The sequence below is a fragment of the Mercenaria mercenaria genome, chromosome 3 (assembly GCF_021730395.1).
Source record: "Mercenaria mercenaria strain notata chromosome 3, MADL_Memer_1, whole genome shotgun sequence".
In the NCBI taxonomy this organism is placed as follows: domain Eukaryota; kingdom Metazoa; phylum Mollusca; class Bivalvia; order Venerida; family Veneridae; genus Mercenaria; species Mercenaria mercenaria.
Window position 1 is genome coordinate 87,673,213 of NC_069363.1, and position 72,089 is coordinate 87,745,301.

General features: G+C 35.0%; 3 protein-coding genes and 2 long non-coding RNA genes across 5 annotated transcripts; 4 read left to right on the forward strand and 1 right to left on the reverse strand.

Annotated features, from left to right (window-relative positions):
• Positions 1 to 2,377: 2,377 nt before the first annotated feature.
• LOC128555963 (uncharacterized) lies at positions 2,378 to 17,957 on the forward strand. Its single transcript, XM_053539817.1, has 7 exons — positions 2,378 to 2,473; positions 4,420 to 4,638; positions 5,096 to 5,905; positions 12,398 to 12,456; positions 14,112 to 14,321; positions 15,538 to 15,618; positions 17,104 to 17,957. The coding sequence occupies exons 1-7, from the start codon at positions 2,389 to 2,391 to the stop codon at positions 17,692 to 17,694; spliced, it is 2,055 nt and encodes a 684-aa protein (XP_053395792.1). The 5' UTR covers positions 2,378 to 2,388; the 3' UTR covers positions 17,695 to 17,957.
• LOC123530712 (uncharacterized) lies at positions 17,863 to 19,828 on the forward strand (the record flags this gene model as incomplete). Its single annotated transcript, XM_053539818.1, has 1 exon — positions 17,863 to 19,828. A coding segment is annotated over one exon (1,089 nt), but the record flags the coding sequence as incomplete, so codon positions are not given.
• A 3,650-nt stretch (positions 19,829 to 23,478) lies between these two features.
• Positions 23,479 to 25,044, reverse strand: LOC128555964 (P2X purinoceptor 7-like). The gene is made up of 2 exons (XM_053539819.1): positions 24,599 to 25,044; positions 23,479 to 23,644 (listed from the first exon to the last, which is right to left on the reverse strand). Exons 1-2 carry the CDS (start codon positions 25,042 to 25,044, stop codon positions 23,479 to 23,481), a joined length of 612 nt encoding a protein of 203 aa, XP_053395794.1.
• A 3,176-nt stretch (positions 25,045 to 28,220) lies between these two features.
• On the forward strand, positions 28,221 to 37,383 carry LOC128556065 (uncharacterized). The gene is made up of 3 exons (XR_008370419.1): positions 28,221 to 28,338; positions 34,629 to 34,762; positions 37,257 to 37,383. It is a non-coding gene; the product is annotated as an uncharacterized LOC128556065 (long non-coding RNA).
• A 12,508-nt stretch (positions 37,384 to 49,891) lies between these two features.
• Positions 49,892 to 53,623, forward strand: LOC123536723 (uncharacterized). The gene is made up of 2 exons (XR_008370342.1): positions 49,892 to 50,372; positions 51,236 to 53,623. It is a non-coding gene; the product is annotated as an uncharacterized LOC123536723 (long non-coding RNA).
• The last annotated feature ends 18,466 nt before the right edge of the window (positions 53,624 to 72,089 follow it).

Genomic DNA, 72,089 nt, shown 5'->3' on the forward strand with positions numbered 1-72,089 from the left:
GCTCATTTATTTCATTATTTTACAGATTACATTTGTAAATAACACCAAATAGGTAAAGCAACGCCCCAAGAACGCATTTCCCTAAAATTTAAACCCTATTATTCGACGATTTTTTCTATTAACTGATATATTTTGTTTCTTTTCATGGTGGAAAACAATGCTGACAACTAATAAAAGCATTTTACTTAATAACTTACTTACTAAAGAAATATGACTGTGTCGCACTTTGGTTTGTCCAATAAAAAAGGATATTTAAAATAAAATGGATTCTCTTAATTTTGATATCGTGACAGATAAATTATCATAACATAGTAAGTATGATAAAGGCGATTTTTATACCCGTTCACGAAATTACAGGTTGACGATGATAATGCCCAAAATTGTAAGAGCGTCATTGTGATTTTGAGGTGAATGTTTATAAATGATAATGATTTGCAGTAATGCGTGGACTCAACATATTTTCGTTTAAGACCACGTTATCTGCTTATATCCAGCGAACAAGCTTTAATATGATAAAAACATGGCACAAGAGAAACGAGTAAAGCAATAAAATGATAGCAATCTTTATCTCAGCCGGTACAACCTTTACATTCTTTGGCTGTTTATAAACTTAAAAAGTTTTACTTTTCGCAAAATCCGGCTATACCCGGAAGCTTTAAAGTTAGGAAAACAGTTTTTCAGTACTGAGAAAGCTACAATCGGAAAGGTAAGCTTCATATTGTAATTTTACACTGTTGTTACTTGACTAAAATGTTGATATTAAAGTTAATGTGATTCCGTCTTTTTACAGCCAGACAAAATGATTTATGTGATAAAGTCAGTTGTATCTTGAACGCTAGGTGTATTTTGCATTTGACATTAGGAGTAGGAAAGTATAATTGTACGGAAATCAAATCTTACCAGTGCAAATTTGCTTGGATATTTTTATTTAAAATACTGAAAGCTACACTTAGAACATTTGAAAAGGCCAGATTTCTAAATAAAATAGATTAGATCTTAATTTCAAATTTTTAATACTTAATCATAAAATAACATTTCTTTCAAAATATTTAATATGTTGTTAATATTTGTATTTGAAAAAGGTCATGTCAAACACATTTTTTATTTCATTTCAATAGACATGCATCATGCAAACAATTTTTTTTTGTATAATTAAACGCTGAAATATTCAAAATGGGAAAATTACATGTAATTCAAAATTACATTACAATGACGGTATATATTCTAATTGAAGACCTGAACGTTTTGTAACTTCTTTTTTTTCCATAAAGCTACCATCAACTTGTCTTATTGTTCGACATATCCTTCTACGACGAGTTTTAATGTATGTAAATGTTATCTCTTATCGAATTAAAAAAAAAACTGACATAATGCATAATTAATCAAAATCAAATGCATTTTCAGTATTAATTGTGATATTAAGTGATTGCATTGGTTACATGAACACACCTAATCAGTTAACTCTGGTTTAAAAATCTGACGGTTTTATGATTTCTAAATTGATTTTGTCTTAGTCAATATTGTTTCGTTGTTTAGACATGCTTTCTGGTATTAAGGTTAAGCAAACCACATTCGATTTTTCATTTTTTCTATGTTTATTAATTTTTTATCTGTCTATTTGTTTTCTAAAGCATAAAGTGGGACGTATATGTTGATATGACATATCCTGCCGACATATAATGAGAAGTAATTTAGCATAATTGTTTAGAATTGGAAATGTATCAAAAGTGCAGCATTTGATTACTCTTACTTGTTGTACTCTTGAAAAGCTCTAAAGGGTGCAAGTTTTAGACCTGTAAAATAACACATTATCCCCTGATGGCTGAACCATTCCTTCCTTCGGTTCCAAGAGCGATACAAATTGTCAATTTAGAGACAACTTGCCAGTCTCTTCCCCTTCTAATGACGAAAACTTGTATATTGCGAAATTGACAAAACAAATAAAGGACCAAGCAACGTTTTAAATGCAAATGTGTATGATCCCTAAAGTGAATAGTATTCTTACCCGTCATAAATTACTGAACAGGGTAACATCTTAGGGGTGATCCAATCTATTTACTGTATTTTATACACTTTTCCCTTCCCGAGGGAATTGTTTCACAGATGTTTAAAAACATGATTCGTTCCAATTTCATGACCTTTTTAGATCTATATGGTTAAGATTCATCACAGAAAAGGACATAGCATAAATTTGAAGAAACTTTTGTGACATGCTTCCCGCAAACGGAGATAAGAAGATTGTCATGTACCATGAATATACAAATAATCGATAAAAGTTGTTATCTTTTTGGCACAAGGTACACACGTCATCGCCGTTTTATATATCTTTAACTTTGCTGCTAGTGTTTCTAACAAATATCTTGGTCATTTCAGCTGATATTTTTACCAATGGAGCACCTACTGATACAAGTATTTTTAATTACGTTCTTGCCGCACCACCAGGCAATGCGTCTAGGCGATTCTCAAGACCAAGGTAAACAAGTTCTTGCATTTTGCCAATTTGATCGATATTACTGCTGTATTAGAACTCAAGTACAAAATAAATAGAAAGAAACATTGAACAAATTATGAACTGAAAGAATGTTACTTCTAAACCTTTGCTGTAAAAGTGAAAAAGATTTACAAAGCTAGTATGATATTGCAGTGAGAAAGCATTTTAGGGGTGAAGTGAGGGATACGACGACCTATGACAAAATTTCTTGAATCACAGTCTTTTCACAGCTGTGTTTCTTAGCATCTATCCAAGCTATCGAATCAATCCAAGTAAGAAAGGCATCCAGCTATCTTTATTTAAGGGGGTTTAACCTACTTACTTTATAAGGATAGTTGTATGATAAATATTTGGTATTCTAATACGACCAGCAAATAACCTACATACATGTAGAGCAAAATGTATCTCGGGTTATTCTGCATTATACCACTCGCGTGCAATGACGTCATCCGATCCAGGTGCGTAGCACGGTCGTAAAAAGTAGTTACCATTTTTTCTAACACTGTTGATACAAGTTTGTCGTGTTAGAATCGAAATAATAAGTTCTCAAGTGTGATTTATCTACGGCCTTCGTGATATATTCTTACGCATAAGAACTCAAAACTCAGGTTATTCTACGATAAACCACGTTAAGGAACTTATTATTTCTTAAGCAAAACGAGGTTGAAAATGAATTATACCTCTATTTGTAATTGAATAAGAAGTATGATAGAATTTCGGACGGTAGTCAAATGGGAAAGAGGATGTGCGGGAGGTAAACGTTTATATAAATAAAAGATATTGCTGCAAACCAGTTTATGGTTCCACTCACTGATGAAAAAGTGTAAATAACGCTTTATGCTTTTACTACTGTTCAGTCGAATATACAGGATCCTTTGTTATGAAATAAAGTAGAGGAAAGGTTCTACAAAAGTAATACCTTTAAACAAAGTTGTAAGATTTAATAGCTTAGTTGTTCCTATTAACAAGGTTTGCTTCATACTTGGGACTGAAAGCTTAGGACAGTTTTCATTGTAAAATTACAATTTTATGTTTACATTGATGAATTAACGAGGAAGACGGGGAATAATAGGGAAACATGGGTCACTTCATAGTACTGAATAACCATCTAAGTCGTATCGCTTACAAAACACATATAATATCGTTTTAAAGAAAATAATGATGTAAAATGTAAGAATAGTTGTATGAATAAGACGGATTTATTTCTACAATCAAGAACGGCGCCATATATTTCAACAGCAAGCAAAACCTGAAGAGTAAAAACGTTAACCTTCAATACAAACTTTCAGGAGGGGAGCGGTGGTCTAGTAAATAAGGTGTCAACCGTTCAATTCAGGGGTCGTGGGTTCCAGCCCTACTGGGGTCACGACCATGACTTCTCATATGACATCAGTACTGGTTTTTCCAGGAAGCGGACTCGAGAGTAGATACAATAAGCTTGAAGCTTTCATCACAATTGAGCTGAAACAAATTTGTATAAACTAAACTTTCATTTTAGTCTCACCTGCTTTCACATACTTTGAAGTATTGTCGCCAATGTCCTATGTAAAGTGATTATATTGCATTTAGTGTATTAGTTTCGTGCACACTATATGTTATTTGTTCATATTTGCAGTGACATTGCACTCAATTATATATTGTTTACTATCAAATACTTAATGATATAAAAAATGAAAATGTGCGTATTTGATTTATCTTTCAATCACAAGCGGTTTTAGATTTCACCCTTTGAAATGTTGTTGTAGTTTTTATTTTACAAAGTAACTTGTATTTTATTAATCGTTAACAGTAACTAAAAAGCATGTCGACCGGTTCTGATATTTCTTTGTCAGTTTAAACATTTCTTTCCCATAAAACAGCAGTGTCGTCGTAGAAAACAAGTGTTGTCTTCTTGTAATAATGGACAATATCATCTCACAACGTTCCAGGTATGTTGATTCCCCATGCTGAAGGTTGCCCGCTAATAACCCCTTTATCTGGATGCCAGGGGAAAATAGTATTTGGTGAACGAAGTACATCTGGCGAATACAACACTGTTGGAAGCATAATACACGTGTGGAACTCCTATTTTCTTACTGGTGACTATATGTATTGTCAGTTAAATGGCAAATACAACGCCACATCGGACTGTGCAAAAGTTAGTACAGGTAAATGAACAACAGATGTATGTACTAGTATTTATTTTATAATTCCACAATACACAAGTAACATTGAAGGAGATAAATCTTCGCAAACAGGTAAGAACGTACAACAAACACACTAGACGATAACTATGCGAAATATCTGCATTCTGTTCCTACATGACATTTGGTAAGTTGGTATATAGTTCCTCTTAATGCAAGTTTAGCATTTGTAACAACCCCTACAAACTCATTATAATTATTAAATATTTATATATCAATTATGTAATAAAAGTCATTGTGTAGCCGTTCAGGCGAAGACAAAATGCAACGGAAAACACATAGGAATAAGGAATTTCGCATGTAGCTTTTTTGAAATGTCTAATCAAGAATTTTAATAAATACAGTGTTATATATACATTATCACTGTTTATCAGAACTCTTAAACATACAAAATTCCGAGCGTCTGATTATTGTATTTCAGTTGGATGTGATGCACCTTCAAAACCATTACAGATGCACTTGCGTGTAAGTCCAAAAGATCAGCGGATTTCTGTCGGACAGGTTTTGTACTTCTATTGTGATGACAATGGTTACAATTTGGCTGGTACTCACACGCTAACTTGCATAAATTCAAGTCTTTGGAGTGACAAGATACCGACTTGTAAAATGAAAAATGAAGGATGCGAATATCCTGGCAGTTTTGATAATGGGTATTATCTAGATTCAAACAAGAATATCTACTACTCTGGAATTAAACCAGTTAATGAAGTTATCGAAGCGAATTGTGATGACAAATTTTCATTACATAATCAGCATGTATTAAGAACATGCCAGAGTGACGGTTTTTGGACTGGACGGAAACCAAATTGTGTTTCAGTAACCTGCAATCCACCAACACCACCCCAAAATGCATTCTACACATTTACTAACGGGAGTCGATATACACATGGAAAAACGTTTTTGGGAACCAATATTTATCTTAAATGTGTGGAAACGTTTTATTCAATTGGAATCATCTACAGTGTGTGTCAGTCTGATGGAACATGGTCTAATCTCAATCACTCGTGCAAGAATGTTACATGCAAGGGACCTACGTATGTTACCAATGGTGACTATTATACAAGTAGTAACATTAAATATACAGAGTCTTCAGTGTTTCAAATAAATGACACTATTTTTGTAAAATGCGATACTAGCTTTACTCTAAAAACACGTGCGCAGCGACAGTGTATACTTAGTGGCAACTCTGGAAAGTGGAGTGGAGAAGATCCTGTGTGTTCTCCAGTTGCACGTAAGTTGTCGGATCAATTATTAGAGAGTTTGAGATTTCAACCTTCGCCTTCTCCTTCAACGTCTCTCATATATATTTGGGGTAACACGTCACCGATATGCGGGTATTTTATTTATATCAGACGTTGCTACTAAAGTTTTCCATGTAATATCAAGTAAGCCTAAGACTTCTCATTATTAGTATGTGAAATAAAAAGCTTTGTTTCAGGATTTCTGCTTATTAAGTTATTCAATTATCCATATGTATAATTAGACTAATTTTGATGCGAAACACTATCAATAAGTATTAGAATAATGAAGTTTTGTATGGCTAATAATTTTAACTAAATACACTGAATTGAACCTGGAAGTATGAAGTTATCAACTGATTTTGAGAACCATTGAGATTTTGTTCAAACTTTAACTTCTACGGCATAATTGTGTCCCCAGGCGGTATCGATTATACATGTACTAGATGGACCTTTTGTCGTATGAAGTGAAGTTTTGAACGTCTGAAGATGTGATATCACGAAAGTCAAACATTCAGTCTTTTCTCATCTAGTCTGTCCACATACTCGGCATCAAAGACTGAAATCTAGATAGAGGCACATGGCAGGACAGTCATTTTACTTGAAAAATAAATAATTACGCGCGATTATCATTTGGTGGAACATTTTATTTTCACTTCAACATAAAAACAATCCGTTTCTGTCTGACACTTTATACGACAGTTGCGTTTTTATTATAAACATAAAATGGTACTAGTAAGACGGAAAATTCTGCAGACAATTTCAGATCTATGATATCATGATGCGAGAAGTTTCCTGTTAGCCGTATGGGATAACTCCATTCTTTACATGCATGGACCAATGGCCTGGCAGAGGGGCATTGTGGGTCAATCCCCCCTTTGATTCTTACATTTCACAAAGAAAATCGGTCTTAAAACTCGGTGTGACACCCACCCCGCCCTGAAATGGTGACCCCCCCCCCCCCCCTCTTTAAAGTTGTGTCCCCCTAACCGAAATTCCTGGATCTGCACATGCTTTACTTATAAAATAGTATATTCAAACAAACACATGTATATGCCCACATGTTATTTTGTGTGACAATTTCCCTCTCCACCTAACATTTTTTCGCTAGACACATGGTGACTTGGCACGATTATATTGTGCTGTCTGAGAGTTTGGCATTATACAAAATCACGCAGAGTGTCATGATGCCAAAACGTATGATATCACGAGAGTATCTTACATTTATTTCAATTCGCTTGTTAAATGTATTCGTAACTTGTGTAAATTGGCTCATGTTATCAACATATCTTTTAAAAGGTTAAATTTTAATCAGGTACATGTACATTGTTTATGAGTGTCTACAAGTAAAACGCGTCTTTTAAGGAATTCGATGTACACAGTACCAATTCAAAGTGAAAAAACCTTAAAGTTTAAGAAAAACTATGAAATACTATTCAACAGCATGACGGATGAATCTGTCCTTTATATTTTATGGTCATGCCTTTTGTGTTTGCTTTATCGCATATATTTAACTTAATTTCAAAGTATTTCGACAAATGCATCTGTAATAGTTGGCGTTTCATGTTTTTGTTTGAAAAATATTAACTGCATCATCTTTCAAGAACACCATCAACAATAAAATACGTTGAAATGATTATCATTTTTATTTCCTCTCATGTATGATTTACAATCGTACATTGTATACTGACATCATTTTATACAAAATCTAAATGTTTGGAGCAACACCAACGAATTTGTACATTGTTCACCGTGTTTCGCTTTTTTATCGTAATCGCACTAATATCCATGCGATAATTATATTAATTGAAATGTTTTTATTTAATTTTCATTTTTAAAGCCTCTTGTAAAAGCCCTGCCCTGTTGGACAATTGAAAAGTATATCAAAATGCACGAACAAAAAACGATCATAATTACGGATAAATTGAAAGGGCGGATTAAATGAAGTAAGGTTCATTCTAAAGTTTGAAATCTCAAGGAATTTTAATCGAACTTCAACTTCATGCGTTAACTTCGCAAGAGACGTTGAAGGGGAAGGCTAAGGTTGAAATCTCAAACTCTCTATTATGCGGACATTAACGTCCGCCATTTCAAGTATTGGTTTAAAATTTGCATCACTGGAATTAAACTAATTTTGTTTGTCATGTTACTAAGCGTATGCCCAAACGCATATACAATAATAAAATTTGTGAAAAGATCCTGTGGAAGCAATGATCGATAACAATCAACATAATAGACACAGTTTGATTGAGTCTCTTTATGAGAGATAATGAAATGTGCAGCACCCCTCGCGCCCTCTAGCGCCGGTCATTATTCTATAGAATATGTGACTCCTTTCCTGTAAAATATTGACTCCCCTTATAAAAAACTGACTCCCTTTGAAAACTCTATAGAATAACGACCCCCGGTCATTATTCTATAGAAAAACTGACCCCTCCAAGTAAAATACTGACTCCCTAAAGATGACTCCCTTCGAATCTCATAGAATAACGACCCCGGTTATTATTCTATAGAAAAAGTGACTCCTTCCATGTAAAATACTCACTGCCGAAATTACTACATTCGAACTCTCATACAATATCGATTCCCGGACATTATTCTATTTAAAAAAAGTTACTCTTTCCATGTAAAACACCGGCTCCTAAAAAGACTTTCGACGATAATATCTATTAAAAAGTGATCCCCACCAAACCTAACGGACAATTTTACTAGATCTACAACTCTAATACCCTCCATTGCCAATAGTTAACATTTTGATTGTACTACTACTACAGGTGCCGCTACTTCTATTGCTATTACTACATGTACTTCTTCTTCTCTACTACTACTACTACTACTACTTCTACTACTACTACTACTACAACTGCTACTACTGATACTACTATACCTGCTTCCACTAATACGTCTTGTACATCTGCCTCTTCTTCTCCTGCTGCTGTTGTTGCTGTCACTTATTCCTCTGCTGCTGCTGCTGCTGCTGCTACTGCTGCAACTGCCACTGCCACTACCACTGCCACTACTACTACTACTACTACTACTACTACTTTCTATTGTTGCCGCTACCGTACTTTACTGCCACTGCTAAGTATTGCAACTTCTATTAATACTAAGTTCTATGCTAGCAGTTTCTTGTACAGTTTTCTTCTGAAGAATTACTCCATACCGAAGTTTGCAGGGATTATTGACACTGGTGTGTTTTGTGAACGTATTGTGAATTATTATTTTCCTAAAAAAAATGTATACACCAAGATACAGCGTCTAGAAATAGAATCCCTTTTCCCGTTGCGGAATGCTCTGATTTCTGTGTCAAGTGATGGTATCTGGGGCTAATGGTCAAACGGAAGGACGGACGGACGGACAAGGGCAAATCTATATGCCCCCCTCCCCCGAGTGGGGGCATAAAATGCAGCAATTAGGCCTTAGATACATGAGTTATCACTAAATTTGACCAAATGACCGGGGGTCGTTTTTTTTATGGGAGTCAATATTCTTCGTGAGGTTCAGTTTACTTCACGTGGGGGAGTCATAGTACTATGATCTGGAGGTCATAATACTATGACCGGGGGTCACTTTTTCTATAGAATAATGACCGGGGGGTCATTATTCTAGGGGGGTCGAAATACTTCATAACACCGGCAACTGTTTGGATCCTTGCTTATTTTTCTAAAGTCCGTCTGTTATAGAAGTGCTTATTGCGAACATACTTAAGAAGGGAGGGTCGTTATTTAAAGGTGATTGAGCAACATTGAACAGCCACTTTTTCCATAATTATATTCATGTGTGAAGTACTTTTCCGCTTATGCAAAGATTATTATGTCCATGTACCCTTGAGGCGAATTAATTTTTTCTTCATACCGCTGTTTACCTGCAGTCCGCCATGTGTGAACGAATGACGTCAGTGTGCCCAAATATCGCGCATGCGCAGTAACTTTTATCTTTCGCGGAATATTTCTCATTCTACCGGAAGAGCTGAAATTGTCAACACATATTCATCCGATATTCGTTGTCTTTGCTATAAATTCTGTGTCATTACATAGTTTTTGGGTAATTATATCAAGGAATAACGTTAAAATGCCTCGGTGTATCGTAAAGGGGTGTGGGAGTGTTTCAGGCACGCCTGATCTAAAAACTCATACCGTTCCAAGTTGTAAATCAGACATGACTTTGAGAAAGAAATGGCTTAGCAATGCTGGCAGATTAGATTTGCTCTTCAAAACTTCACGAAGTTTGATATGTCATAAACATTTTAACAGCAGATGCTACCAGAAAAACGGTATATCTAAACACCGAACATGAGCGATTATTATTTTATTATATAAAGCAATATGTTATGTTTTTGTGATTTAAATTGATTATTTATGCTAAAAAACTAGTGCATACCAAAAATATTTAAAATTCAAGCATATTAATGCTTTTAATTTATCTGAAATAGATGGCTGGCGATCTGATTCATGTCCGTGAACAGACTGGTAAATACCAAACATGAGTGATTATTATTCTATTAAAGCAATATATTGTGTGTTTTGGGTTTAAAATGATTATAAATATTAAAATAAATGTACATACCAAAAATGTACTACATTCAAGCACATTAAAGATTGTTATTTATATAGAATACAATACGGGCAATCTGTTTTATATGCCAACGAACATGACTGGTAAATACCAAACATGAGCGATTATCATTTTATTAAAGCAGTGTATTATGTTTTTGTGATTTAAATTGATCATTTATCATAAAATACTAGTGTATACCAAAAGTCATTGAAACTCGAGTGTATTAATGCTTTTAATTAATATAAAAATGAAAACTTGTGATCTGATTCATGTTCGTGAACAGACTGGTAAATATCAAACATGAGCGATTATTACTCTATTAAAGCAAAATATTATGTGTTGGTGGTTAAAAATGATTATAAATATTAAAATACATGTACTTACCAAAAATATATTATTTTAAAGCTTGTTATCTATATAGAATACAAAACTTGCGATCTGTTTCATGTTCACGAACATGATTGTTAAATTCCGAGCATGCATGATTAATTATTTTATTATTTTATTAAAGCATTATTATAATTTTTTGTGGTTTAAATTGATTATAAATATCAAAATACATTCAAGTACATTAATATTGTATTTTTTTTTTACTCTCCATCCGTTTTAGGCCGCAACAAACATGACTGTATTGCCTGGGAGATTCGTGTTCGTAAGTATAACATTTTTTACAAATTGAAATGAAGGAGTTCTCATTTCAAATAATGTTATTGAATAGGAAATTATAATGCGAAGTCGAGTTTTCTATCAAACGAAAATAGTACCGACTTGATATTTATTTGCATACTTCTTAATTATTAGGTTTATATTTTATATTCTGTTGACTGCTTACGCAACAAACATTACATTGTTAAAACACATATAATTGAATATCCTCATGTTGTATTACATATACCTTAGATGACTATAGTATCTGTCTGCCTAAACTTACGTATTTCGTTTATTTTAATAGATTTAATTCGATACATCAAATGAGCCGCTAGGCATTATTTTTAATCAAAGCTAACCGCCAGTGCACTAGTTTCTCAATCAACTACAATACAATACAATACAATACAATATCATTTTATTGCATTAAACATATTACAATGCTTATAGCACAATACATTTTAAACATAAGCAGATGAAAACATATCCAAAACAGATAGAAAAGGACATTCGTAGATTCATATTTCTACTTAAACAGTGAACCACTGATTTTTTATATATATATTTCTTACTCTATTCTTTTTAAAACAACAAAAAAAATTATTATAATTATGCAATTCGGATTTTATTTGCAAAGAAGATGAATTTAGCTAATTGATTTATTGACTTTTTAGATTTACAATTCATAATCGAATCGAACTTGTTCAAAGTTGGCCATCGGCAGTAATAAGGTTTAAGGTATTTTTTTCTAAGTTCGCGGTAGTTGGGACACACTAGCAAGAAATGATATTCATTTTCTAATGTATTCATACTACAAGATTTACAAATACGTTGATTGCGTTCAGTGTTATCATAGCGACCTGTTTCAATAAATAAGTTGTGCGAGGATGTTCTAAATTTCGACAGTGCAATTTTGTATTTATCATCCGATATACAATTTAAATACTGTTCAGTTTCAAAGTTGTGTTTAAAGATACAGTATGATTGCAGGCGGGCCGAGTTATTAATATCAGTGTACCAACGTTGTAAATATACATCAAAAATACGCTGTTTAATAACTTGAAATGGAATATCTATAATAAATTGATGATTCCAAATGTAATTTAATCCATGTGTATCTAGTATTGTTTTTACCTGACTAGCCCAATTTTTACCTCTATAGTCTATACCGTTGTCAACGTCTGACTTAAGGAACATATATGTTTGTTTAACTAATGAATTATCGGGATGCTAAAGGATTTTAATCCAATATTTTATAATGTTGATTTTTCTAATAACAGATACTGGTATACGTCCAAGCTCACCATATAGAGCGGATAATACTCGACGCAAAAATTTAGTATGAACTAATTCAATATCTGTTGCTCATCTGTCTCTGAATCAACTGCATTAGAAAAGTTTTTATAATCCAATTAGCGCTTTCAATTAAATGATTACCGATAACAAATTTGACCCCAAACACGCACGGCATGTGCCTGATTAAGAAATGTGTTATAATCCAATCAGCACTAACAGTAAAATGGGTAATTGAACTAAACAAAATATTTATATAAAAGATGGAAAAAAAAAAACAACTGTAAATTATAATCTTTAATGTAAATATCAAGTCGGTACTATTTACGTTTGATAGAAAACTCGACTCCGCATTATAATTTCCTATTCAATAACATTATTTCAAATGAGAACTCCTTTCAATTTGTAAAAGATGTCATACTTACTCATGTTCGGTGTTTTCATTTCAGTCCACGACCACGAATCTCCCAGGCAATACAGATAATGTTTGTTGCGGCCTGAAACGGATCGTGTGTAAATAAAACGCAATATTAATGTACTTGAATGTATTTTGATATTTATAATCAATTTAAACCACAAAAAAATACATGCTTTAATAAAATAATTAATCATGCACGCTCGGTATTTAACAGTCATGTTCGTGAACATAAAACAGACCGCAAGTTTTGTCTTCTATATAAATAACAAACTTTAAGATAATGTATTTTTGGTAAGTACATGTATTTTAATATTTATAATCATTTTTAACCACCAACACATAATATATTGCTTTAATAGAGTAATAATCGCTCATGTTTGGTATTTACCAGTCTGTTCACGAACATGAATCAGATCACAAGTTTTCATTTTTATATTAATTAAAAGCATTAATACACTCGAGTTTCAATTACTTTTGGTATACACTAGTATTTTATGATAAATAATCAATTTAAATCACAAAAACATAATACACTGCTTTAATAAAATCATAATCGCTCATGTTTGGTATTTACCAGTCATTAGAAATTAAAAGCTACATTCTGAAAAAAAATTTCATCAAAATTGCACAAATATTAACCAAATTATGGACAGTTTTGTTTTGTAACGGAAGAGTGGCTGTACAATGTGAAACATGTGTATGAGAAAGTGCTTTAACACATCATTACTATATCCTATTGGGCTAAATATTTCCCGATTTGGAATATTTACGCTTCAAAATTCCCAATTTTTGGGGTATAGGCTATGTTCCAAAAAGAGCTAGAAAAACCCTTGTTCCTATATTAATCATTAAATTACTTGCAATTTTCAAATGTGTAGCATCATTCGTAAGAAAAAAGAACTAAGTTTCTGGCATTTTGACATAGACCTTTAGAGCGCAATATCTATGTGAAGGTAGTTATGAGTGAGGCAGGTGTTCTTATTATTTAGACTTAGGCAAAACATGATGTCTACTATCGTCAAATCTCCACATCTTACTCATGTGGGAAAGTTGTTATTTACTCACATAAAACAATTCCATATTGGCACAGAATCCTCTTGCTCTGGTTAGGTAAACTGGCTGTCAGTTTACAAGCGGGTTGATCCAAAACTATTGACAAGGGTTAACTGTTAAGTTCTATTTGTTTTTCTAAAAAAACACCCCTAGAAAATAATATTCATGTAATTATAGTTGAATTACCATATTTCTGTAATTATACTATAGTATCTGCCCATTTTTGTTAGTTAAAACTTCACAAATGTTGGTTAAATACAACCAGAGTTAGTAGAATCAAAACCAGTCAAAAATTATGTACTTGGGTATTGTTTTCCACTGATAGAATTTGCTATAATTGCATTTTATTTTTCCAGGATCACAAAGGTGTGCTTGAAGAAGAAGACTTCTCTGTACTGGTTGATTTGAGTAGCCATAAATCAAGTGTTGATGGGATAAAGGTATGTTTTGTATTACATGCAAATAATTCTTTAAATACAGGCCACAGAATAACTGTTTTCTTTTGTATTTCCATGATGGTAATTATACATGATTTGCACATATTGATTGAGATATGACATATTTGATTGCAATTTGATGGTGACATAATGGGCTTATGTAATGAGTTGAATGACTTTTCTAAACATACTATTGAATTAGTGTAGCAATATATACATTTAAGTGCATTTAGGTAAATCTCGATCACTTCGTTTCTACAGTATATGATTTTTACCTTGACTCTTCGAAGAAAAAGTAAAGTTATTGCACTTGCCCTGGTGTCGGCATCGCCGTTGGTTAAAGTTTTTGATAATGTCAAATATCTCTGTTACTATCAAAGCTACTGACTTGAAACTTAAAATAGTTATTTGCTATTAAGTCTACACTGGGAGAAACAATCCCCATAACTCTGATTTGAATTTTGATAGAGTTATGCCCATTTTTTGACTTAGAAATTTTTGTTAAAGTTTTTGATAAAGTCAAATAGCTCTGTTACTATCAAAGCTATGGACTCGAAAGTTAAAATGGTTATTTACTATCAAAGTTTGCACCAGGAAAAACAATCCACATAACTCTGATTTGAATTGTGACAGAGTAATGTCCCCCTTTTTTAACTTAGAATTTTTTGTAAAAGTTTTTTATTAAGTCAAATATCTGTTACTATCAAAGCTATTGACTTGACTTGAAACTTAATGTAGTTATTTATTATCAAAGTCTACACCAGGAGAAACAGTCGCCATAACTCTGATTTGACATAATTATGCCCCTTTTTAACTGAGATTTTTTGGTTAAGTTTTATAAAGTTTTTACTGGCAAAGAGGAAAGTCGAGTGCGCTGTCTTACAGACAGCTCTTGTTAATGGAAGTTATTTTAAATTATCTGTTTTTAAAACCATACTAAAACCAGATTAGTTTGCAGATAAAGTTGTGATAACACATTTATTCAGGAAGGGCCTAAATTGTTCCCCTGCCAAACACTGAGCATGGTTGTGGACACTTTCTCATGATTGATCAGTTAGCGGCTTACAGCTATTACAACCATATTGCATTGTTGTACTTTCATTTTCTGTGGTAAAATATTTGAAATACAACAATGAGACAGTAATTTCAATACTCCTGACATCTAAGCAACATATTCCTCCTGATGTAGGACATGAAAAAATAAATATATATTTTTCAGGACATTACAAACACAGTTGGTAGGAAGAATGTGAAACATGGTCGTGTGCTTGGTGACATCAGCAATACAGTGTGTTTAAAGGTAAATAAAATGCTTTGAATGAAAATATCTAAGTTATTTTAATAGGACCAAATGCATTTTTATGCAGTTGACTGAATAACTCTTGGAGAGATTTCAAGCCCGCTTGATTCGCTGTAAAACCCAAATCACTCACTCTTCAAACCCGCTAAGTCTGACAGTAGCACAATTGCTCAAAATTGCTCACTAATGCGAGGTCAAAACATTAATAATTGTCTGCTACATATTTGGTAAACTGCTGGGAAATATTTCATATAACTAGCATCAATTATTTGCATCATCATGAGAGCACATTTTTATAAACAATTAGAATGAATGTACAACTCATGTCATTGGGCTGAAGTTCAAGGTCACACTCTTATTAAGTCAAAGGTCATGATCACATGGTTTAACAGTTATTGTATCAACATCAAATTTGGGTATTTATTACTTGTTGTGATAGCTCTTGTTCATTATTGTCAATACTGAACCAGAATTTCTGAAATATTTAATGTTTAGGATTACATATCACGCAGTTTTCAGTGTATGTTACAGACACATATTGAAGGTTTATAAGATTAAAGTTTTTCATATGTCTGAATTTTAAACATAAAGCTACCATTTAAGATGATCTTCTGAAATGACGGAGAAGAAAATGATTAAATATCCAAATACATTTAAACATAATAACTTTAGAAAGTGAGTAGGCAGCCACTTGTGTAAAATGAATTAATATATTTTATAGAATGGTCTGCGTCCGTCCGTCCGTCCTTCCGTCCGTCCTTCCGTCCGTAACACTTTCGTGTCCGCTCCATATCTCCTAAACCCCTTGAAGGATTTTCATCAAACTTGGGTCAAATGATCACCTCATCAAGACAATGTGCAGAACCCATGAGTCAGTCATGCCGGCTCAAGGTTAAGGTCACAACTGAAGGTCAAAGGTTTGAGCCTTCCATTTCGTGTCCGCTCTATATCTCCTAAACCCCTTGAAGGAATTTTATAAAACTTGGGTCAAATGATCACCTCATCAGAACGATGTGCAGAAATTATGAGTCAACCATGCCAGCTCAAGGTCAAGGTCACAACTAAGGGTCGAAGGTTTGAGCCTTCCATTTGGTGTCCACTCTATATCTCCTAAACCCCTTGAAGGATTTTCAGCAAACTTGGGTCAAATGATCACCTAATCAAGAACTCATGAGTCAGCCATGTCAACTCAAGGTCAAGGTCACAACTGAAGGTCAAAGGTTTCAGCTCTGTATCTCCTAAACCCCTTGAAGGATTTTCATGAAACTTGGGTCAAATGATCACCTCATCAAGACGATGTGCAGAATTTATGAGTCAGCCATGTCAGTTCAAGGTCAAGGTCACAGCTAAAATCAAAGGTTTACCCTTTCACTATCCATAGCAGTGGCGGGGGATTTAGCTGTCTTTCAGACTGCCTTGTTTTATGAGAAGTGGTAAACCTTTTCCTTTATTTTTAATTTTCAGTTATTATTGTTATCGTTTCAGCCATCTCCAACAAAGAAATCGAGAAGATCAAAGACTGCAGAAGGTAGTACTAAGACAGAACCTGTCGAAACAAGATCCATTGAAACACAGACAGAGGAAACTTCTTTTGTTCAGCCCCCAGTAGTATTCAGATCTGACCATACATACTCGCGTGTACAAAAAATGTCCACTCCAGCAAAAACAACTGCTGAACCAATGGAATTAGACATTAGTGCAGTTAACAGTTTATCTTTTGTCAGTGAAGACACTGTGACATTAAATGTAGATACAGATCAAAATTCCTCTTCAGATTCATCTTCCGTCTCCCTCACGTACAAGGACAATGAAAGGACTGATCCGAACTACATGCAGTCTTCCAGTTCCAGTGACGAGTCAATCACAGATTTAAAGGACCAGGACATTACAGACCGAACATTTTTAGTGTTTGGCTCATCACTGGAACAGATATTTAGTTTAGTGTTATGTATTTATTGTGGCGCTTCAAGTATGGTTACGCAGGTTGCTGCTTGGGGAACCAGGTTGATTGTTGAATTTCAATGTATTAAGAACCATGACTTTACATGGAAGTCACAGCCTGATGCTGGAAAATAGGCTGCAGGAAATGTAATAGCGTCTGCAGCGGTACTGTTCAGTGGAGCAGCTTTTAGCCAGGTGAAACGTCTAACTGATCTGATGAAAATGACCTTCATTAGTGAATCATCATTTTCAAGAATCCAAGATAGTGTTCTTGTGGGTGTGATTAACAGTATGTGAAAACAACATCAGGAGGAAAATTTACGCAAACTCAGAGGATTGACAGTAATTGTGGCAGGTGACGGTCGTTGCGATTCACCTGGATTTAGTGCTAAATATGGCACTTACACACTTATGGATCTAAAAACAAATTTGATATTAGACTTCTATATCACCCAGTGTACAGAAGCAGGAAACTCTGTAAATATGGAGAAATATGGTCTGAAGAAATGCATTGAACACCTACTGGCTTCAAATGTTTCAATTGACACTCTTACTACTGACAAGCACATCCAAATACGGTCCGTCTTGAAAAAGGAGTATCCAGAAATCAACCATCAGTTTGATGTGAGGCACATTGGTAAATCTGTCGGAAAGAAAATAAGCCAGAAGTCTAAAGTGAAAGGTTGTGAAAAACTTAAAGATTGGCGGAAATCCATTGTTAACCACTTATGGTATTCCTGTGCAACATGTGATGGTGATGAGGACATTCTAATCGAATGCTGGGTATCTGTCCTGCAGCACATTTCAAACGTTCATGTTTTCCCAGGTAATCATGTCACCGAATGCCGCCATGGCGTATTAGGGGAAGAAATCCAAAGAAAAACCAAATGGTTAAAGCCCAACAGTGCAGCCAATCTCGCCCTCAAGGAGATAGTGATTAACCCTAGACTTCTAAAGGACATAAGACAGTGTTCAAAATTTTGCCATACAGGAAACTTGGAGTCGTATTATTCACTGATGTTGAAGTACTGCCCAAAGCGACTTCATTACAGCAGGGCAGTAATGAATGCACGGACTCAACTGGCAGCACTGGATCACAATTTTAATGTGAACAGATCACAGGCCATCATCAAAAAGGGACAGCGAAAGGGGGAAGCAAGATATCGGACTGAATGTCCCAAAATGTCTAAAGAGTGGGTAGCGAAAAAAGTGTATGAAGAGAAATCGTACGAACATGTTCACAAGTTGATGGACAGTGCTGCATTTAGTTTAAAGAATAACCATTTGCCAGAACGTCCCGTGAAACGAAGTCTTCCAAAAAATATTTCTGGGAAAGAAAAACCAAACAAAGAGGAGATAATTAGAAAACGAGTATCTAGATTTAGTTCTTAAATAGAAAATGTTTATTTGGTGAAAACATGGGTACTTCAGCTGATGTGTGTAACTGTGTGATTTGCTGAAAGTTTCTTATCTTATGAATTGGAAAAAACCTAATCAGGTATTACTGTCCTAGACAGGACTGGATTTATGTGATGCCTTGTTTTTTTTTTCTAAAGAAGATTGTTATCATGATTAGCTGTTTTTTGTAATGCAAAGGAATTGAATTTGTACAGCTTTCATTAGGCGTAAAAAGAAAAATTGTTTGTTTCCGGTATCGCGACTACCCTAAATTTTTGGCCCGACCAAAAAAGTTTTTATGACCTTTGAGAATAATTTTTTTCAACTTTTTGACAAAAAGTTGACAAACTACACTTGTTATGCTTTAAACGTTGTCGCTGATGTTAGAAATCAACTTCCTGATGCTCTAAAGGCATAACCCCCTTATTTGTATTCATTTTTTGACACAAAAATAATTTCCGAAAAGTCTCCCTTAATATAAAAATGTTCAAAAAAAAAAAATTTCCGACCTACCTACCCTAATTTATTTGAGCATGTTACTGGAAACAAAGATTGTTTTTAGGCCTTATATGTATTATGTACATACAAATGAACTATAAAGTGTTATGGTTTTATTTTCTGTTTTGCACTGTGGGGTAACCTGTATGAATGTAAGGTATACTATTCCACGAGTATCTGTTGGAAACTGTACTTGATGCATCCTTACAACAGTAAAGCAGCATGTTCAGAAACTTTGGTTAAAAAAAATAATATTTTAAAACAGTAACTGTTTTACTGGCAACTGTATATATGCTGTAATTCTTAAAAGGTATCTGTGTTAACCTTTACAATGCAGGACACGACTAGTTCTGCCTTTGCGACCAATTTAGAAGATGATAAGCCTGTCCATCTGTGCAGTCTGATCAAGATCTGCACTTTTCGCCATTTAGTCAGTATAATTTTGATATAAAAGCTATATAATTATGACACCTTAAATATTTTGATTGCATAACATATTTCTAAAGATATCTTGCACCCCCATTAAATTAATGTTTTTACCCTTACCCTGCTGAATTTCTATAATAAACTGGTCCATGTTTCAATTTGGACAGTACATTATTAAACTTTGAAATTCAAAAAAAATCTGTATCTGTGAACCAGTTGCTTTAAAATTATCAGTTTGTTTAGATTGGTATCATGAAAAAGTTCATTTGTATTTAATCCAGCTGTCCTTGTTATTTTATTCATTATAAGTTCAAGTGTCAGTTAACAGATTGTTGTTTTTATTTCTTACCGAGAATTTTTCACAGATTCTTTGTTATATGAACTATCATAAATTTGCATTTTAGGTTAAAAAACAGATAGAATGTTTTTCTAAGAAATGATTTTGATGACTTACTGCATTGAAAATTATATATTAGCATTTAATGGTTAATTATCTAATTTACTGCAATTGATTATTCACAAGTTTAGATATTAACCATTTTAGTTAATGTCCATGCATATCTTTAAATTCTTGCACATCTGAATTCTGATGTGAAGCAACAAACCACTGTTAAGCTTTAACTATTTAACTGGGCTAAAGTAGAAATATAGCAAAATTGAAATTTTATTTTTAATGTTATGTAAGAAAATAACTGAATGTGTACCGGTCTGTAGATGGGACTGTTTGACCTTAGACATTCATACCTTGGGCAATAGTTCCGACTATTGTCTGACAGATCATTCAGTTTACATTATTTGAAGCAATTTTTCAGTGGTTTATCGAAATAAAACTAGGTAAATGTACTTGAAATTTCCTCTTTTTCAGTCAGTGGGATTTTCTTTCATAGTTTTCAGTTTTTGAAGCACAAATCTATTTGAAAGGAAGAAAAATATAAATATTCATGCTTCTGGGACAGATATGTGAATAGTCTACCCATTGGCTGTCTTATGGAAGCTCTTCTTCACTTACATTTGGACCCGATCTTTGATACTAGTATTTCACTAAATAAAAATAATATCCTATACTTATATATACATATACATTTTACTATGATTAGATAAAATTTTGTAGATACTTGTATATATGCAAAAAATAACTTCCAAGTTGTTTGTCGGCTGTGACAGCATCATTAAGCAGAAAAATATAATTAAGAGTGGAGTATTGTTGTTGTTGTTTCTGTGCATACATCTCTGTGAGATTTTCCTTTCCTGATTTTGTGACCACTCGGTGTCTGTCAACATTTTCCGAAAAAGTCTGTTTGAAAACCACTTGGCAGAATTATACCAAACTTAAAAGGAATGATCCTTGGGTGGGCCCCTTTCAGAATTGTTCAAAGAGTTGAATTTCATGCAGAACTCTGGTTGCCATGGCAGCCAAAAGAAAACTTAAAAAATTTTCTTGTACAAAACCACAAGGCGTAGAGCCTTGATATTTGGCATATGACATCATCTTATGGTCCACTATGAAAATTAATCAAATTGTGCCCCTTAGGTGAAAAGAGGCCCTGTCCGGGAGGGGGAGGGAGTATGAAGCATTGCCTTGTGGTCCGATTCCAAGATTGTTCAAATTGTTACCCTGAGATGAAAAGAGGCCCTGCCCCGGGGTTCTCTAGTTATATACCCCCACAAAACAAAGTTTGGGGTGGGGCGGAGGGAATATAGGAGTGAGCTTGGCGGTCGGTCCGTTGGTTTTCGTGGTTTCCGGATGATAACTCATGATTTAAATAATTTTTATTACACAGGTGTAACATAAGAAAAATACAGGTCAAGTTCGAATTTGGGGACAAAGGTCAAGGTCACAGTGACCCTGAACAGTTAAACGGTTTCCAGATGATAACTTGAGAACGCTTAGGCCTAGGATCATATATTTTGGCACACAGATGTAACATCATGAAATACAGGTGAAGTTTTACTTTGAGGTCAGTAGGTCAAAGGTCAAGGTCACAGTGACTAGTAACAGTTGCACGGTTTCCGGATGATAACTTGAGAATGCTTTGGTCTAGGATCATAAATTTTTGTACGCTGATGTAACATGATAAAATATAGGTCAAGTTCGACTTTGAGGCTAGTAGGTTAAAGGTCAAGTTCACAATAACACGAAACAGTTAAACGTTTTGCGGATGGTAACTTGAGAGAACGCTTGGGCCTAGGATCATGACAATTGATAGGGAGGTTGGTTATGACCAGCAGATGACCCCTAATGATTTTGAGGTCAGTAGATCACAGGTCAAGGTCACAGAGACCCGGCACATTTAAACAGTTTTCGGACAATTACTTCAGAACGCTTGGGACTAGGATCAAAAAATTTAACAGGGAGGTTGGTCATGACCAGAAGATGATTGATTTTGAGTTTCAAAGGTCAGAGTGACCCTGAACATTTAAACCTTTTCCGGACAATAACTTGAATACTCTTGGGCGAGGGTCATGAAACTTCATAGGGAGTTTGATCATTACCAGCAGATGACCTCTATTGCTTTTGAGTTCTGTAGGTCAAAGGTTAAACAAGTGCAGCTTTGACATTGGCTTAGTTCTGTGACAAGGCCATATTTTTTGGGTATAATTTGTCACTCCTGCAACAATTCTAGTTTACATATACTTGTATAGGAAAGAGCTTCTAAAATCTTGCCTCAAAGTGTAAGGCATAGGCTTTTTAAAATTTGCATAACATGTACAGTTTTGTACACTCATCTTTTAGTGACCATGAATGTGACCTACTGATCTACTTCTTATATGTGAACACTATTTCTATAATTATTTTAGAAAGTGCAGATTATTGGCACTGCATTGTAATAGAAATGTTACAGCAAAAGTGATAAACTTTTGCAATAGATTTCATTTTTGCATGCTTTGTTGGCAAATAAAACACAGGCCCAAGTTATTAATTAGGACACATCTCAACAAAAAAGTGTGTTGTAATTGCAAACAATGTACGCAAAACTAAAATCAATTTCCATTTCTAACGTGGAATCCTTTTTTAGGCCTAAATCGACAGAGTAAACCAATACAGCCAAAAGTAGGCCATTTTGCGAAATGTGTTTCAAGACACTGTAAAAGCCGTCTGTATTTATAAAAACTGTTAAGTAGTGCAGACAAAGAATTTGAAGTTTTTTTTTGTCCAGTTCTTCACAAGTATTAGACAACTTTGATCAGGATGATGGATGGGTGCTGCAGCATTTATTCCGAAGAATAATCACCATGTAATTTTTGTATGCTTGAAGCTAATGGGTTGGGAATAGATCTTTACTTGCCAAGATTGTATGCAAACCAAAGAATAAATGTACAAATCTCTTTTTATTGCTACAAGTATAAATATCAAGTTAAAATGTCAAAATTTCACACGTTTAAAAGATTTAAGAGAAGACTTTTAACTGACTAAACAAAGTAAACAAAAATAATAGGTCAGATGTGGTAAATAAGTAGTTATGTAACTTCTGGTCTAGATATACTGCTTGAGATATGTAAGAAAATTATTAACACTCAATTACAACACCATTTTATAAGTTATGCCATCAGTCATCACTTCACAATAATTCTAGTGTTTCTTGGTTTGAATTCCAGTTAAGGAAATAAAAATCCAGTAATTTGTTCCTGACCCTCTTCTAAATGAGGATAGACGTCCCTGATACGACGTACCACACAAGATGGAATTGTTCTCCTGTTATGTCTGCCTAATTTTCCATGTATCCATAGAGTGAATTGTCTGTAAGCGGTTAAGCGAAAGAATCTAGAAAATAAAAGAACAAAAAAACCTCATAAATAATGAAAGTATGAATCAACTAGATAAATTATTGCTGCATATCAATCATTTGCCAATACTAAATAAAGTTGTAACATTACCATGTTTACCCTTATAATATATTACTACCTATTTGTAGATAGTGGTAAATGTAAATACAGGTCATGTAATGCAAGCAATATAAATGTTTGTTTTGGGGTTAATGCCGTTTTTCAACAGTATTTCAGTCATTTAACGCCGGGCAGTTAACCCAACCAGTGTTCCTGGATTCTGTACCAGTACAAATCTGTAAGTAAGTTAATGCCAACTTCACCACACGAACCTGTTGAAGAACTAATGATTTCAGACACAATGTCGTTTATCAAATAGTCACCGAGAACATACACCCTGCCAGGGGATCGAATTCACGACCCTGCGATCCATAGACCAACGCTCTACCTACCGCTTAGCTCAGTAGGTAAGAGCGTTGGTTTACGGACCGCGGGGTCGCGAATTCGATCCTCGGGCGGGGCGTATGTTCTCCGTGACTATTTGATAAACGACATTGTGTCGGAAATCATTAGTCCTCCACCTCTGATAATTCATGTGGGGAAGTTGGCAGTTACTTGCGGAGAACAGGTTTGTACTGGTAGAGAATCCAGGAACACTGGTAAGGTTAACTGCCCGCCGTTACATGACTGAAATACTGTTGAAAAACGGCGTTAAACCCAAAACAAACACACAAACAAACACATTACTTCGATTTGATGATCAATCAAGGACTTCGATAAAAATTGTAAGACAGAACATATTGCTATACGTATATACTCTGGGTTTAGAGGTCCTATTACCAGACCCGTAACCACTTACAATAAATAAATAAATGTTAAATTCTGTGAATTTGTGACTTGCAAAACATAAAAAATGAAACTATTTTCTATCACATAGTAGCAAAGTATTTACCTATCTGTCAGAGGATTTGGCAAATCAGTCCGGAACATGGAAGACACAGTAATGGCTGCAACACAAAATACATCTCTATCCAGGCACAGGGTGTTGAACTTGGGGTGCTCACATATACATTCCTCCACAATATTGTCATCTTTTTCCTTGGTGAGCACATTCTGGATCTCTCTGCAACAGATGTTCTCAGTCTCTGTTCTCATAATGATGCAGTTACTACAACTGCACCAATCTAAATTGTCCATTCTTAGATTTCCTATTTCGATCTCTGGTTCGCCGTCGGATTCACTCTCATCACTTTCACTTAACTCGTCGCTACTGCCTACTTGCGGTACAAATCGATAGCCAACGTACCCAATGCCATTAGTTTCTGGAAATTCATCCCCAAACGAAGAATCTGAGTCAGAATTGTCAATATTTTCGGCGAAATTGTTGTTGGAAGCCATGTTCTGTTATTTTGATAAAGTGAAAGTTGCGCGCGCAGGTTAATACTTCCGGGCACATTGACGTCATCGTCCCAGTCATGGCCGAATACATACGCTACGAGAAAGGCAAACAGGGGTAGTTAAATTGGATTTTAAACACTATTCGGCTTTTTTCTCAAACAAACCGTGTACTGTTTTCAAATTAAATAAGTCAAATACTTTCATTTTCATTTAAACTACAAAGTTGATGGTAACTCTTTAATTTCCGCGGAAATGTTAATTTAACTGGCGTTTCGGTGTCGTTCTTCATTTAGTTCCTTGAATTATAAAAAAAAGAAACATAAATTAAATGGTAGTCATAACGAACTTTCAAGATGTAAAATCTGATTCGTTGTAAAATATATAAAATGTTCCCGTTATTTTTTCACAGACCACCTGAATATACATAGACTAAAATTGTTTCGTGAAATACTTTGCATAAGAGTGACGTTAATATATGCTCTAACGTGTGTTGGGTGTGCTTTTATTATTATTATTATTATTATTATTATCATCATTCTCAGTCTCAATTCCTACAAGACCAACGCACAAACTCGCGATTTACTATGCAAGTTATATTCACTCTCTAGAAGCTTGTCCCAGGTATTTCGTTCGTATGAGATAACTTCTGCAACTACTCGAATATTTATCATTCTTCAAAATATATGCTATAATATGAGCAAAGAAAATATACAGACATAAATGATAATAAAAAAACAAGAGCGATAAGAGAGTGTCTGATCGGTAGCAAGATTAGTGAAATAAATTTAATACATAACATTATTGTATTATTTTCATTCAGTAATTTACTGATATACAACGGGTGACTTTAATATCAGGCATATAACGTTCACTGTTCCAAACAGAATGATTTTCGTTTTTACTGCCACAGGACCAAACTTGAATTCTGAAGAGTATGAATTTAAAAAAAAGTGGAATTTCCCGAAAAGTATTAATCAGTAAAGTCTGCAAAAGCAAACAGAATTTTAATTTCGCTCCATGGTATTCAAATATAAAGAAAATATAAAACAAGAGGGCCAAGATGGCCCTAGGTCGCTCACCTGAGAAACACACCATAATACACCATAACAGTGTAAACACAGACCTAGTGATTGCATGGAAAAAATATTCTGACCAAGTATCATCAAAATTGGAGCAAACACAAGTATTTCTTTTATTTGACCTAGTGACCTAGTTTTTGATCCCAGATGACCCATATTCAACCTTGACCTAGATTTCATCAAGGAAATCATTCTGACCAAATTTCATAAAGATCAACTGAAAAATACAGCCTCTTTTGCATACACAATGTTTTTCTTTGATTTGACCTAGTGACCAAGTTTTTGACCACAGATTACCAATAACCAAACTCTACCTAGATTTTATCAAGGCAATAATTCTGACCAAATTTCATAAATATCAATTGAAAAATACAGCCTCTGTTGCATACACAGGGTTTTTCTTTTATTTGACCTAGTGACCTAATTTTTGACCCAAGATGACCCATATTCAAACTTGACCAAGATTTTATCAAGGCAATCATTCTGACTGAATTTCATGAAGATCAATTGAAAAATATAGCCTCTATCGCATACACAATGTTTTTCTTTGATTTGACCTAATGACCTACTTTTTGACCCCAGATGACCCATATTCGAAGTTGACCTAGATTTCATCAAGGCAATCATTCTGACCAAAATTCATGAAGATTAATTGAAAAATACAGCCTCTATCGCATACACAAGTTTTTCTTTAATTTGACCTAGTGACCTAGTTTTTGACCCCAGATAACCCATTTTCGAACTCGGCCTAGACGTCATCAAGGTTATCATTCTGACCAAACTTCATGAAGATTACTTGAAAAATACAGCCTCTATCACATACACAAGGTTTTTCTTTGGTTTGACCTAGTGACCTAGTTTATGACCCCAGATGACCCATTTTTGAATTCGGCCTAGATTTCATCAGGGTAATCATTCTGACCAAAATTCATGAAGATTAATTGAAAAATACAGCCTCTATCGCATACACAAGGTTTTTCTTTGATTTGACCTAGTGACCAAGTTTTTGACCCCAGATGATCCATTTTCGAACTCGGCCTAGATTTCATCATGGTAATCATTCTGACCAAAGATGAGTTGAAAAATACAGCCTCTATCGCATACACAAGCTAAATGTTGACGGACAGACAGATGACAGACAGACAGACAGACTCCGGACATCGAGTGATCAGAAAAACTCACCTGAGCATTGCTCAGGTGAGCTAAAAATAATATGAATCAAGGCACTGCCTCAATCGGGATTTAAAGGTAGATTTTGTAATAAAAAAGTACTGTCCATGCTTGTACTGATGGACAAGTTATATGGACGCTTATTACGCACAAGGAAAACGCGTATTCTTCCAAAAATCCGAAGTCAGACGCTCTGTGCACGTGTCGGAAAGACACATTTTTTTAATTCCTTCGATAGTATATCTCATTCGGTATATACCGTATGTTACTGTAGAGGGATCGATCCGGATTTTCGTCGCTTCGGTTGGACCGATTCCCTATCTAAAAAAGAACTCTTTTTTTCAAGTTTCAGCACCCTACTGTCATGAATTTGTGTATGACGTTTTCGAATGCGCATCGACCACTTCGAGTACGGGAGGCCGGCCACGTCATAACAAAGACGTGAAATGGCACCAGCAGTTCCCTTGCTTGGCGCTCAGCATTAAAGGGAAACTGGCCTCATCTCCCATACCCTCTTGGCGGTGGATTCAATCAGGAATGAGGTGTCGAGAGTGATTAATGTAAGTTGTAGAACTTGCGTTACAACTGACCAAACATAAATGTATAAACTAAATGCGTATCACGCTGTGTAATCAAAAAAAAAACCATTTAAAACACATAAAAAGAAAATAAGTACGATCGAATTTCAAACATGTTTTTACTTCTTTTCACATTTTACCTGCGTGTTAGAGAAAATATTGCATCTGATGTCAACACTATGAGAAATATTTCCATTTAAGACTGATTAAGAAACAAACAAACATTCCTTATACCGTAACACTTAATTAGATAAGAGTCTAAAGAGACATTAAAACTTAATCTATCATGTGACATAACAATGTAATAAAAATGTAATATTATAGCTCATCTAACACCAGTCCGAATTGCAATGGATCCGTCCAATTAAGCGCATCAGGTCATAAATCCCCCCGCTGTCACGACGAAGTGACTTTCAATTGGATTAGTGCGAGAGAACATACAGGCTCTGATTAAGGACTTTATTCAGGTTTGTAGTTTTTAACCGTTTGTTGCATATTTATTGTATTTTGGGAAACTTTAAAAACGAAGCAGAACAGAGAAACAGGGTTAAAAAAGTACAGAACGGACATTTTATTATATTTAACTTTAACATTTACAGTTTATCGTCTGTTGTGCTTTTTTTTAACCCTTAACCTTAATATTCGGCCCAACTTCGGTGCTGTCCGTATGTTTTACGGAAATAAATTTTAGTTAAATGTCTAAATATCATAATAAGTATTGCAAGTGAAACCCATACTCGTCGTTCGTATTTGTGGCTCAGTGGCTACTAGACATTTACGAATTAAGTCTACGTGGACTGTGAACACCTAAGACGATCGATTTTTCAAGGGGACCGTCTCAACATGATAATTTTAATTTATATGTGGTAGGAAAACATTCCAATAATGATGGTAAGGTCTGGCTTATTATGTTACCGCACAGGATAAGATTTGGGTTTGTCTGTTCGCCTGTCTGTTCGCCAGAGAGGTGTTTTGTTATGCATATCGCAAAAAGTATTTGATCTAGCGTCATAACACTTTCCCAAAAGGTTCTTCAATATTATAAGTTGCGCATCTGCGACAAAGTTGAAAAGATGAGCTTATCTGTTCGCAATGTATCCGTATTCCATTGTCGTCGTCGTCCGAAATGAAAATAAATCTTAACTGGGTTAGCTGGGATCAAAATGTAGGTCAGCAGGTAAAACATTGTGAAAAGTGTAGAAAACGTTATATCTTGCGTCTCCATTCCTTTGTTGTTATTATACGCCCGAAGGAACGTATTTTGGTGTTCGTCTGAATGTCTGTCTGTCTGTGTGTCCGTCTTAGGGGTCAAAGGTCATATAACTTTGATATACTTTGTTTTGTGTTTATGTTGCTTTGCATTGCGGTGCTCTTGTTTTTATTTGGCAGATTCTTTTTTTTTTTTTGTTCACTTACAATTTTTTTTATTGAATTACTCCCCTTTTATGTTACTAGAAATAGGTTATTTTGTAACTGTTTTATTATTAGCCGTAGGTAAAAACCGAGACCACTTTTCTTTGGTACAACATGGATGGTACCTGCAAAGTTAAGGTGTATTTTGACACATCTGTACCTGTTAATAATTTTAGTGGACTAAAAGTTTTTCGGGGAATTTCTTCCCTTTGTTGTCATTTCCCTTAGGACTTCAACAGTAAAGTTCTTTAAATTTTGCTCCCATCCTCTGATATTTGACTTTATCAAAACCTTTGGGGGCCTCCGTGGCCGAGTGGTTAAGGTTGCTGACTTCAAATCACTTGCCCCTCATTGATGTGGGTTCGAGCCTCACTCGGGGCGTTGAATTCTCCATGTGAGGAAGCCATCCAGCTGGCTTACGGAAGGTCGGTGTTTCTACCTAGGTGCCTGCTCGTGATGAAATAATGCACGGAGGGGTACCTGGGGTCTTCCTCCACCATTAAAGCTGGAAAGTCGCCATATGACCTATCATGTGTCGGTGCGACGTTAAATAAAAAAAAATTATCAAAAACATTTACCAACAATTCTAAATTGAAAAGAGACATAACTCTGTCAAAATTCAAATCACATTTATGAGGATTGTTTTTCCTGGTGTAGACTTCGATAGTAAATAGCTATTTTAAGTTTAAAGTCAATAGCTTTGATAGTAACAGAGACATTTGACTTTATCAAAAACTTTAACCAAAAATTCTAATTTAAAAGGGGCATTATTCTGTCAAAATTCAAATCAAAGTTATAGGGATTGATTCTCCCGGTGTAGACTTTGATAGTAAATAAGTATTTTAAGTTTCAGGTCAATAGCTTTGGTAATAACAGATATATTTGACTTTATCAAGAACTTCAACCAAAAATTCTAAGTTAAAAAGGGGCATAATTCTGACAAAATTCAAATCAGAGTTATAGGGATTATTTCTCCTGGTGTAGACATTTATAGTAAATAAGTATTTTAAGCTTCAAGTGAATAGCTTTGATAGTAACAGAGATATTTGACTTTATCAACAATTTTAACCAAAAATTCTAAGTTAAAAAGGGGCATAATTCTATCAAAATTCAAATCAGAGTAACGCAGATTGTTTTTCCTGGTGTGGACTTCGATAGTAAATAATTATTTTAAGTTTCAAGTCAATAGCTTTGACAGTAACAGAGATATTTGACTTTATCAAAAACTTTAACCATAATTTTTAAGTTAAAAGGGGCATAATTCTATCAAAATTCAATCACAGTTATGGGGATTATTTTGTCTGGTGTAGACTTCGATAGTAAATACCTATTATAAGTTTTAAGTCAATAGCTTTGATAGTAACAGAGATATTTGACTTTATCAAAACCTATAACCAAAAATGCTAAATTAGAAAGGGGCATAATTCTGTAAAAATTCAATCAGAGTTATGGGGATTGTTCTTCCTTGTGTAGACTTTGATAGTAAATAAGTATTTTAAGTTTCAAGTCAATAGCTTTGACAGTAACAGAGATATTTGACTTTATCAAAAATTTTAACCAACGGAGACGACGACGCCGACGCCGGAGCGAATGCAATAGCTCTACTTTTTCTTCGAAAAGTCGAGCTAAAAACCGGCACATCCAAATTTTATTTCACCTACCGCATAGTGATGATATAATAACTCAAACCTTATTGCCGTTATAAACTCTTTTTCATATCGCGCATAATATAATTAAACTATGTTGAGACGGTCCCCTTGAAAAATCTATCGCCTTAGGTGTCCACAGTCCACGTAGACTTAATCCGTAAATGTCTAATATGCGGGAAATTGCTGGTTCGAGCCCATTAGCGAGAACTTTGTTAATTTTCATTTTTAGTTTTTTATTGATTTATGTTTTAAATTACAAAGGGACACAGGAAAATTGAAATCCACGGGCTTCACGATAAAATGTGTTTCGTACTAATATTTTAACGATCGAAACTGAATCATGAATATAGCTTATTGTAATTCATATCTATGAAATTTTGTAATATACTGAAATGAACTGTGAATAAAAAATAATATCAAAAAAATACTTGTTAAAATACAATGGAGGAAATATTGGATAAAAAATGTACATGTACCAGGTGTTTTTTGAAATTTGTGAAAAAAATCACAGACATTACACGGTTTCGATCTTAAGACCTCAAGGTTTCAAGCAGTGACCACTGAACTATCGTGACTTTCGTACCTCCGTATACACGTAAACCATTTTAATTGCAGGTTACTTTCCGTACACGATATGGAATGTACCGAAACTCAAACGAAGATTAAAATAACCGACCGTGCAATCAATATGTATTTTGACAGGTCAATGAAATTGAACAATAAAATCATACGCAGTAATGTAATAAATAATAACAAGAATGAGTTCATGCAAGCAAAAACTATATATATTTTATTACAACGAATTCCAATTTGTTCTTAGTTTTAAGGCCTTTAAAAAAAAAGCCAAAATAATCAACGCTTTAACATATGTAGAATTTGGTGAATTTTAACAAACTTGGGGTGCCGATGGTAATATATAAAATATTTAGAGTATATTTGTACCTATACGATTTCTATTGTACAAGACATTTTATCCATTAATAACCAGATATCAAACTTTAATTTCTTACACTTTACAATGCCTCTAATTAGTTTTTAAATTTAGTTGTTGCTGGAGGACGGGGAATATGATAATTCGAGTGACATTGTTACAGTCTTCACCAGAACTTAGGTCAATTTATTGTAGGTACTTGTGCAAAGAACAGAAAACGAAACAAAAACTCGTTATTACTTCATTGTATTTCAATGAAAATCTATTAGTTTTAAATCAGCAGTATAAATGAATGATTCATTTAAGAGAGATGCCAGTTTTGCTTTCACCTAAAGTTTGTTTTAGCCGACAGTGTGTCGAATATTGTCGTGTGTGAACGTGAGGTTTCCTTTGTAATGAATGGATACTTTTTACAGGCTTATAACAACACGACTCCCTAAGATATATATATAAATCACAGGTCGATAGTTTGTGCTATTGACTATTTACTTGCGTATAGTTGGAAAATATATTTAGCTGAGCTAAAGTTAAAACCTGAAGAAAAGGTATGAAAATTTAATTCTGATGTAATGTAATAAACACTGCATGTTAGAAGTCAGAACTATTTGCTCTTGATATTTGAGCCTCGGTCAATAGTTGTGCCTGTTGACCGACAAGCCATCCCATAAGAGTATAATATTACTCGATTCCTTAAAAATCGCAGATCAATAGTTTGTGGTATTGGCTTGTACATAGTCCAACAGAGGTAAGCTGGGCTAAAGCAGTGTGGGCTTAAGACAAAAATTGAGAGAAAACTTGGATTCTTTTTATCACAAACAATAAAACACAGACCTCAGACAAACGTTTTGACAATTGACCATCAGGTTATACATTCAAAAGTTGAATAATACTTTTTGTGCGTATATTACTTTTGATATAAAGAAGAAAACTGTAATCATTGCGTAAAAATATGCAGTATTTCGACCTTGTGTTCTTTTGATTGACCTTTTGTCCGAAAAAAAAAGATAGTAAGAAAAGAAAAATCTGCGTGCGTACCACATCAACGGCTATAGGGCATCATGATTATTGTTAAATTTAATTTAATGATCGCATAACACAGATCTTAATCAGCGAACACTCAATGTATTTATCAGAGAAGAAATAAAACACGACTTAAGCATAAAAAACAAATATTTGTACCCCTTTACTTATATTATAAAAGCCTTTCCGACAAGGAAATATAAAAGAAACTACTTCAAGATTTATAAACTTAGGTTTCAGTAGTTCTCATTTATTTACACAATTTAACACGAATAATTAATCGATTTGTTCCAATTTATAGTATACAATTGTTGAATTGTAAGTAGTCAAAACTATTGCCCGAGCACCATTAGATCAGAAAGAAAGATTCAAATTTTAATGTTGAACTATAGACCGGTCAATAACAAAAACTATGAACCGACGATTTATGCAAGGAGTCATGTTGTAATCTATTGGTTTAAATGTAATACATAAACAAGAATGCTTGTAGCAAAAGTACTACCCGACATAATTTATGCGAAAAATAATTTGTCTCTAAAACCAGTAAAAAGTGAGCACTCTGAATATGCATACTTACAAATAACCAAAAATATATTGTGAAGAAGGTAGTTAACCGTTGCAGCTCTTGAAATAATGCAGAAATTTTACAAATAAATATCTATTATTTTCACAAACATTTTAGAAATGAACATGTTGAAAAACATTCACCAGAAGTGTTAGGGGATTGCTTTAATGATACTTTTAAAGCTTCTATTTTTCTGTCGCCACAAATGTTTAGTTGATTCGTTATTGCTTTAAAAGAATAATTTATAAATACACACTGAATATACATGACTATTAACATGTATATGTATTTTCAAAGATAAATTATATCATGTCAAAATGGTAGATACTAAATAATAATAGAATCATAGCAATTCATTGTACTTGAGTAATTAAATGTTTTAGCTGTTAAAATTGCACGTTTTTCTTTTTTTTTTTTTTTTTTTTTTGCCTCTTCAAGTAAAATCTTTCTCCAGGCTTGAAGTACATAACCCTCTAAGGTATTTCTTAATGAAAGAAGAGAAAAATATTAACATTTAACACAAATCACCTGGCATAACACTTTTCATCTGTCTAATGTTGCGAATTTGATAATTCTATTACATGTAGCGTGGCTGGTGTTTCCATTGTAACGCATTTTATTTCACTTTTAAACACCTACATTTTTATATAATTATGGTAACGGGGTTTTCGACGGCTTCAATGTCATTTTCTTTATAAGTTAAATGAAGTATTTGCCGTTTAAACTGTTAAAAGTTAGCTTATGAATTAAAAATAGTTAATGCTCAAATCACATGATTTCAAGATGAAATCTATAAATTCTGCTTAATTTTGTTTGGTTTATAAACATAATAACGTTGGAGCGTCTGTGGCGGCATTGTAACGTAACAATGTCTTTTAGCGTTTCTGAGGTCATTTATTCATTATTCCGGCGGTATCAATTAAGAGAATCCACAAAAATAAATAAACAAACTCATTTTGGTTATCGTAAATTCTTACGTTTGCTTCTGGTTGGACATGCGCACATTCATACTTTACGACTTACTACTACAGGTTTCTTCGGTGTTACAGTCGGATGACTGTGTATGTGTGTTTGTTTATTTTTTGTTTTTGTCTTTCTTTTTGACAAAATTTATCAATTTAATGCATTCGAACAGTGAGTAAATGATTTCAAGTTCATGATAAAATGTGATAATTTCAGGTATGTCGGTTCATAAAGAGGCCTGATGTCGGGACGGTGAAGGCACGTCTACAAGATAATGTGGTGTAAACAGATGGTAATCGTAATTTCCGGACACAGATGCGACTTGCAAGGGTCAAAATCTTTAAATTATGGTAAGTACCATAAACGTGTGGTACGATGGTCTAATGTGAATAATATGAAATAAGACAAAGTCTCAAAGCGAGCTCAAAGAAATCAGATTTAGCTAAAAAATAATATACATGTCATTTATATGTAACACAGAAACTATTCACTACTCAAAAGAATTCGCGAGGACGTTACCGTATTCACATATTTTCTTTCACTTTATCTATTTTATCAACAACTTCAAATAGTTGCTGTATATATTTTTCTCCGACTTGAATGGCATCTACATACATAGGAGTTGCGGCTTCATGTCACTAAAGTGGCAGGGGCCAGTTTCGCATTTGGCCCGGGTACGTTTTTTAAATAAAATAGACAGATGCACTTTAAATGCATTTATATTCAACTGGTTATTTATGATGTTTATAGAACTGAGGATTCCTGCGTACGAGTAGTTATTGTGTAAAGTACATGTACTTGAATCGATTTTCCTAGCTCCGTGTAGACGGCCGGGTCTAAAGTCTTACCTGAGGTAACGGAATTCAGACGAAATGGAAACGGTCATTCATCCATCCAGATTCAGCTCAAAATAGCGGAAAAAGTAAACGGTTATGAGATACTTTTCTTCTCACCATTATTTTCGTCTGGCCACATGCTTTAAAAAGATGCATGCGTTTTAGGTCAGTCATTTGCAGATAATACGGTACAGGTCGCTCAAGGTGTACATTTTGGGCCATTTTTGCCTCAAAATTTAGTGTCCTGAAACCTACGTTTTACTCGTTTTTATCACAGAAGCAACAGAATCGGCAGGCTAAAAATGTCAAACAATGAAGTGTTAAGTCTATGCAATACATTCGCTCAAAATTTGCCTTGAATTTATCAAAATTGGATTTTTCATGATTTTTTTCGCACTGGTATCAGCGCAGATTTGTGGAATTTTCAAATTAACTGTCCCTTGCCCCCATAAAGTTACTGTTTTAAGTAATATACCGGAAATCATTACGTAACAATTATGCAATTGACATGATAAAGCATAGGTCACTTCGGTAATCAAGACCCTAACTTTATTTCGAGAATGTCCCCTAATTAGAGCGGATCATAAAATTTACTGAAGCATATAAGATTACTTTGATGTGACAATGTCATAAAAACGCACTCGGATTAATAATATTGAGCCGCGCCATGGGAAAACCAACATCCAGACCGGCCTGCGCATCCGCGTGGTCTGGAGCCATGCTGGTCGGAAAGCCACTATGTTGTTTTTTTTTCATTGTACGGCTTACATATCACGTGGCGGAGCTATTCTATTTTTTAAATAAAAAATAAACATTTCACGCGATATCTAGTATTTTAAAATCTATCAGAATTGATATACATGTATTTTGTGTACTTTGGAACTTTATCGATATTTACATTTATCACATCCGTGATCGGCACTATTTGACACTCAGTCAGTATCTTTTTGGTAAGCACCCCTTTTAATAGGTAATGGCACTGTCCAAATTGAAAGATGGAGAAGATCATTATAGAAATTTAGCAGGGCAAGGGTTAACAACAGATAAAGAATATAAGTGTAGAACACCCCTCCCCGCTACCCGCCCCCTCTCTATTAAATCTAACCGCTGCATTCACCATCCGAACTACCTTGATATTGTCAAATAAAACTTTCGAATTCAAAGAATCAATAGAAATAAAAAAAATAACAATTATAAGATGATTAATATTTTTTGAATACGGAATTAATTGATCCCGATTTGAGTATAATTGGATACAAAATCGAAGACTGGACTTTGTTAATTGAACATTTCGTTTCTAGCTTCATCTTTAAATTATATTGCGAGTATCATATAAGCTTATTACAATAGGTGGTAAGTTCTGTGAGATCATGTTACGAAGTAAAATAAAAACTTCATAATTACTTTATAAATTCATGGAAAATATCATTTTTTTTTCTTGTTTCTTAACCTAAATTTGTCGAGATCAAAATTGCTGCAAAAAATAATTTATTAATCCAAAATCATCAATGGTAATACGGATTAGTTAAAGTATACCAGATGTGGTTTTGCAAAGATATTTTTCTTTATCTTGTGGTGGATATTTACTTTAAAATAAATTCATTACTGATCGAATAGATTGAAATACAATTTAACTCTAACGTAATTTATATTGTGCGGTCAAGTCTTTTTGCCCTACATAGATTGCGCATGCGCGAAAATTGTCTCCCGTTGCTAGGGCAATAGCTCTCTGTAAAAAGATCTATACTTGCGTCACCGTAAAGCTCGATTCTTTGAGCTCGCTATTAGTAAAACTTCTGAAAAAATTTCAAATGACATTATGTAGCGGCTCAAAATCTGAGTCAAATTCAAAACAGAAACTATCGGCAGCTAGCTCTACTTGAACAATCAGTAAGATTGACTGAAGTATCTAATATATGGTACATATTTGTATAAAATGCTACAGAACACCCATATTTAGCAAATTAACAAAACGATACATTTTTTATTTATCTTTCATTTCTTTCAGATCTCTATGTGCATGCGAATATCTTCAGCCGACTTGTGAAATGTCCAAACAGCTCCAACTGCTACCTAAGATGATAACACGGACGATAAAGGAATGAAGGGTTAGTTGACTTTTAAATTAAATTTTGTTATGTGGTATGACACTTTTATTGATCAGGTGTGAAATGCTACAGAACACTTATATTAAGCATAACCGATACACTATATTTTTTTTTGAGTTAGAACTTATGATTGTATAGTTGCCTTTTTTAAAAAAGGTAATTAGAAGCAAATATAAAATATGAGCCGCGCCATGAGAAAACCAACATAGTGCGTTTCCGACCATCATTGATCCAGACCAGCCTGTGCATCTGCACCCAGAAAATCGGACAGTCGCGTAAACGCTAATTGTGGCGTTATTTTTTATCATTTGTTGACAAGTACATAGACGCTTGCTTTATGTACAACATCCACTGCAACAATTGCAAATCGGTAAGTGAAACTTATGAAATCGGAATATCTACGTTTCTTCACAAAATGTTGTAACAACTCTCGCTGGGGCGGGGGTGGTGGGGGGGGAAGCTGCATGCATGTGCTTTCAGTGCGCATGCGCATACTTGTTTTGAGGCCCCAACATTATTCCAGGGGTACTCATCTACAATCTGCTAAATGCAGACATGAAAATTGCGTGTTGTAAAACAAGTTTTCGTGTCAATAACACGAGTTAAATGCGTTTAAACCATTTTTACTTAAAATTTTGTGTAGTATATAGCTCAGCTGAATGTTTCAAAGTCCCGACATCCTTATATCAAGCATTAATAGTTGAATGTAAACAAGGTTAAAATGTCTTTTTGTCATTAACGCCGATCTAAAAGTGATTTTTCTTGACAGAAATTATGATAATTAGCGTTTTCCTACTGTCCGATTTCTGGGTCCTGCAAAACGCTAAAAACGTTACATTTACGTACCCTTTTCGGGCCTCAGTGACGTGTTCAGTTTATTTCTATATACAAATAAATTCGCGTTTTGCGACACTGAAGAACTGAACTTGATTCAGGTAACATTTCATGGATCTTGAATTAAAAATGAAAATTTGACGGCTGAAAAGACAGTAAAATTGTCCGAATCTGGGTCGCCAACCAGTAGGGCTGCAAAGTTGAGTTTACATACCGTATACATACTCTAAATAAATACGAAAACCCTATGCATCCCGAAATTGCATTTAAAATTAAATGACAGTTAAAAACAAGGAAGAATATCCAACAGGAAAAGCCACGTTCAAAAAACGCAGCCTCCCCAAAGACACACACGAACAACTCTCGCACACCACACACAAAAATGAACACAAAAGGACAAAACAAACTAATACAGGAATACAGTGGGGCACCGCCTTGGAACGGTCAGTGGCAAAACCACCACTGGGGAGTTTAAACCGGTTTATGGTGCACCTAACCTCACTCTTACCCTAAAGACACATCTGACAATTTCCTATTATGTATAAAGGCAAAATATTTCCTACGGAAGAATTTCTTTAAACTTTCGTGTACTAGCCCGGCTTATAAATCCTAAAATATGGCCGAACCTTGCACATTTTAGTAGAGACTTAAGATAATACATTTCTTAAAGAACAATACCAGAAGATAATTTCTGGATATGGAACACTCGAATCAGTCAGCCATGAAAGCCTGGGCAAACTGTTTTATGACGTCATCATTAGGACAATTGAATTCGTAAAAAATATTTGATCATGTTCAGGAACATATAAAATTTTATCGCCCTTTTCTAAATTTCTAATAATCTGTTGACAACACAATTGGGCTATGTAGAGCTTCTCAAAGTTACATTATTCTAAGAAATATTAAAGAAAGGTTACTTTGTAAATAATTGGTATGAACAGGGATAAATTATCTAAAACGACGTATCACAAATCGTAAACTTTACATCCTGTTTTCAAACAAAGACAAACTTTTAATAAAATAGTGATATAGAAAAGAGGAAGCATGTGTTCATAAAAAGATTATATCGCTTTAGAATTCTTCCGACTATAAATGCCTTTTAGGGTCATTTTAAACTTGTCCACACATACCGGAGAGATATATTTGTATATTTCTTTCTTGTGGATACGAACTAAATCTCGTATTTATGTAATAATCAATTCGTAAGATCGTAGGTCGAATTAAAGACTTTTTTATACTTTTGCAGCGATATGTTACTTGATATAACATAATGAAGAACAATGTAGAGTGGTTAATTTCATGACTATTTTAGAACAGAGCTAGGTTAAGGGATGGCATATAAAATATTTTAAAAAAGCAGACCCTTTCTAATTGTTAAAAAAAACAAGGAAGGTATGTATAACTGAAAGAAAAATATTCCCTTAAAGAATATTTGTAGGGATATGTCAGAGAGATTTCATTTGTTCCGCAATGTTGCATACAGCTGTAAACTGTATGACAACATGCTTTTACCAAATTTTCTAGCGTAATACTTAATCTTTTTGAAATACCTTTCAAATTACTACATGTACATATTTTTACTCATTTAGAAAAGTATATAGTTAGTAAAATATCAAAATTACAGCTAATGGAAACATGCAGTATCCTATACTTTTATTCGAATCAATGCCTCAACCCATTTAGAAGCGGCTCAATAAAGAACTTAATATAGGCCTATTTATTTAAGTATCTGGCTCATATTTTATTGTTTATTGTAGTCATTTAAAACATTTGTTTAGAACCCCATTTTTAAAAGTGGCATTTGAGATAATGTTTTGACACGAACTAATGCAACTTGAAATATCTTGAAAGAAGGTGTGTTGTGTGTGTGTGTGTGTGTGTGTGTGTGTGTGAGTTGGTGGTGGTTGGTGGGTGGGGGGGGGGGTGAAAGGAGAGTAGGGTATTCATCCGAATATACTTTTTAACTGATGAATAAAACTGAACATTTGCGTATGTTTGAAACGATTTCCTTACTAAATTTCATTTTTAGGGTGTTTTTACCTGTCAGAGATACATTATTCTATTATATTAATTAATGAGAAAAAATGTCTGACTGCTTTAATGTGTTTCTTTTGGGTGTGGCGGCTTTGATCTAACATATTTATATCAAACTGAATTCCCCAGTGAGATGATATACTGTGCTAGTCTGTCGTATGACTGCAGACAAAATATTTATAAATGTTCTTTTACATATGTTTCAAAGTTAACAAAGTACATTACTATTTGGACAGGCTACATCATAAGAAATAATAAATCTGTTCCTATATTTTATCAGTTAATAAAATATGGGCAGGAGTTTGGATGCGTAATAATCAAATCACGAGTGCGTAGCACGAGTGGTTTAATTATTCGCATCCGAACGACTGCCCATATTTTATTAACTGATAAAATTATTGGACCATATTTATTATTTCGATTCTAACAACGCAAATAATTCGTATTTTACAGTACTACATTTTCAGCGTAATACGTCATTCGGATCATATGCAGTTACAATTTACCCCCATGGTTAGAAAGTGTTGCATAGCCAATGGAACGTATAGATATTTGTTCCTTTGTTAGTAGAATTTTTAGAAGTATTCATAAACTAGTTATCTAACAGCTCGCAAATTATTTATGAACAGAATAATCAAATTAGGTAAGTTGACCCTGTGTTACGAGTTACAAGCACTTTTATATGACGTCACATCATTATGACGTCATACTTTATGTCATACATTTATGACGTCACCGCTGAATCATAATTGAGCTAATTGAATACGCTCGTACGGCTTAAAACGTGTTTTACGGTCCTACATATAAGTCAGTATGACTTTTTATCATAATTATGTTTTTGAAATGTTGTTTTCAACCGTTTGGTCCTGAAATGATTCGTATGTAATGGAACAGAAGTAGAATTTCTTATGTCACAATCAATCATAGGGGGTGAAATGTAACAGCCAACCATATTTGATCGTAGATTCATGTATAGACGATTTCGCTATATGTTTATATAGCAATTGCTGCGGATCGTTTTAGAATATATGTTAAAATTGCTTCTGCATTATAAACGGTAAACCTAAAGTTGTACCATTGCTACGACTTTACTTAAAGGCGGAACAATTGCGGTATGGTAAATGTGTATGTTTACCGGATGTGACCAATGGGAAAACTGCATTGTGACAGCACATTAATACATTTGCTGTAGTGTTCCCAAAAAGTACAACTCCCAAACTATGTAAAATTAGACGGAATATTTCAAGTAGTAGTTATAAGATATACATCACAATTGTGGTTTAGAAATTTATATACGTTTGGATGTACAATTGCTTACAGATGTCGCGTCGTCATTCTTTTGTAAATACACTGGACATTAGTCATAAGACACTTTCATGATGATGCATGCTAGTACATGTATAAATATATGCCGTAAGTTGAAAAGTTTATCTAGAAAAGACGTTAAAGTAATGCAAAACTGAATCAGTGTTAACAATGTTAAAGAAAGACAAATAAAAAATGTACTTATATGATACAAATAGCAAATTAGCAGTTTCCATTTTGGTATGTACTACATGGATGCGTTCGAAATACGCACCCCTAAACATTATGTTTTTTTCTGAGCTGATTTTTATTTACACTATGGCCATAGACCTTTAGGATAATAGGTCAATAATTACTCTGTAAGACTTTTTCATGCTTTGTGTGATTAAATTAAGTTCGAATATCAATTTTCTTTCAGTCTAAAAATATTCATCTCTCAGATATAAACACACTTTGATTAACGTAAGAAATAAATCGCGACTTAGTACTTTTCATTTGAGTATATCTTTTATTACGTTAGTTTGCAAAGATATACAGAATGATACACACACCATGCCGTTACAAAGAGTAAAACAGCTGTGTTAGATTTATAGAAACTTTTCACTTAGAATATTACACCAATGTCTTTATAAAAATCACGTTATTAAAGATATCGCATTTTAATTAGATATATTAAAACATTTTGGTTCAATTCCTGCGCATTTGAACCGTGATAAATCCGGTGAAAAAACCAATCGACGGCCTTCTTTATTTCTATTCTTACATGGTCCTTGAAATTTTATGATAAAATTTTGCTGGGCTTCATTTATCCAAGTAGAAAAAAATCGGACGTCATGCGACGATTTGACGTCATAATGGACTTCATAATGTTGTCTTACCGGCCCAATGTTTATCACAGATTCTAACACAAACAAATTCATTTTCCTAGCTGATTATTGTGTATTATTATACATCAATGCATTTTCCTGACGTCACAATTATTACGTCAAAGCGTTAGTCGGCATACAGTCGCGCAGGAAAAGAAATCAGCAGAAAATAGGAAATAGGCAAATACGAGCATTTGATGGATGTCGTCAAGGGTGTACTTTAAAATCCTTCGTAACGTGTTAGAATTGAAATAATATATCTTATTTATTGATTTGCTCTTTCTTGTTTGTTGTTCTGATGCGTATTATTATATCATTCGAGCTGCGCCCCCGTCAGATATTATTCCTTATTTCTTAAATAAACAAAGATTGACTACTTTCTTCTTTGTTTTACTTGCAACCAAATCCAGTTATGTCAAAATGTGCAATTTATTTAATGGTAAATCGCCATGAATGATTCCACTCAATTATCCCTTTTGAAACCACGAACCTTTTAATCTAAGTACATAAGAGCCTGAATCACGGTAATGCGACATATATTCACAATCTATGTCCATGTACCGATTACCTCCCTTTTAATTGCGTAATTGATTTTTTTCTTCAGAAAAATTATATATTCGATCGCGGATAATGTCACAAAAGTGTAAAAAGTGTTGTCTTAAGGGTTTTGTATTGAAAAAATGAATATTATGTTACAAACATTTTACGGTAATTTTGATAAAAAAGAAGGACCGATAGCTGTATATAAATCACAATGAATATTTTTGTCTTTTTCTTAAATATATTATTTATTTATAATATTTCAATTTTGCATTCCTATAAAGATAAATTATATAACGATTTTGTCAGGATTCATTAAAAAATATACCTACTAAGAGCATTTTTATTAAAATAACGAAAACCGTTGCGCATGAATAAACTTGAGAAAAAACCTACTTTTGTTACTATAAATAGAAAGATATTAACATGAAACACTTAAATCCTAAAAATCTGAAAGTTCGATTAAAATTTGAGCGAAATATGACGATTTAAAAAGAATTTTACTGAAAATATCCTTTATATGAGTTGTCTGCCCCTGACACGAGAAGGTGCGAAAAGTCAGTGTTCCATATCCAGATTTCTATTTGACATAACCTTCAATCATTTTATGTTCATGGCTTGTCTCTACTAAAAAGTGCAAGATCGAATGACTTATAAGCGGGCTATACTGACTGAGAATCAAGTTTAAAACGGAAATATGTACTAAAAACCATAGGCACCGGTGCTTGATCTTGAATTATCTATTTAGTCTACCCTTACCTAGTATCATCGGTAAACTTCGAAAAAAGGATTCACTTAGTTAAAGAGATAAAAAGAAATAGTTGTGAATATATGACAACTCCGGAAGAGAGAGGGAAGTAGGTCATTTCCTTTGTGGCGGGTCCTTAAATATGCATGTTTACGTGAATGCTTATGTTCGTTACGGGTAGGCCTAAATGGGGCCAAAATAGATTTGGACGGGTTCTTCCGGTCTTTTTAAGATGCTCACCATCATCACAAGAACAATTACAACACACACCACACAGAAGAAAAAAAAGAAACGTTTATGCTTAGGCTTCTTTGTGATATTCACTTTATGATGAATTTAATATTTAAACGCATGATTACTTATTATATGAATATTATTTTAGATGAATTCTAAGTTTAATGAAAGTCGAAATGGAATGTACCATAATATAAAATAAATCGTAAACTTATTCATCGTCTAAATAGAGTACAAAACTTTATCATCTGGTCATGCTGTCCTCTATAATTGTTTCTACTTGAGAAAAGTTTCATGACGACACATACCAATATGTGACATAATGTTTAAAGTTTATTTTAAGCCAAGTCGCCAATCTGAATTCCTCGTTTGGACCAGTTTATGAGGTCATCATAATGGTTGCAAATTTTAAAATCAAAACTACATGTATCTCTTTATCTTTAATGTTGTTATCTTTAAGTGTAGGGGGAGGATGCGTGTTTGAAAAGAGGCTTTCCCTGTTTGATATTTATCCTTGCAAAACCGTGTCTGTGTAGCTTTTAAAGTCGTTTCAGATATTTGAAAATATTTTTAACTCGTTAATTAGTATTCTGTTTTATACCAATATGCATGATCGCCCCAAACCAAACGTGTACGATATGGTGACTGTATACCTCTAACGCCCCTTGTACTAACTAAATGTTATGCTGATCATTTGAGGAAAAAGGGGGCTTTTTCTGCCAAAAGAAAGGCACTTGCAAACACAGTTGCTGTTTTTTTTTTCAAAGCGGTCATGGCTGAATATTTAAAATACGTCTTAACAAAATGTGTCAGTGCAATTGATATCTATATAGGAAGCTAGAACTAACTGTTCTTTTAAAGAGATATAGCTCTATACAAAATAATCAGTTTATGATTAGCTTTTGTCTTTTGTTCAAAACGGTTCTAACAAAAAAGGCATTTAATATGCATGGACAGATATGTACGTCAGTAAAATATAGTCGAAAACCTAACATATAAAAATAACATGTTATTAAGTATGTACTTATGAACGGCAATGTGTATGGGGTTTTGTTCAACAATTAAATCGTTCTACTGCAAGTAGAATCGTTCTACTGCAAGTAGAACTTAACATTGCAAATGGAAAAGAGCTAAATTCTGTAAAAAGAAGAAAAGACACACAAAGTCCGGATAATTTACAGGATCAGTTGAGGATTAAGATCTTCCAGGACAGTAGTCGCCTTTTACACTATATGTTTTATATGCCTGTTAGTTTTGTGTTCTTCCCAGAGAAAACCGCACATTTCGCGTTAATTTTAGGACAGTACTTTGAATTATTTAAGGTACTTCCGAAATCTTGAATGAAGAGTGACCTTCATTTGCGGTGTGAAAATATAGTGAACCAAAGCTTTCAAATGCAGCTGTTCCATAGCACAGAAACAGCTCAGTTTGCAAGACCTGAACTGAAAGTAGCTGTATAAAAAGTTATACTAAAATTTGGAAATAAACAAGCAGATATTTTACCTGTTTTTTTTTTCCTTATTTTATGTTACATTTATAAATCCTTTCCAAATACTTTATTAAAAATTCATGAATGGCAAAAGTTAGACTAAGTTCAAAGTTTCAATTAATGCATAGGAGAATTGTCTTACTGAATAAAACTAAACCTATTACAAAATCTGTTTTCAAATCTGGCCACTTCATGTATTAAAACGAAAATACATCTGTACATGTTGCTATTTTCAGCATACATAAAAGTATTGCAATGTGCGGACAAGGTTTTTTCTATGTATGGTGTACCAAACTGCCTAAAATTGTAAGACAAGTCTCAAACTTAATATGGACAAGATTTGGCAACGATCCAAAATTCGTTTCAAGGATTGTGCAAGTTTAAATTTGGTGGAAATAGCATTTTCGGCACTTTCTATGGTAACTACCGAAATTACTTAACGTAATTTTCTCTTACATACGTAAATGTATATTTACAAATTCTATAAACAACCTAAATATTTCCTTTATCACGATATATGCAAATATTTTTAGACAATCCACAGTATTTCCGCATACTGGTCCGGGACAAGTTAGATGTGTATAGTGATTCTTTATTAGATGTTTCAAGCGTCGTAAACTAACCAATTTTGATCTATCGATGTTTTATACAATGTGAAAATTTATGCAGGATGTTTTTAAAAACACAGTGAGAATAAATCACAGCCAAATATGTTAGTAGGTAATACAATTTGTATACAACTGTAGATAACTACGAAACAAACAAAATGCAACCGGTTGAATTTTTCGCGCGAAAACCTGATGATTAAAATTAACGGGTTCTTCATCTGAAAATTACGAACATTGGGATCAGTGTCCAGTATACATCTGAAAATAATAGACTTGCTATTTGCCGAGTTCACACTTGTTTTCTATCGTCGTTAATATAAAGTAGACTTTGAAATATTCGTGCACATAATCTCATAAACACTTCTTTAATGTATGTTCTCTGAAATTAACAAATAACTGGCTCAACTGAGACACCATACTTTAAAGTAAATTCAGTTTATTCACCAAGAGGTTCAAAATGCACGGGAGTCTCGTGATAGTACATGCCTTTAATTTCACATGCCTATTGGTTTAAGTGTAAACAAATAGTTAAAATTGCTTCATTTTATTTTTCACGGAAAAGGTCGGACGGTTTTTGATATTGGAATAATTATAGAACATAATATATGCGTTTCAAAATGATTGTTTTCTACAGGACGTAAAACTGAAACAAGTAAGCACTTTAACTTTTTCAGCAATTTCCCTCAGGTGAACTTTGACATTGTTTTCAAAGAGAAATCAGTTTGTTTTTTTTTTTGTCATCTTGAAATGCGTTGTTCGGCTGAAACGTATAGTTCCCGAAAAAGTTCTAAAATGGTTTATTTTTTGGGATTTTTGTTTTATTTATAAATTCAACACAATGTGCAATATTTCCACTCTTTGAAAATGATTGAAATTGAACTTTATTTTAGAAAAAGTTCCGATCTTTCATTAATATTTTGACAGCGGATGCTTACAATTTTAAGTGAAACGGCTTTCTTGTCGTATTACATAATGATCAGTCAATGATGTATGAACAATTGTATACAACACATACAGTATGTTATAACACAACATTTGGATTAACTGGGTCCAGGTATCACATATAACATTCATTATGGGGAACAATTTTGTCAAGTAATATCAAACTTCCCTAATGGATGACAGCATTATGAACCAGAAAAGAATGAAAACCTAGTGACATTTGACCTTTGACTGTGACATTGACCTTTGAATTAGGAGGATGTCGAGAAAAACACATTGTCTCATTATGGAAAACATTTGTATCATGTAATAGTAAAATCCTTTCATTGTCGATAGAGTTATTGACTACACAGGAATAAGAACTTTGACCTCCAAGTGTGACATTTATCTTTGAGCTAGGGATCTGGCTGTTGCACATGACATGTCATCTTTTTTATGGGGTACACTTGTGCCAAGATATATTTAAATCCATTAAAGTATTGTTGAGCAACAGACCGGACAGGGAAAAGGTGCTGTTGGCCTTTTACCTCTGAGTCCGAATATGAACTTACGTTTCCAACTAGGGTCCGGAATTCGCGCATGACATGTCGTCTCATCCTGTGTGTCCTTGTAATCTACTTGCATACCTAGCAAAGTTTTGAATAGCTCTCAAGACGAATATATATGCAGTGGATGTTTTTATGAGTACGCCATTAAGAATCAGACATGATAGAACAAATAATTATTCTTTTTTTCGGCATAATACGAAATATATAGATCAAAAGTAAGTTAAATCCCTTTAACTCCTTTGTGAAACGTACATTTCCATTCTTTTAATGCGCTTTTTTGATATACATGCTTTTGAAAATAGTTTTGTAGTTATTATTTTAAATGGTCTCAAATAGCATATGGCTGTTTTAAAATGTCTTAACTAATATTGAGAAGTGCATTTTTGTACTCCGTCCACTACGTCGTAATCATCAAAATCATTAAACCATATCGCGGATGATGTCGACTTTTGTGTTATATTATTAACGTCAGCACTTAGATGTGACAGACATGTCCAGCTCTTGCAACCGATGACCCTTAATCCATTGATCAGCTAACATAATTGTTTAAATGGTATTTGCAAAGTACTGCGCACAAAACATAATATACCCAATACGCTACAAATTTGATGCTGGTGATACTGTTTTTTTATCTGGGCTCAATTATCGGATTTTTTTACTAAGCATAAGTTTCACGATCTAGAGTGTCGGTATTTGTTACTTTTCGATAATTTAATTAAATACTAATACTGTAACAATACTCATTTCAGCAATAGAAAAATGCGACCTTCACCTGAACAAGAAGTAGGTTGTTTAAACGATCTACTGTCGGTAAATGTATTAAACGTGTGTTGTGTTTTTATGCCCCCGAAGGGAGGCATTTTAGTTTTCAACTGTCCGTCCGTTAGTTCGTTCGTTAATCACAACTGCCCAGGACCTTCAAGCTTCACATGCTGATAGTACTTATTGAGTGCACCACCCCTACTGACTTTGGGGTCACTAGGTCAAAGGTCAAGGTCACAGGGACCAATGATAACTTTTTGCATGAAGGCACTTTACTCGCGAACCACTGCACCCAGGACCTTCAAACTTCACATGCTGATAGTACTTATTGAGTACACTACTTTTACTGACTTTGGGATCACCAGGTCAAAAGTCAAGGTCACGGGGGCCAACGTTATCGTTTTGCATGAAGGCATTTTACTCGCGAACCACTATACTCAGGACCTTCAAGCTTCACATGCTGATAGTACTTATTGAGTACACTACTCGTACTAACTTTGGGGTCACCAGGTCAAAGGTCAAGGTCACACGGGCCAATGTTAATTTTTTGCATGAAGGCACTTTTCTTGCGAACCACTTCACCCAGGATCTTCAAGCTTTACATGCTGATAGTACTTATTGAGTACACCACCCCTACTGACTTTGGGGTCACCAGGTCAAAGGTCAAGTTCACAGGGGCCAACGTTAACTTTTTGCATGAAGGCACTTTACATGAAAACCACTTCATTCAGGACCTTCAAACTTCATATGCTGATAGTACTTATTGAGTACACCACCCCTACTGACATTGGGGTCACCAGGTCAAAGGTCAAGGTGCTGCGGGGGCATTTGTCATTATTAGTGACAGCTCTTGTTTAAACCCCAGACACCATCCAGCTAACATTAAACGTTGTCTGACCTAGAACTGCTATTTGACCACCAAAAGCATGCCATCCCGTTAAAGGGCATTCCACTCCTCTACCTTTAAAGTTTGCATTTTTCATAATTTGTACAAGTATGAGTACTCATAGAACGTCTTAATTCCAATAACCATTTGATCGGTCAGAATTCAGTATACAACTGTATTACATTTTTTCACAAAAAAAGATAGTCAAAATCTACATGTAATCATTAAACTTGAAGTTTATATAGCGGACCCCGAATGACAACATGTTCCGTATGTTTACGTATTCTCGGGCATTTTCCGTATATTTACTTATTTTCTGGCATTTTTGTGGCATCTGGTTATGATGAAAAGACAGTTTTCTTTTATTACTGACAGATGACGAAATAGCATTTGAGAAAATGTTATCGCATGGAAATTGTCGATTGTCATTATCGGTCCACTACATTAAAAGTGTGGCCAGTGACGTAGTAAGTCATACTGGACCAGTTTCAAAAATCATACAAATGAATACTTATGTAAACTGATTTACAAAGTCGCTTGTTCTGTCACATCCTATCTTTTGTCAATCAATATATTATTAGTTATAAAGGTTTTTGACGGGATATACGGTGGGCATATAGCCTGGCTGTGATTCATATAACCCGAGGCGATAATACTGCAAATTTGCGTATTTGGTCTTAATAGCAACGATTTTCCTTAGTTTGACAAATATTACTATTTTTTTTTTCAATTCCCCATTTGATGCCTCAATCCGCACCTTGTTTTTCGTGCGTTTCCGTAAAAGACGCGGAAACATACGAAGATAACGGTAGGTTTGCGTTTTTTTGGTTGCGGAAGAAATTGGATTTACAAATGGAATTATAAATGTTTTAAGGAAATTTACAGCTAGTTTCGAGTTTCTCGAGTAAGAACTTGGATTGTAGTAAAGGAGAACTGAAGTAAAACTTGCTTATCCGTTTAATCTTCTATCTAAGCTGTTCAGCCTCGGGTCGCGTGTACTTTTAGCCTGAACACGGAAGTAGAGTGAATATGTCATGATGTGCCAAAGAAGTACCAGTACTCACAGTAGCTCTTTGTTCATATAACGTGGAAAACTAGGAAAAATCAAATGTTAGATGTCAGGTCATCTAAGTGCAATCAGATGATGTTATTCAACATGCTGTGGCTGCATTGAACTAGAAGTCATATCATGAACAGAATCCAGGGATCATAAGAGAAATGTAGGTATTTCAGAATATGGCAGATGTTTTAAAATATTCCTTTTCAAAGAGTGGTTCAATTGCTATTCACAGCTAATATTTAAATGATTACACCCGAATATAAACTTAGCTATTCATAGCTATCACTCGAATATAAACTTAGCTATTCATAGCTGATATTTAAATCAGAACACCCAACTATAAATAATGAGCAGTGTCAGTGTCCAGCCATCCGTTAACTGGAAGTTTAACCTGTGTCTTAGATGTCCAGTAACCGGACACATAGCCTGACCTATAGGTTTTTTTTTAACCGACCGATAAATTTATTGATGACTTTTGTATTGTTCTGTTAAGATATTTTACTATAATTAAAATTAATTTAGATAATAATGTGATACGTTCATGTAACCGATATTTGTGTAAAAATGGTGCTGCTCATAAATTTCTGTCATTGATTAAAAGCGTTCCATTTGTGCTGTTGTTGTTTTAACCTTTATCATGCTGGACACGACTGATTCTGCCTTTGCGACTAGTGTAGATCATGATCAGCCTGCACATCCATGCAGTCTGATCATGATCTGCATTGTTGGCCATTCAGTCAGTATCTTTTTGGTAAGCACTCCTTTTAACATTTAATGGTACTGTCCAAACTGAAAGATGGACAAGTTCATTATAGAAATTTAGCAGGGTAAGGGTTAATGTTATGTCGAGAAAATTTGACAAATACACGGTTCAGAATAATGTAAAGTTTCATGCCAATCCCTCTGAAATTTGATTAATTTTATAGAATATCTATGCACTTCAGACGCATTTAAAAGTAATTTTGGAAAAATATACTTTGTGTGGTCTTTGGAATAAAAAATTATTTTTATATTTAATTGCAGGTATGTATAGCCAATGATGATGATACCTGCTGGTCAATCACTGCCAAAGAATAACCTATTCACAGAAATATGGCATCTTTCGCACATATGGAATGGAACATTTTTGCCAAGATGCTACATAAACTCTGACACCGAGAATATGGCACCTTTCCCACATATGGAATGGAAAAATTTTGCCAAGACGCTACATAAACTCTGACACCGAGAATATGGCACCTTTCACACATATGGAATGGAACATTTTTGCCAAGACGCTACATAAACTCTGACACCGAGAATATGGCACCTTTCACACAGTCATATGGAATGGAACATTTTTGCAAAGATGCAACATAAACTCTGACACCGAACGTACATTACGACTAGTAGGACAATAATGGTAACATAAATAACACCATTTTAAAAACTCTTGTCTTCAGTATTGCTGCAGCCGGTCAGATTTTGGATTTAATAAATGTATTTCATGAAGTCACTTACAGGACAGTACCTATTGTCAAATTAACTGTGTCATATGACATAAGCCCTGCTAAGTCATTACTAACACTAAGTCTTGTCAACAAATATATTTATTGCTTAGACTTTATGATTTGATTTTTGTCGAAAAATATGCATAATTTCTGCAGCAGATCCTACACTAGTGCAATATTATTCTGAGAAAGAACAAATTCATATTTCTGGATGCAAAGCTAATTTTCATTACATACACAGAGTTAGATCTAATCTTAGAATTATTCTGGTAGATGAAATAAATAAGTTCTTAAAGTAAAATTGAAAATTTTGATATTAAAAGATCGAAACAGTGATGTTACAAATGACGCCACGTAACCGATACGAAAATTGCATGCCAGTACTGTAAAACCTGCTTAAGCGGTCGCCTCTAATTAGCAGCCAACCTGTCTTAAGCAGCCTGTGTCTCGATCATTTCCCAAAATGGTCATTTATTCTATAAATTACCTGCATTAAGCAGCCACCTGCTGTAAACAGCCACTTTTCCCAACACCCTTGGCTGGCTGTTTAAGACAGGTTTTACTGTATGGAAAAATGTTGATGTATGTAATTCGCATTCGCCACTTGGAAGAGTATAAATATGAGTATGTAATTCAGGTATTGATGTTTTCAAGCTTCTGTTTGATTTGTCAGTTTGTAATTTCTTTACTTTTCAAATATTACACATCATTCTAAAATTCTTGAGTTGAGGTAGTAGGAACTTTTATTCTGGAATTCACTTTTAGACTGGTGTATCCAGTGCCTGGCTTATTTTCATGTTGAATGATTCTATACAGATATTTATGTCGGAACAATGCTGAATTACCCGACGATATTAGTCGACAAGCGAGTGGGGATATTGCCCATATGAAAAAATTATCTCAATATTTCCTAGGATGGCGTCAAATCAGTTGGGCTACTGCATGACTATATATATATAATCACACGGAAATGGCGGTCATTCCGTGTGTACTACATTATGACACAGTTGAAATGATGATGATTATTGTTGTTTGAACTTGCTGTAAAATTGGAGCACTTGCACTTTAGCGGTCCCTATAATAATAGTAGTTTAATAATGTCTTAAATATTAAAAGTTAAAAGAGGTAGCTTTATTTTGAGATGAATATGTTTGGGGGCTGCTGCCCCCACATCCCTGCTTTGCCCCACATCCCCAACTTGCTGCGCATGCGCATTGTAAACTTCCGGGGACCACTAAAGTGCATTCTACCCGTAAAATTATTTATTCTAACACGATCCGATTCATTTTCCTATTAAACAAAGAAGACAGAAAACAGTGAATTATTATACAACAAATCACTGTTCTGACGTCACAGTTATTATGTCATGGCGTCAAACGGCATAGCGGCGCACTGGAAAAGAAACCGATTGAAAACGGGCAAATATTTAATGAATGTCAGCAAGAATCCTTGGTAACGTGTTAGAATCGAAATAATACATCTCAATTAGTGATTTGCTCTTGAATAAATCATTGTTTGTCGTTCAGATGCGTATTATTATATCATTCGGGCTGCGCCCTCGTGATACAATTCCTTCGCATCTGAACTCCAAACAATGATTTATTCAACGACAAATAACTGGATGAGATATATTATTTCTTAATTATTTTTTATTATATTGATTTATTTCAAATTTACAACGTTTCACCGAGCACTGGAATACACCTCGCGGCAAGTGCTGGTTTGACCGCTCTTAGTTGAATTAATTTTGTATTTTAAATTTGTTTTTAAAGAAAACTCCTGTTAAAATTTTTTGCTGTTATATTCATTTTAAAAAAAACAATTGTTGTTGTCAATGTTTTTTAATCCAGTCTTGAAATTTGCTCACTGCAGCACAGTAGGCTACTGTATTGTTATTATTAGAAATAAATTTATAAAGTGATACCATTTAGTTATTTTGTTTATTTAATTAGTTTATACAGACTAAGCAGACTTATCTGCAGTGACCAGTCGTTCAGTTCCTGTTGACAGTGTTGTACACAAGATTAAGTGCTTGTTTAATCAACTGGTGAATATTGCCATTATTGGCAAGAAAAATATGACTCGTACTGCTTTGTCTCCTATGAATAACAACAAAATGATGAGCTTTCCAGAAAATAAACTTTATTAAATGTATAGAATAACTCCATGATTGATATGAAACCATCTCAAAGAAGGGTAAGCATTGAATTAATTTTCGAATCGAGAGACGTCCGCCATTTTGTTTCTAATGTAAACTGAAAAATGGCCTTACGCAACGGCCAATCAAAATCGATATTCACTTTCCGTATATACCGTCAGTGTAGAGGGGCCCGCTGAAGGGGAAATTCGCTCACGGGGTATACGGTTTTATATAACGTGCATGTTAACCAATGAAAATCCGAGAAATTCATTTGCAGTATTATAAAACTTAATATACATTCAATAGTATTCGTGAATCTAGACTGAAATCAACACCTACACTGGTATTCAGTGCCTACAAATAATATTCCAAACGCAACCAACAGGCTACAGACCAACATACCAACCACCGAATAGTCTTATGCAGCTGTAGAACAGAATGTGTTAGAAACGGAGCAGTTCGTCTTAGTACGGGAATAAATGGCGAGAAACGGGGAATAAAAAGATACAGGACGCTGATAAGTATGGATAGGTACGGCGTACTAAGTTGAACTACGTTTTACTGCGCATGGCAACCTGTCCAGCGCGTGGACAGGTCTGCGGTAAACTACTTAGGACTACTCTTTAGTACGGGCAGCCTCGATTAACTACGTTAAGCTACGGATCAATACGTATGACTACGTTCGCATTAAGGTTTAGTAACTGGTCGATAAGTTTCATATATATTATATATATTTTCTTTGACATTCTGTCAAACTACGGCAAGGTACGCTTCAGTACGGATAACTAGGTTTAGTACGTTTCACTACGGATGAATAAGTTTCAACCAAGTTGGACTCAAATGGCTACGGATCGCTCAAACTTTGGTGCATGTTCAAAAGTTGGAGAAACTTGGAAGTTTGGAGAAGTCTTGAATACGTTTTGACCAAGTGTTGGACGGATTGATTCGGACTACTACTTTCAGGTACGGCACAGGTACGGATCAATACGGATTACTACGTTTCTATCCGTAGCCAGACGTAGCTATCCGCGCCGTATGTGTGACTGGGGTATTACAGAACGAACTTATTGACAGACTGAATCAAACCGAATGTGCTGTCGTTTTGCTTTCTGTGTTTCTATAGGATCTTCTTACAGGTTTCATTAAGTTGGTATGTATGTGTTACATAAATCATGCTAAATAACTGTTACATATCATCTTAATAGAGCAGAGCGACTTATGCTTTCCTACATATTGTACATAAAACACATTCATTTTATTAATGCATCCTGCCTATTACGCTCATTATTTACAACCACAAAGAAATTAAAGCAATTTAATTTGACAAGCTCTGCGAACTGTCTTTATTATTATTTCAAATTCATGGTATACGTGTTTCTTTATTCTGTGAATGAAATACCTTTATATACTTTCTGTCTAAGTTCTATAGAACAGCGCTTATACAATACAGAAGCTTATCGGATATAACTACTTGTTTCATTTTAAATAGGCATTGATACAGTAGATAGCTTTAAATATTCATCAGAAATATTTAATAATACCTGATACTTTGAGGAAAGCCGTTGTTGAAGACTGACCACATATACAAGAATAGAATCCTGTATCTGTTATCTTTGCATGAGATATCGCTAACCAATGGAAACATTTCTTGTCAACAAACATTAAGTTGTCCGATTCCTCTACCGGTTGGTCATCCTGCTCCCACATTACTGCTTTCCCAGAAACGTTGAGTTTACATGTTAGAATTGCCGGTTCGCCAACATAGACAAACGTATCTTGAAGATTCTCTGTGAATACTGGGATGTCTGTAATACATATGTTTATTCAGATCAATTGAAAGAGGTCTAATTAAACACATTTGGTGAAATATGTGAGTCACAGGGCGTGAAAAAAAATGTGCAGTTAGTCCTAGGCTCGAACCCGGGATCCCTCGCGTACATGGAGAGTGCTCTACCGACTGAGCTTACCGGCTGTCTGACACATATTCTCCATTAAAACGTGACTAAATATGTACCATGACATACACCACCACAAATTGGAAATTCGTCTTCGAATTCTGGCGTTACATAATATTGCAAGCGGCGTTAGAATGACCAAGCAAACATACCAAGGTCCCATGTTGGGCGCCTAATGTCACAGGGTGATAAATATATGTAGTAAGTCCGACGATCTAACCAGGGATCCCTCGTTTACAGGATGAGTGCTCTACTGACTGAGCTGACCGGCTGCCTCGCACATTTTCTCCTCTAACGTAACGTGACAAAGTCCTTACCGTGACATTTTTATTAAATGGATAGTTTTGATATGATAAGAGTGAAATAAAGATTATAGTTTTACACTTCGCTGACTTGGTGTATTGCCGGTTGGCATTTCTCACGCTTTCTTAATAAATTAACGTCTATAAAATTCGTTTGAAATGTCATGTCCGTCTGATTGTTTTCGCTGTTTTTCATCTTAGAAAAATAAACATAGTAAAAAAAGATAACCTTGCCATGTACAATACGGGATATAGACTCGCAAACATCTAAAAACAGATCGAACTCCCCTATATAAAATATTTTCTTTTCTCGTCAAAATATATTGCAGTAGTGTACAGGACAAGTTACAATTACCTACAACTCCCTGAAAATGTATAAATGTTCTTTGCATAAAATCCGATAGAGTTGCCTGCCTTATAGACTTTCAAAACATTGAGCAGAGAGTGTAAATTTTACAGACGTTTCTTTCCTTTATGCTTAACCATATGCTTAACCAGTCATAATTAATATCTTAGGTCATACGCCCTCATCCGATGTTTTAAGTGTTAAACCTTTATATTACGCATCTTTAAAGTTTTATTATTTAAATATTAATTGTCAGAAGATCTAAAAAAAAATCTACTATGCATTTTTCGTTTAGAAAAAAATGCTTTTAACTGCCAATAAATTTAATAATTTCGAACAGAAACAAACCAGTTTGTTTTCCTAGCGGCTTGTTTTGGTAACAACGGACATCTTCCCCTCCATGAACTTTTGGGACGACTTTGTCTTGTAAAGCTATTTGAACATGCAGGTTGACATCTTTCGTCTGTTTAATTCTGTTAATTAATTCGATGTTATCTCTGGCGGATTCTGATTTAAAGGAATGTATCATTCGTGTACACTCATATTTTTCTGTCTCGTCATCAATGTCTTTGATAAGATCCGGAATTGCAGAATGTAACGGATCCCATTTTGTCTTGAAGGTCTTGTAGCTAAGCGACGCAACGTGGGCATAATTTTCTAAGTCTTTTCTTTGGTCACTTATACATATTACTGCTTCCAGCTCGGATTTGGTAAGACACGACTTAAATAGGACCAATGTTACGACACAGAGCAATTGTATATCCCACGAATCTATATCTGCATTAACTTCATCATCTTGAAACAACTGATGAAATTCTGCACTGTAGTTATCTTTGAAAATATCCTTCTTTTCAGCTAAAAGATTGGCAAGATTTCCTATGCATTGTTTACTGACTTCTCTTTTAATAACGGCCTTTACACCCACGGGTGCAGCTTGCCCCAGAAGTAAAAGATGTCTCAAGTAAAGTTCATGGCCCCTTGTTATTTCCTCTTCACCCTATGGAAAGTTATCAGATTTTTATGTCATAAAGATTGATATACAAAATACTGGTAGCTAAAATTATTCATTAATTAGAAGTAACTGTTCAAATATCTTATCAGTTAAAAGTTATTATATACATATTAGTATCAATAGAAACGTTGAATACTTTGCGGTTATTTGTTTTGAAAGATATTTTTCCATTACCGATAATCAGTATAGACAGGAAATAAAGGTAATCGTCAGTACCCTGGGCTAAAAAAGTAAAATATATTATCCAGCAGTAATACAGAAGATATTGACTGTTTTAAATAGCTTAACCTCTATGTTGTGAGAAGCTGCTGATAAGTATAGTTACTTTATCAATTTGCGAAATCGTAGTTTTTTCAACATGGCGTCCAATATGGCGGCGGTCCATCTGTACGGTAGCTGATGTCTTTGCATTAGTATTGCAGGTTTCTAAAGAATGAATTCATTTTTTTTCTCAAATGAATTGTAAAATGACTAAATATTTACATAGAATAAAATTTTGATGGATATATTGTATCAATATTACATTTCTTGTTGAGGTACTTTTACATTTTAAAAGGCTGGCATGATAATGTTATTTACTAATCGTTTTTTTTATAGGCATGAATCATAAATATCATATTAGGTATATTTGGTTTGTAAAGTATATGCAATAACATAAATGTGCAAAGAACTAATTTTAATTTTGTCTAAATGCTATATCATTCTTTTTTCTACGCCGTATATTTGACTCGTGCAGATGATATCAGAGCTTATGTCCATGCGCAAAACATGTTTCAGTTCAGATGAAATTCTTATTTTGCTTTTATTCAAATCAGAAATAGTTGCTCAGTTTCTTGATTTTCTTAATAAATTACATCAGACAGTAAATTAGTTGAATTATTGTCGGACATTGTTATAAAAATGATTATACAAGCATAAGAAAAATGTATGAAAAGAAGCTCTTTAATTATTTCCATGTGTCCTCTACAATAATATCTAAACAGACATGAAAGATCAATTTGATCATTTACGAAAACCTTTCATCTAATTTAATCTATCAAAATTTATTTGTTAATAGCTGTTTTTCTATTTTAAACCTGTTTCTTTTCTTGTAAGTAATGCGTGCTGTGTCTACAATTTTTACATATTTTGTTTTTACAAAGCTATTCAAACACCATAGAATGCAACCAAGCAAAGTAAAAGCAGATTCGGTTTGATTGTGTCTGTTAATGAGGGGTAATGTAAGGAGCAATACCCCTCACGCAAAACATTAATTAATTGAAAAATATAAAACCCATAAGATGTTGCCTGGGGTACATCCCCAAATGTGGGAAATTCAGTCGGGTGAATGGCTTCATTACATGAAAGAATTGTACACTTCAAGCGGGGTTTGAAATCCACAGCGACGGAGACGGGTAAGTAATTCCGTGTCAACTACCATAACCACTCAGCCATTGAGGCCCCCAAACTATGCTCATTATCTCGTACAGTAGAAAAATGTTTATGATCTAGAAGCCTTGGAAGTTTGTATTTTAACATCCTTATAGGAGGATAGTGATATTCCTTGTTAAAAATATTTCGGTATTCATGTTTTTTTGTGTTTGTTTTTGGGTTTAATGCCGTTTTCAACAGTATTTCAGTTATGTAACGACAAGCACTTAACCTAACCAATGTTCTTGGATTCTGTACAATTTCAAACCGGTGTAACGGTCAGTTTTTTCCCCAGTCAGTTTTTCCCCGGGGAAAGAACTGACTAGTCAGTTTCTTCCCCGGAGGAATGACCTCCCCCACCCCTAGTCAATTTTCCCCCAATTGCAACTGGTTACTCTTGATCATTATTATGGGGAGAACTAACTAGTCAATTCTCCCACCCCTCATCAATTTTCCTGGCTAGTCAATTATTTCCCTGTTAGTGAATTGGACCTGGTTATTCTTAGTTATTCTTAACTAGCCTGTTTTTTTTTAATTCTGATAGTCTGTTATATACTTTTTAATTGGTGGCCTTTTTCCTGTTTCAATTTCTTCTAAGGTTACAGGAAATTATTTTTAGTCAGTTCTTTTCCCACCTAGCCAATACTTAACCAGTAAGGTGGGGGAAGTACATTGACCGGTCAGTTCTCCCCCCCCCCCCCCCCGCCCCTTGACATTACTTGACTTATTGGACAAGGGAAGAAATTAACCTGTCAATTCCCCCCCCTCTTAGCCATTACTTGACCTGTCAGGTGGGGGAAAATACTTACCAGTCAGTTCTTCCCCCCAAGCCATAACTGGACCTGTCAGAAAGGGGAAGAAATTGACCGGTCAGTTCTTTCCCCGAAAGCCAGTACTTGACCTGTCAGGTGGGGAAAGAAATTGACTAGTCAGTTCTTCGCCCCCCCCCCCCACCCCCCCCCCCCCCCCCCACTAGCCAGTACTTGACCTGTCAGGTAGGGGAAGAAATTGACTGGTCAGTTCTTTCTCCCTGATAGCCAGTACTTTACCTGTCAGATAGGGGAAGAAATTGACCGGTCAGTTCTTTCCCCCCTAGCCAGTACTGGACCTGTCAGGTAGGGGAAGAAATGTAGTGGTCAGTTCTTACCTCCCCTACCCATTACTTGACTTGTCAAATGGGGGAAGAAACTTCCCGGTCAGTTCTTTCCCCCAAGCCAGTACTTAATCTGTCAGGTAGGGGAAGAACCTGACTAGTCAGTTCTTTCCCCCTAGCCAGTACTTGCTCTGTTAGGTGGGGGAAGAAAATGACCGGTCAGGTCTCCCCCCAGCTCCCCAGCCAGTACTTCACCTGTCAGGTAGGGGAAGAAATTGAGTGGTCAGTTCTTACCTCCCCTTGCCATTACTCGACTTGTCAAGTGGGGGAAGAAACTGAACGGTCAATTCTTTCCCCCCCCCCTGGCCATTACTTGACCTGTCAGGTGGGGGGGGAAAATTGACTGGTCAGTTCTTTCCCCCCAAGCGAGTACTTAATCAGTCAGGTGGGGGAAGAAACTGACTGGTCAGTTCTTTCCCCTCTAGCCAGTACTTGCTCTGTTAGGTGGGGGAAGAAATTGACCAGTTAGTTCTTCCACCCCCATCCCCCTAGCCAGTACTTGACCTGTTAGGTAGGGGAAGAAATTAGGTGGTCAGTTCTTACCTCCCCTAGCTGTTACTTGACTTGTCAAGTTGGGAAAGAAACTGGCCGGTCAGTTATTTCCCCCCTAGCCAGTACTTAATCTGTCAGGTGGGGGAAGAAACATACTGGTCAGTTCTTTTCCCCTTGCCAGTACTTGACTTGTCAGATGGGGGAAGAAATTAACCGGTCAGTTCTTTCACCCCCACACCCCATAGCCATTACTTGACTTGTCGGGTGTGAGAAAAAAGATTACCAGTCATTTCTCTCCCCCCCCCCCACTCCCCCTCCGCCCACACAGTACTTGATCTGTCAGGTGGGGAAGAAATTGTACAGTCATTCCTTTCCCCCCTAGCCAGTACTTGAACTGTCAGGTGGGAGGAAGAAATTATGATTACTTAAATGATGTTTTTATGAAAACGTTATACATTCAATTTATTAGACTACTCACCTTAAATGATGTTGATATATCAACATTCCTTAATTTTTCAATGAAAAAAAAAACATTCTTGTTACACGACGTGTGATGAACTCCCCCTAATTCATATTTGTTTTAAACTTTTAACTGACAGGTCAAGTACTGGCCTGGTGGGGGGGGGGAGAATTGACCGGTTAGTGTCTTCCCCACCTTACAGGGCAAGTAATGGCTATGGGGAAAGAATTTACTGGTCAATTTCTTCCCCCACCTAACAGGGCAAGTAAAGGCTAGGGGGATAGAACTGACTGGTCAATATCTTCCCCCACCTAACAGGGCAAGTAATGACTATGGGGGAAAGAACTGACCTGTTAATTTCTTCCCCTAACTGACATGGCAAATACTGGCTAGGCGGGAAAGAACTGACCAGTCAATTTCTTCCCCCACCTGACAAGGCAAGTACTGGCTGTGGGGAAAATCTGACCAGTCAATTTCTTCCGTCACGTGACATGGCAAGTACTGGCTAGTGGGGGAAAAACTGACCAGTCAATTCCTTCCCCCACCTGACATGGCAAGTACTGGCTAGGGGGGAAAGAACTGACTGGTCAATTTCTTCCTCTATCTGACAGGTCATGTACTGGCTAGGGGGTAATAACTGACCGGTCAGTTGTTTCCCTTACCTAACAGGGCAAGTAATGGCTAGGGGGGAAAGAACTGACCAGTTAATTTCTTCCCCCAACTGACAGGGCAAGTAATGGCCAGGTGGGAAAGAACTGACTTGTCAATTTTTTCCCCAACCTAACAGGGCAAGTAATGGCTAGGGGGGGGGGGGGGGGGGCGAATAACTGACCAGTCAGTTTCTTCCCCAAACCTGACATGGCAAATATTAGGGGAAAAATAACTGACCAGTCAATTTCTTCCCCCACCTGACATGAGAAGTATTGGCTAGAGGGACAAAAACTGACCAGTCAATTTATTCACCCACCTGACATGGCAAGTACTGGCTATGGGGAAAGAACTGACTGGTCAATTTCTTCCTCTACCTGACAGGTCATGTACTGGCTAGGGAGTGGAAATAACTGACCGGTTAGTTTCTTCCCCCATCAACAGGGCAAAAATGGCTTGGGAGTGAAAAGAACTGTCTGGTTGACTTCTTCCCCCACCTAACAGGGCAAGTAATGGCTAGGGGTGAAAGAACGGACTGGTCAATTTCTTCTCTCACCTAACACGGCAAGTATTGGCTAGGGGGAAAGAACTGACTGGTCAATTTCTTCCCCCATCTAACATGGCAAGTAATGGTTAGGGGCAAAAGAACTGACCAGTCAATTTCTTCCCCCTACTGACAGGTCAAGTACTGGCTAGTGGGGAAAGAACTGACCTGTCAATTTCTTCCCCCACCTGACATGGCAATAACTGGCTAGGGAGGAAAAACTGACCAGTCAATTTCTTCCCCCGACTGACATGGCAAGTACTGGTTAGGGGGGAAAGAACTGACTGGTCAATTACTTCCTCTATCTGACAGGTCATGTACTGGCTAGGGGGGGAAAACTGACCGGTCAGTTTCTTCCCCCACCTAACAGGGCAAATAATGGCTAGGGGGGAAATAACTGACTGGTCAATTTCTTCCCCCTCCTAACAGGGCAAGTAATGGCTGGGGCGGGTGAAGAACTGACCAGTTAATTTCTTCCCCCAACTGACAGGGCAAGTAATGGCTAGGTGGGAAAGAACTGACTTGTCAATTTCTTCCCCAACCTAACAGGGCAAGTAATGACTAGGGGGGTGAGGGGAAGAACTGACCAGTCAATGTCTTCCCCCACTTGACATGGCAAATACTAGGGGGAAAATAACTGACCAGTCAATTTCTTCCCCCACCTGACATGAGAAGTACTGGCTAGAGGGACAAAAACTGACCAGTCAATTTATTCCCCCACCTGACATGGCAAGTACTGGCTATGGGGAAAGAACTGACTGGTCAATTTCTTCCTCTACCTGACAGGTCACGTACTGGCTTGGGAGTGGAAATAACGGTTAGATTCTTCCCCCATCTAACAGGGCAAATAATGGCTTGGGAGGGAAAAGAACTGTCTGGTTGACTTCTTCCCACACCTAACAGGGCAAGTAATGGCTAGGGGTGAAAGAACTGACTGGTCAATTTCTTCCCCCACCTAACACGGCAAATATTGGCTAGGGGGGAAAGAACTGACTGGTCAATTTCTTCCCCCATCTAACATGGCAAGTAATGGTTAGTGGGAAAAGAACTGACCAGTTAATTTCTTCCCCCAACTGACAGGTCAAGTACTGGCTAGTGGGGAAAGAATTGACCTGTCAATTTCTTCCCCCACCTGATGGCAAGAACTGGCTAGGGGTAATAACCTGACCAGGCAATTTCGTCCCCCACCTGACATGGGAAGTACTTGTTAGAGGGGAAAGAACTGACCGGTCAATTTCTTCCTCTATCTGAGAGGTCATGCACTGGCTGGGGGAGGGGAATAACTGACCGGTCAGTTTCTTCTTCCATCTAACAGGGCAAATAATGGTTAGGTGGGAAAGAACTGGCTGGTTAATTTCTTCCCCCACCTAACAGGGCAAGTAATGGCTAGGGGGGAAAAACAGACCGGTCAATTTCTTTCCCGCACCTGACAGATATTATATAGTAATGGCAATCAATTTAAAAAATAACAACAGAAGTTAAAACATTTGATCTGACAAAAAAAAAAAAACATCGATTAAAATTAAAAAAAAAGAAACATATAGGTTTATTCAAATGAAAACTAATACCTATTTCATCTGAAATTTAAATGGAAAAATACCGAAAGAAACCAGTACTTGAAGGTAAAGCTTGACTAGGGGTAAAGAACCGACTAGTCAGTTTTTCCCCGGGGAAAAATCTGACTAACTAGTCAGTTTCTTGGGGACCATCAGAAAAACTGATTCCAAGAGTGGGGGTGGGGGTGACTGGTGGGCGTGGGTGAAGAAACTGACTAGTCAGTTCTTTCCCCCGGGGAAATGACTGGGGGAAACACTGGGCTCTTACACCGGTTCTCAGCGAGTGACTGCCTACTTCCCCACATGAATGAAGGTGGAGGACAATTGATTTCAAACACAATGTATTTTATCAAATCTCCACGGAGAACATTCGCCTCGCCCAAGGATCGAACTCACGACCCTGCGATCCATAGATCTGCGCTCTCCTTATTGAGCTAAGCGGGCGGGCTTTAAATAAATCATAAATATGATCATAGTAAAACAGCAAAGAATTTACGTAAGGTATGAAAAGGAGGGATCAGTTAATATTCCTTTTACTGTTGCATGTGTAGGTTATCAAATCCACTATCAGTGTCTAATTTATCAGCAGCAAAGAAAACAATTCGAGTGACATTTTTATTTCATTCACTTTGAAATATCACAATTTCACCAACGACTAAAACAATTGTGAGCAAGTTCCTCTCGTTACTTTCAAGTTTGATTTTATGGAAAATAGTTACTAACAAGCTATATATCATCACCATGGATTTATTACATATCCACTCTAAAAAAAAACAGACTGTTTGATTGAATTTGTTAATGAGAGAAAATGATATGTGCAACATCTCAAGCATTTGCTGACACAAATATGGTTTGTAGACGCTTGGAATAATTTAAGGTGTGTGTGTGTGTGTGTGTGTGTGTGTGTGTGTGTGTGTGTGTGTTCGGGTTTAATGTCTTTTTCACTTTTTCAGTCATATAAACGACGGTGTCTACTTGTAGCAGTGAGCACAATGCCCAACTTTATAGAGCTGCCTCACTGGAATATCACGCCGTAGACACGTGACATGATACCCCAACTAGTCACATTATACTGACACCTGGCTGACCTGTCCTAGCACTACCCTCTTAATGCTGAGCGCCAAGCGAGGAAGCAGCTAGTACCATTTTTTACGTCTTTGGTATGACGCGGCCGGGGATCGAATCCACGACCTCCCGCACTCGAAGCGGAGGCTCTACCACTAGGCTACCGAGGCGGTTATAATTTAAGAGGTAGCAATTGCCATATTCAATAAAGCTGGTCGTTTCATTTCATTTAGGCATACACATATTTTAAGAGCTATGGTGCACGCAATATGTATTTAAAATGTATGTACAGAAAGACTGTATTATACAAAAAATGAAAGTACAGTACATTAATGCACACACAAATAATATTCTATCATACGTAACAATATTAGCATTAAATAAATATTTCGGATAGGATAGTACTTATTTACAATATTTAATGAAGTTCAGTTTGAAAATAGAGAAAATTAGATGCCACATGTAATCAAAAAGAAAAAAAGAAAACAAAATAACGTTTATCTAATCCAAAAACATACTGTACACCTAATGAGCGTGAAATACTAAGGTCGTATGCTCGAGTCATGTGTGATGTCAGAGACGGAATAATCTAGCGGGCATTCGTTTTTAAACTAACTCTTTTCACATTCCTCTTTTTACGTATGCTTTACAGATCACAAACATGTATCAATCGAATTTTATAAAACATTACCTGTGAACTTTTTAAAAATGCATTTTCTCCTTTATTTGATAGTAAAATGTAACATTTATAGATTATGCACACTTACATTGTTTTTTTTATGAAAATATTAAGTATTTTAACTTTATCAGTCTGTGAAAAGATATTTTTAAAATCTGAATTCAAAAACCTGCAATCTCAATGCAAAGATATCAACTAGCGTAGAAATGTATCGCCGCCATATCGGACGCTTTTTAAAAAAATACGATTTCGCAATTCGGTACAGTATAATAATCAGATAGTTTCTCAAAATACAGGGTTTTAGCTACTTAGAACAGTCAATATCATTTTTTGTATTACCTGCTTGGCTCTTACTCAGGGTCCTGACTATAATGTACGTGCAGCGATAACAAATAAGTGATAAATACCGTTGTCATCCTTCGCTAGTACTAGCTCAGTAACGTTTTTAATGGATAATCATCTCGTATCCAACTGAAAAATGATATATTACAAGTGTACTATGTGAGTCTTGCATACAGAAAACAAATCTCTCACCGTGTATTTAATCTTAAACTGGCAGTTTTGAAGGAAAAAACGTTGAAGTTAATTTAACTTATACAGAGAAACACGTTTTGAAAATTATGAATTGGGCTAGGCAAAAATTATGCTATTTTACTATGCTTAGTTTCAATCACTCCTGTATAATTACATTAACATCTGTTGGTGATGAAACAAAGAAAGAATATCTCTAATGTGACCTTGACCTTTGATCTACTGACATGTGATAGAGTAGGAGTCATTTATAAACCACAGGCATTCATCCTATAAAGTTTGACCACTGTAAAAATAAATATTCTCTAGTTAAAGGTTGGAAACCGAATGGTCATTCAACACACAATGAATATCGTAACTTTGCCTATTATAATCATATTTACACGAATACAAATAAATTCATGCGCGGTCACTAAAGGTAAAATCGGCCTCAAGCAAATATTTGTTTTATATAGTAAACGACTAGAACAGAAATTAACAATCTGCGAGGTTTTTTAATGTTCATGTGGCAATAGCAGGTTGGGGGCTCTGCAAGGGCAAGTCCAATCCCGACTAAGGTATTATGAAACACACAAACAGAAGAAAGAAACTGAGATTGTTGTGCTGATAAATATACACACTTTTGAGACTGAGTGCAATACATTTTTCTTGCTAGAAATGTTCATCAAATTAATATGTTTTATTTGTTAGATTTCATTTTAAATTTGTTAACAAAGGTGACTTCTTTGATATCTTTCGTCTGTTTACATTTCTTTTAAATTATAGCAAAATAATTTGAAAGTGTGATTTTTTTCCGGTTTTCATAATTCGATTCAACACTTGATGTACGGTTATGGCAAATTCAGATTTACATTTGCTGTTATTAAAGGTTTTAAGTTTTAATCACTGTTATCCAATATGTTGTTAACGTGCAAATAACTAAATTATATACAGTCGTCGGATGTTTCAGAACACATATGATAATAGTTTATACAAAAAAAACTTATGAAAAGCAATATTAATAGAAATAAATGTATAATATTTATAAATTAATAAGGCGTAAAAAAAATGTTTGTTTCCGGTATCCCGACCTACCCTAAAGTTTTGGCCCGACCCTAAATATTTTTATGGCCTTGGAGATTTTTTTTTCAACTTTTTAACAAAAAGTTGCAAAACTGCACTTTTTATGCTTTAAACATGGTCAGTGATGTTAGAAATCAACTTACTGGTGCTCTAAAGGCATAACCCCTTATTTGTATTATTTTTTGACACAAAAAAAATTCCGAAAAGTCTCCCTTTAAGTTAATAAAAAAAAAAAATCAAAAAAAAAAAAAAAAATTCCGGCCTACCTACCTTAATTTCTTTGAGCATGTTACCGGAAACAAAGAGTTTTTTTAGGCCTAACTAATAAAAATAATTTCTCACCTGATTTCAATTGGCGGTAACACCTAGCAAAAATAAATTCGACAACTCTACTAAATGTAGTGTGCCACAAAGTCACCAAATTAATCATTTGTCTATATATGAACGAGGAAGTTAATGAAGTTAAGGAAGTGTAATTGACTGTTTCGTTAATAAACGGTGTGGTATTGTATGACAATTTAAACAGAGGGGTATTTGTTACATAAACATATGACAAAACACCAGCTATTGTGGTAAAAACAACGGTTCAACAAAATCTTTCAGTGAACTGATATAACGTTTCGTTAGATAATCTATAACCTAGTACGCCGTCGCAAACAAGCATCACTTTGCACACCTTTATACAAAATATATACAAAAAAAATGCGAGGTATCACTCAGAAAATCGCATGCCTCCAGATCATAATTTCAACGAATTTTTAATACCTTTATATAAAAACTCCTATATGACATATCATAAAAAAACATATACTAGACATAGTAATTTATTTCGTTTTAATATCAACTGATTGTTATAAATTACACGAATAAGATACTAGCTTTAGTATATAATTAAGATTGTACCACTATTTTAATTTTTGGTGAATTACAAAAAAGAAAAGAAAAATAATTCAGTTGTTTTTAAAACATAATAACGATATGACTAAAACTAATATTTTTCTTAACCCATTATAAAGGAACCGTCCCTATGCCTTAAGATCGAGATAACCATCAATACATTAAAACAATAGATATTGTTACGTGGCGACAGTGAGCTCATCGAAACAATTTCTAGCACAACTGTTTTGATGGAATATATTGTAATGTTACATGCTACAAAGTTCTACCAACATACATACAAAAACACTGCATATGAAGAAGAGAGAGATAAAAACAATTTTGGCAGATCGTGAAACTTATGACAAAAATTGACAGATGAAAGATGATTCATGCCCTTATCAGCCTTACCTTCCATCTCATAAATAAGAAAATAAATGTTTTAATGTGCTGACTGTTATCTTATTTTCGTTTTCTCTATGACCAATGTCCCATACGAATTCCTTTTATCACACTACTTTAATTAGGGTCATTCACAAGTTTGAAAACAGACAAAACAGATCCCTTATTTTCAAATATATATTGAGTGTTTATATAATGAGCGCATATATGGAAATACATGTGTATAATTTTTCATTCTTACATTTTTAAAATTTTCTTTTATATAAAATCTGCTTCCGGAATAAAAGAGGATCTTCCGGTCTGTCCCTCTTTTTTGCCGCTATACGGACTTTTTACTGGTGAAAATCACAGCAAAAATTGAAGAAAGCGCAGACCACAGCAACAGAAAATCAAAATTTGTTCGTACGTACGAACAAAATTCCAAATAAAATTTACAAATTCTTGTTCATTTCTCACATTTTTAAATGCAATTTGGAATTTTGTTCGTACGTACGAACAAATCCTGGCTGTTCGTACGTACGAACAATAATCCATATTCCTTATTATTTTTCAGTTCTGACATGCTGTTCAAACAGCTCAGATTTGTTCGTACGTCCGAACAAAATTCCAAAATAGCTTTAAAATTTCTTTTTCATTTCTCACTATCATTTGTTCATACATATGAACAGCCTGGATTTGTTCGTACGTACGAACAAATGAGAGAACTGAAAAAGAATTTATTCTGAAAAAAAATGCAATTTGGAATTTTGTTCGTACGTACGAACAAATCCTGTCCATATTATTTTTCAATTCTGATATTCTGTTCAAACAGCCCAGATTTGTTCGGACGTCCGAACAAAATTCCAAAATAGCTTTAAAATTTCTTTTTCATTTCTCACTATCATTTGTTCATACGTATGAACAGCCTGGATTTGTTCGTACGTACGAACAAATGAGAGAACCGAAAAAGAATTTATTCTTAAAAAAATGCAATTTGGAATTTTGTTCGTACATACGAACAAATCCTGTCCATATTATTTTTTAATTCTGATATTTTGTTCGACAAGAATTTTTTCTTAAAAAAATGCAATTTGGAATTTTGTTCATACGTACGAACAAATCCTGTCCATATTATTTTTCAATTCTGATATTCTGTTCGAACAGCCCAGATTTGTTCGTACGTATGAACAAAATTCGAAACTGCTTTAAAAATTCTTTTTCATTCACAATCGTTTGTTCGTAATGAGCAGCCTGCATTTGTTCGTACGTACGAACAAATGAGAGAACTGAAAAAGAATTAACTTTAAAAAAAAAAAAATCAATTTGGAATTTTGTTCATACGTACGAACAAATTTCCAAATTGTAATAAATTCTTTTTCATTTCTCATAATCATTTGTTCGTATGTACGAACAAATGAGAGAAAAGAAAAAGAAATTTAATTTTTAAAAAAAATACAATTTGGAATTTTTCTGTTTGTCTGGATTTGTTTGTACGCATTTGAAAAATATCCAAATATAAACAAATGTGAGAACTGAATAAGAATCTGTATACATTTGGAATATTGTTCGTATTTATGGACAAATGCCACTTAATATCATTTTGCAAAAAATACAAATATCACTGAAAATTTCAACACATATTTTAATCTATTTATTTAAAAAAAATACCAAAACAAATACTTATGAACATAATAAATATAACACAAAAATCTAACATAAATAAACAAGAGTGCCAGAATGTCACAATATACGCCCGTCACAGCAAATTTCTTTACACTAGCACCTGTATTTTCAAATGGAATTTTAATTTTGTGGTAGTGATTATTGTAATTCTTTTGTTTTTCTTAATCAATATAAAAATCCTTACCAGGTAGAGATACCTTAAAATTACACCTAAAATTTGAAAGTAGCATCTATGTTGTACCACAGAAAAGTGGTCTTGGTTTTTCCCTACGGTCAATTATAAAAAAAGTTACAATATAAGTTATTTATAGTAACAACTAAGGGAAGTTAATCTTTAAAAAAAAAAAAAAAAAAAAATTGTAAGTCCACACAAAAATTTTTACCAGGTAGAGATTGGTCAAAATACACTCAAAATTGGATGTAGCATGCATGTTGTACTACAGAAAAGTTGGTCTCGATTTTTCGCCACAACTAGTAATGAAGAAGTTACATATAAGCTATTTATAGTAACAACAAAGGGAAATAATTCACTCTGTGAAAGGTCAAGGTCACAGGGGCCTGAACATTGAAAACCATTTCCGGTCAGTAACTTGAGAACCACTTGACCCAGAATGTTGAAACTTAATAGGATGATTGGTCATGCAGAGTAGATGACCCCTAACGATTTTGGGTTCACTCTGTGAAAGGTCAAGGTCACAGGGGCCCGAACATTGAAAACCATTTCCGGTCAGTAACTTGAGAACCACTTGACCCAGAATGATGAAACTTCATAGGATGATTGGTCATGCAGAGTAGATGACCCCTAACGATTTAAGGGTCACTCTGTTAAAGGTCAAGGCCACAGGGGCCTGAACATGGAAAACCATTTCCAATCAATAACTTGAGAACTTCTCGACCCAGAATGTTGAAACTTCATAGGATGATTGTTCATGCAGAGTAAATGACCCCTATTGTTTTTGGGGTCACTCCGTTAAAGGTCAAGGTCACAGGGGCCTGAACATTGATAACCAGTTCCGATGAATAACTTGAGAACCACTTGACCCAGAATGTTGAAACTTCATAGGGTGATTGAACATGCAGAGTAGATGACCCCTATTGATTTTGGGGTCAGTCTATTAAAGGTCAAGGTCACAGGAGCCTGTTCATATAAAATCATTTTTTGGAAATAACTTGAGAAGCACTTGACCTACAATGTTGAAACTTAATAGGATGATTGGACATGCAGAGTAGATGACCCCTATTTATTTTGAGGTCACTTGATCAATGGTCAAGGTCACAGGAGCCTGAACAGTGACTTGAGAACCACTAGGCCATGAGTGTTGAAATTTAGTGGGATGACTGGACATGCCAAGTAGATGATCCTTATTGCAGCCAACCATCAGTGTCTCTTTGACTTTCGCTCCTGACCCCTATTGACTTCTTGCCTATAGGACTTTGCATTGGGGGAGACATGCGCTTTTTTACAAAAGCATTTTCTAGTTATGATTTGATTTTAACCAAACTTGCACACAACTTGTATCACCATAAGATCTTGGTTCCTTTCTTGAACTGGCGAGATTCCGTTATGGGTTCCAGAGTGATGGCCCCTGAAAGGGCCAGAATTAGCTATTTTGACCTTGTCTGCACAATAGCAGCTTTATTTATGATTTGAATTTAATCAAACTTGCACAAAACTTGTGTCACCATAAGATCTCGGTTCCTTTCTTGAATCGGCCAGATCCCATAATGGGTTCCAGAGTTATGGCCCCTGAAAGGGTCAAAATTAGCTATTTTGACCTTGTCTGCACAAAAGCAGCTTCATTTATGATTTGATTTTAACCAAACTTGCACACAACTTGTACCACCACAAGATCTTGCTTCCTTTCTTCATCTGGCCAGATTCCTTCATGGGTTCCAGAGTTATGGCCCCTTAAAGGTCCAAAATTGGCTATTTTGGCTTTTGCAGCCATATAGAGACTTCATTTATGGTTTTATTTGATACAAACTTCCAAAATATCTTTAACAACAATAAATCTTGGATTCCATGACAAATCAGATCCAATTGTAGGTTCCAGAGATATTTTATATCTGATTACCTCCCCTGATTGTAATC

Excerpts from the sequence above, each read along its gene's own strand:
- LOC128555963 (XM_053539817.1), top strand. The coding sequence starts at position 2,389 with ATGGAGCACCTACTGATACAAGTATTTTTAATTACGTTCTTGCCGCAC. Across the intron at positions 5,906-12,397 it reads TGTGTGTTCTCCAGTTGCAC|ATACTGGTATACGTCCAAGC; the intron begins GTAAGTTGTCGG and ends TTCTAATAACAG. Across the intron at positions 15,619-17,103 it reads GCAATACAGTGTGTTTAAAG|CCATCTCCAACAAAGAAATC; the intron begins GTAAATAAAATG and ends TTATCGTTTCAG.
- LOC128555964 (XM_053539819.1), bottom strand. The coding sequence starts at position 25,044 with ATGGCTTCCAACAACAATTTCGCCGAAAATATTGACAATTCTGACTCA. Across the intron at positions 23,645-24,598 it reads CCAAATCCTCTGACAGATAG|ATTCTTTCGCTTAACCGCTT; the intron begins GTAAATACTTTG and ends TTTATTTTCTAG.